Raw genomic sequence first — 72,089 nt, 5'->3', positions numbered from 1 at the left:
GTAACAAATTTTCTTCCTAAAAAGTACCGCTTGTTTTGGAATAAAATCTAACGCATTTTAATAATTGGTAGCCCAAAACGCCAATTTTGGTTATAAACTAGGAATATTCGATGACGTATTTAAGCTCCTTCACAACGAAAACACGAGTACTATAGTGAAAACTGCTGCTTTGCACGCATTAAGCGAAAGCGCCGAAGTCAGCGGTAATTACCCTTTTTAGTTTAAATAGAGCCCCGTTGCGGCTAACGTTAGAAGTTTATAAATTGCTGGTTTTTCGTCTACTTTTTGATTTATCGCCTGCTTAGCGTATGAAAATCCTGCAGTTTATTAACTTATCACGCTGGCATCTACTGAACAGGCTAATTAAAAGAGTAATTTTAAATATAGACGAATGTCGCTTGTACTTGACGAAATTGGAGTGGCTTAGTTCTCTTATCAGCAAATTAGTGGCGACCCTCGATGACCCGGACATACACTCTGCCAGCATGTACCTTCTTTGCTTGGCTACCAAAGGTATTTGCTTGAATGCTAAATCCCCACTGCAGAGAGAGGTCAGCGCACGGGCGTAACTCTGCCGTAGCCCGTTCGTCACAATTGTAGTAACTCCTAGTGGGAGGGGATAAAGTACGTAGAGAAGAAAATGCCACCGTCTCTTAGAGCCATCTAACGATCAATTGTTCTTTTAGCCCGAAAATTCTAGTAGACCAAATAAAGGCTGTACACTATGATGCGCCATCTAGTTAATCTTCACATTTTATGATATTATTATACTTCGGTTTAAAAATTAGGATATTATTATAAATAATTAAAGAAGACAAAATACTTATATTGGTATCATAAAATAATTTGTTTTATATAATTTCTTATATGTAGTTTGGGTACAAATATAGATGGCGCGAAACAGCACAGTAAGTTTTTTCCCTAAACGGACGAACGTGTTGCAAAACAAAAACCGAGCGCGCACTGACTACTCCGTAAAATCTTGGAGGAGGGAAGTATTCTGGAGTGGAAAAACCCATAGCGGTAATAAGAACGTCCTTTCCCGCCTATTGCTGTTAGAATTACCCAGACTACCCCGGTTAAACCGGTTTTTGGTCGGACGTCAGCTTTATCTACCATCATTCTGGCTTGATGACGTCCGACCAAAAAGAGCATGATGGGAATTTTACAAAGCCGCAGGTGGCGTCCGACTTTTCCACTCCAGAATACTTCTCTCCTCCAACGTAAAATTATCCTGTATGGGTTCTCCCTTTCAGATACAATTTCAGACGATGAAATTCTTAAAGCCCAAGCCAAAACCGTAACTGATGCGGAAATGTCTCCGGTAAGAAGGTTGACTTTTAAGGTTTGGATATACATTTCATTTATAACATTTTATTCACAAGAACATTACAAAGGAGTTTCGATCTGCAATTCTCAGTGACGAACCTCGATCTAACAGCAATAACGTTAAAATCAGAAGAAATTATAATGCGATTGTTAGGTCCAACACTAGTACCGTGTATGGGGAAGATGACCGGAAGTCGGCCGTATCCTCGGCTAGAAGTTGCACCACTACCGACGGACACACGGATTCAAACTCGCGGGATCAATTTAGCAAATCTCTCCGGTCAATTACAGACGCTTCCAAATTCACTCCCAATTTCCCATTTCGTTACTCGGCTAAAATTAATTTCGACAAGTTGAACGTAAATGAAACAAGATTTACCAACAGCAGCGACGAAAATGAAGACGCGTCTTTCGAGAATTTACCCTTGGTACCATTTCCGAGATTGTATTATCAAAGAACGGCGAGTACTTCTAGAAAAGAATTGGGAAAGGAGTTATCAACGATGCCGCGTACGCAACCAGATCCGCGCCGTTCTAAATGGACTGACCGTCTTCAAACTTCAGCCGAGGCATTAAGGTCTAAAAGTGAGCTACCTGACTGCTTACAAACGTTGATCCAAAGGAACGAGCGAGTGTTAGCGGTTGCTGGTAAAATTCTTCAAGACGCTAATCGCGGGAACTCTTTGGCCCCCAACTTATTTCAAACTGCGACTCCTAGTAGCGAGACAACTAGCCCACCTTGGTTTAAAGCTACAGAGGTAACTCGGTCGCCAAAATATTCCGAAGGGTTCGAGCCATCCTTGGTGGAATCTTCCAATGCAAATGATTACAAAAGCGGAACGCAAGAATGCGTAGAATGTGATCGGAATTACGACGTCGAAGAAGAGGTGCAAGAGCCAAATAGTATCGCAATGGAAGTGAATAAAAGACGTATAAAGGGTACAAATAAGTTTGAGGAAGAAGCTCTGACTGAAAGCCGCAAAGATTTTGAGGTGACTAAGAAGCGCAAAGTAGAAAAGGCTGTGGCTCAAAAGATCATTGAGGAGGAGATGACTAAGAAGCGCAAAGTGGCTGAGGCTCAAAGGCGAATAAATGAGGAGGTGAATACGAAGTGCAAGGAGAGAGAAGCTACGGCTCAAAGGCTCGTTCGGGAGGAGGTGCATAAGAAGGTTGCTGCTCAAAGGCTCTTTAAGAAGGAGGCTAAGGCTCATATTTTCATTGAGGAGAAGGCGGATAAGAAACGCAAAAAGGAGGCTAAGACTCATATTCTCATTGAGGGGGAGGCGAATAAGAAGGAAACTGGGGCTAAAAGTCACACTGAAGACTCAGAGAAGGAGTTGACGAACAAGTGGAAGTACAAAGAGAAGACTCAGGAAAGATTCGGCAAAATATCCAATCAGGATCATTTGGATAAATTATCATCGGAGAAAAGCGAATGCAACGTGAACCGACCCACGCAATTAAAAGTCGCCCCGCTAACGGAATACAACCTCGCTTTATTCAACAAGTCAATGAGCAGCGCTTTAATTGATAGCTCGTGGAATTCCAGGAGCGGAGTATTACAGAGCAAGTTAAATTTTTACAAAAAAAAACGCAAACTCGGAGTCAGATCACGAGACACTGACAGCCAAGACGATGATTATCGTCCCGATAAATTGTACGACCAGTCGTCCGGGTTAAGTTACATTCCGGATGCGACTAATTCGAAGGACATTCCAAACCCACAATCGCTTGAAAAGTCTACAAAAACTAAATCCGACAACTCCATGGCGTCTAAGTCAAGGGACCACGCTTTCACTTTCAAACGTCCCGCAAATTCGAAGTACAAGAAATTTAACCCAAATAGGCCGATAGCTTTGTGCCAGTCCTATCCCATGACGTCCACACCAAAACATGCCCGGGCCACTTCAGGAAGTCAGAAAACGAAAGACACGACAATCTTTGATCAGGAATGTCTCCAAAGAAAAAAGGAGTTACGGAAAAGAAATTCGCAACGTGGCTCCAAGAAGAAGGAAACGGACGATATCTTAGTCGACGTGATAGAACACTACGATGACAGTGGCAAAGAGCACCCCTATGGCCAAAAAGACCAAAAATTGGTTTATCAGGGTGCCAACCGCGCAAAAAGTATAAGTAAATCCCAGAAAAAGAAATCAAAATGTCGCTCGAAGACGAGTAAAATGAATGACATCTTCGTCGAGGTAGTGAAACTCACCGATGACAATTCTGAAAATCCAGACCACATTCCCATCATTTCGGATACCAACTTCACGCTGCCATCAGAAGGAGTAAGTCAATTTCGCCTCTTTATTTCGAGTAACGAACTAATAAATCCTGTACCTAAGGATCATGGCTTGATCTCGGAGGACTACGGATGCGCGTCAAATACTTCCCATGGCCCTATATTTGCTGAGCTGTTGGGTCCCAAAGTCACGGCAAGAGATTATTCCGGTGATGGAATCCAGATAAATCTATGTGCTGGTTAGTAAATGAACGCAAATTTAAAATTGGAAATAGTTACAATGTTAATTTTTTACAGCTTGCAACACTGCTGAAGAATTAGGTGTTCCAGTTATAACGAGCCGAAACCTGAAGAAACTTCTTCAAGTGCATTCGTGTAAATATCACCGACATCTTCTGGTACTGGAAGATAAGTTTTACGGATGGTACCATGAAACCCGCAAAGAATACGATGGTGGTGATGGTTAATCATTACCAACTTTTGATTTTTCGTCATGTTTGGTTCATTATATTTTAAGGAGTTGACTAATCTCCATATTTTAATGTTACACTTTTGTGACTAGTGTTGAGTTAACACTACTTTTTCACTAAAGATTAAAGTTAGGTTTTTTGTTCAAAATTTACAAGATACATTTTTGAAGCGCCAAACTGACATTGAATACTCGTTTACCAACAAGCATACTGGCAAACCTTTGATGACAGTAAAGGTGTGCAATTACCTTTTTTTGGAGACTGATACGAGCTGATATCAAATATTTGTTTTCTAGCCACGTGAAATATCAAATCTAGGAGTAGCAAAAACACTCCTAGATAAAATCGAATACTTAAATAGTCGAATAGTTTGGTCGATATTATTAGAATGAAACAAAAAACAGGACCATTTAACTGATGAAATACTAAATAGTATTTGGAATACCAAATAATTTGACGTATTTGGTCTTGTTTTGCTTTAGGTTTTACCTTGCTAGTGTATAAAATTCAAAACCAATCAAGGCTCAATAATCTAGCAGAACTAACAGCTGACGGAATAAACGTACAGACCTACATTGTTACGCCTTATATAAAGGAAATACAAAACGTGTTTCCAATCATGGCTAATGCCGAGCGACACCGAGCGTTCGAATACCGCCATCTCTGTAAGGCTATCAAGATAGATTTAAATGGAACTAGGCATCTCAAGACGTTTCCTCCTAGTAGACCCGTCCAAACATTTTACAGGGAATATAACCTCCAACGCCTTCTATAAGGTATACCCAACTATTTTAAGGGGTTTTAACGGTAATAGTTAGTGTAGGGAGCTGTTGGATCGAGTTGCATGAAGGGCTTTCCACCACCCTCCTACGCATTCTAACCCGGCCACCTGAATTAATGGCTTTAAAAGTCGCTTGATGACTTAGGCCTAAGGTGGTGCCTTGGGTATTAGCCTAGCTGATTATTATTATTGATTATTATTTCAGGAAGCCACTAAGCAGCGCCTAAAATGTCAAAAAACATGGGAGGGAGCGGACAATTTTGGAACCATTTAAGGGTGACAGAAATACTAGAGGTTATATTCCTTTTAAGATTGAGCCTTAATGGCATTTTTCTTGGGCTGCTCCGAAACTGCATGCTATCTAATCCCACTTGGATCAAGTAAATTTTATGCCTGATGTCATCGTTACGTTAGAACAAGCGAGAGCGATATCTCCAATGGATGAGAATCACAATGTTTTGTGAGCATTATTCTGGAGGGAGGGCAGTCTTAAGCTAATATATATTCAGTTTAACAGAGCCTATGAAGCTTCAAATATAGCCTCTCTTTTCATGATTCCCGGAAGATATTATCCGCCTACTCGGAAAGGCGGATGGGTGTCGTCTTTCTGGGAAAGGCTCATTTCCCCAACTTGCCATTACCCCAACCACAAATGCTCCATTTCCCCAACTGCTCATTTCTCCAACTGTTCATATCTCCTACTACTCATTTCGCCAACTAGTTTTACGGAGTTGTTGAAATGAACAGTTGGGGAAATGAATAGGTCATTTCCCCAACTGTTCATTTCACCAACCGTTCGTGAAAATATTTTTATCCCGTCCAAATACCTGTGAAAGCAGACGATATTTTGTTCGATGTTTCTTAATGATTTTTGACGTCGTACGTGTAGGCCACGTTACGCGTTCCCGTTCCCGTATACGTTAGGTCTTCTTAACGTCTCTATTGACATTAAACCTAATGACGTTCGAACGGAGAGAAAAATATTTTTACGCGTACGTTTCCAGTTTGCCGTTCAGTTACACATTGGATAGGTCTTCTTAACCTCTATATTAATTCAGTTTACGGACAACACAATCATTTTAATTTCCGGAAACATGGCTGGAAAAAATGTCAAAATATAAAATTACAACATTTATAGAAGAGCTCTATTTATATCAAAACAATGAGTGCGTGTGAGAAAAATGCTAGGGGTAGTCATTCGGAAATATTTTGTACACCTGATTACTGATTTTCGTAAAATAATCGGTGATTACCAGTATTTTTCGGTGATTATTAAAAGTGAATTCCCGTGATTACCTATGATTTGTACGCCTGATTACTTAAGTGACTACCCCCTTGAAAATATATGACTATCTCGTACCAGCCATGACTTTTAAAATAAAAAATAATAGGACACTGGTTCACATCAGACCATTATCAGACGCTCAATTATCTTTTCGCGATAAATATTGCGCGTGAAAATCCTTTATTTACATATTCGCCTTGCTTTAAAAGAAAAACGATGAAGTGTTAAAAACTTAAAAGTGTAAGAAAGTCACCCTGAGAAAGGAGGTACGTTTTCATTATCACATATACCAGTATTTCGCTTATGTCTTAATTTATAATTTCATCGTGTGTTAAAGTTATTCGTCGAGAGCACCTGCACAAAAACACGTGGCGATGTTTTGACGTTTGGCACTCACCTTCAGTAGCGGCGCTAAGGTATTTTCATAGGTGGGCTAGTTATTTTGTGGCCCTTAGCGGGAACCTTGGATTGACCATAAAGTGGTGAAATCGAAAATACCCGAAATTTTTCCAGGAAGCGAGAGGAGCAAGGTCGTTTTATTGTTCCGGCTCTCGTTGCGTTTACTGGACCCCCTACTGACATTGTATCTGACCTGGAGGGGACAAGTGCAAACTGTGCATGCCTGGGATATTTCCCTAAATTCCCATAAGCCCCTTTCTTTTCAACTTTCTCTCAATTTCCGCTACCTTCCTCCCGAATCTGTATGGTCTACTACCCTTTTCAGTAAACGAATTGATTTTGAAAGATTTTTTACCAGAAAAACGTTTCTTGGCAATAATACAAATTTCTAGAGATAAAGAAAATTCATAAATTAAAATATGTGGCCTCTTAATTATAAATATGTGGCCCTTTTAATATATATGTGGCCCCTCTCAGAAATGTAGGGGGGCTAAAGCCCACTTCAGCCCACCCTTAGCACCGCTACTGCTCACCTTCGCCTCACCTAAGCCCGGGCCCAACGAGTCTACCTTTTGTTTTGCAAGCTATGTCGTCTCTTCTCAACAATCGGGAAAAGGCAGTAGGCGAGCGGCCAGGAGATTAGAGTGATAGCAAGTGCGTCAAGTTGCCAAGATATTTAGAAAAAGATCTTTTTAAGGAAAATCTTACAACAAGACAAAATAAAGTCAAATTGGAAAGCGAGGGGGTAACAGCTAGCTTCGTGTAGTAGGTGTACACTTTGGTTTGCAGTTAGAAATGATATTCGTGTAATACGATGTAGTACTATATACTGTGTAGTATCGTTTAATAAGGTGTAGTTAGGGCTGTGCGAGTACTCGAACATCTTCGAGAACTCAGCATTTTTTTACTCGAACTTGACCTCGAATAAGTAATTGGAGAATACTCGTCGAGTAATTGTATTTTATACTCCTTTTAAATTTTATTTCCTAATTACTTTAATAAAACCAGCTCTTAATCAAGTACTCGATAATTATCGCAGAGGATGTCAGTCATGGTCAGTTTCTTAGGAATATTCGTAATCTTCTACCCGGCCACCATGAGGAGAGCTTGATATTGTGTGAGCCACTTTATTCAAGATATAGTCGTTTGGAACTTTGTTTACTTTTCGACATGGTTCTAGCGGGATTAACATCTTTTTATTGTACATCTTCTGTGAACTGTATTTTTTTTTATTATGTGTAACACTATGTAAATATTTAAAAAATTGAGTCTTTAATGAAAAGGTCTCATGGATAATAAAAACTTTTTTTTATTAAAAAAACGTTTTTATTATCCATGAGACCTTTTCATTTAAGACTCAATTTTTAAATATTTCTATACCATGGACTTATTAGGTTTTAAAATTAGTGGATATGTAAATATTTGGAATTCTCAGATAAAACTAAAAACGTTCTTGGTATATCTTCTAATCTTTTAATAGACCCATGTTGAAAGTTGGGGGGCCGAAAATTAACATTTTTACCTGGCAACTCAGCATTTGGACGGAACATCCGTTTCCTTACTTCCGCCTGTATATTCCAATGGCGGTCACGTGGTTCAAAACGTCACAAACAGGATGTTCCGTCCAAAGGTCTCACTTAAGCCTCGTCTGCGGCCCCTCTTTTGTTATGGGTCTATAAAGTGAATTTTTACCTCTCCGAGGAGACTTTGTACCCTAGGAGGGGTTATACAACCACCGTGTCTGTCTGTCAGGCCTACGAACGCGTTCGGGGCATTTTCGGGGCAATCACTGCGTACGCAGTTTCTTAGAATCAGGGAAAAGGTTTTTCCAAAAGCGCCCTCTTTTGGGCATTGGGTGTAGTATAATTTTTAAATCGGCCGGGATTCGAACCCGAGCTCTCTTGAACGACAGGTGAGCGTTCTACCGCAGAACCACGGATACAGTTACGCGTCACTGAAAATTAAAAACTCTTCCGAGGAGAGGTATATTTTGGCTTGCCAACTTGTCTTTATCTTGTAATACCTTGTACAGAGTGTAGTACCGTTTAATAGTATGTAATATTATGCGTGAAATTTCCTAGATGTATTTTTTAATAAAAAATTAAGTTTATCGTATTATGTGTGATACCATAAGTCTATAATATGACATTTCCTATATTTTACGCGCGAATGTTTTAATGAGAGCTATTCACAAGAGAAACGCTATAACGGGCTTCGTTACCGTTTTGCGGTTGAAGGGCCGGGCAACCCGGGCAACTGCCCGGGGCGCCGGTTTGAGAGGGGCGCCGAAATTGAGTTGCGCGCCTTTTTGGTTTACCAAGAATGGGATTTGTTTATAAAATTTTTAATGAAAGCATAACATGATTCGAAAAATCTTTAGCTAATTAGAAATGCAAATCGCTTTCCCAACGAAAATGTCCAACATCGTCGATGAACTTTTTTCTCTACTATTTACTTTACAATAGTAAATAATCCATAAAATTACAGTGGATAGTTCTTACGGATAAAGCATTTTCCTGTTATTTTCATTATAAACCAGGGCGATACTACAAGAGTAGAAGGAGGTCCAAAGGAATATAGTACTTCATGTACTTGCTCGCTATTTCGTTGTCGTTTATCCAGCTTTATGATAAATAAACTAGCAGGCCATCTTCAAGAATTCTATTTGTTTTTTAGGCTCTTATGAACCGGCATTCAATCATAAAATGCATTTAAACCGTTTTCGATGGCTAGTTCCAAAGCAGTCTATCGGTACGATTTCATCTGTCGTGTGTCCGTGGTTACAGTTAGTGTCTTATATTTTACGCGAACGCGCAGAAAGCCATTTATTAGTTTTAGTTTAATAGTTTTAGTTAGATAGATATAATTAGAGTCACGTTGAATTGAATTAAGATATCCGAGAAAAAGAAGCATTCTGGTGTAGGCCTTAAAAAAATCCCGCAAAATAGTGTTTTAATTAAGTTTTTAAAGCAATTAATGTAAGGAATTAAATAATTAAGTTTACTAAGAACAACCCGTGAGTTAAAAATAAAAATGTCCATTATTATTATCTTTAACTCACGGGTTCTTCGTAAACTTAATTCTTTTATTTCACATATATTGAAGTTCTAAAGTATTTTAATTCCGAAAAAAGACGATGCTCTTCACGTCAGAGTAAAAGAGAAGGTCAGCTTAGAGCTGACCTAGATATTTCACGCGTGAAGTTTACGCGGTTTGGCAGGGTCTTCAGGTGGTCCGGGAGAGAAATCCAGTCCTTGAGAGCTCGGTGGGCCCTAGAGACAGTCATAGAAACGTGGACATCCCATTAGAGCGTGGCAGTAATAGTAACACCGAGATACTTGAACTCTTGAACGTGATCGATGGCCGTGCCTTGAACTTGGTACCCGAAGGAGGTGGGTTTAAAGCCTGGGCGGGGAAGGCTTAGCACTTTGCATTTTTTGGAGTTTAGTTTCAGCTTCCAGTGGCAGCTCCAGAGCATGATTTGGTCGAGGTTCAGCTGCAGGGTGTCGTGATCGCCAGGGCAGCAAATTGCTCGAGACAGGGCGACGTCGTCGGCGTAAATGGACAAACGAGAGAATACACCAGAGCCTACGTCATTGACATAAATTGTGAAGAGAAGAGGGCCAAGTACTGAGCCCTGTGGTACGCCTGAAGTGACGGGATACCAATCTGACCTGACACCAGGAAGGACTACACGGAACTCACACCCCTCCAGGTAGAAGGCTAGCCACCGTAGAGTGGGGCCGCGTACGCCGAAGCTATATGTAGTTTCGAAAGAAGAAGCTGATGAGACACCGTGTCAAATGCCTTTCTGAAGTCTAGGAAGACCACATCCACTTGGGGGGAGGTCTCCAGACCGGTGGACCAATAGGAAAATTTCCATTTTGTATTGTCAAAAACATTTTCGGTTGCCATGGCAAAACAGTTGCCTATGGAGACATTTCCCTTTAGGGTGTTTCAAGTTACATGAAGGTCTACCAAACCCCCGAGTTTGAACAAAATCGGTGCGTTACACCTCGGGTCGTCTCCTTGTTAGTGGACGAGGGGGGACGATAGACGCAAGCGACCCTCAGACATTTGGAGCCCATAGTAAGTCGCACCACAACCGCCTCAAGGGTATCCTTGGAGCGCACTGGATAAGATTGTATGCTATTGGCAAAGTCCGAGCCAAATATTTCCGAGGAGTTTATCGAGGATTCCAGTTTTGTCTCAGTTAACGCGACAATAGCAGGGCGGAGAGTTGAGAGGTAACCTTGGAAGGCTGGGATCTTAATGCAGAGCGATTCCATCTTGGCGTAGTGGAGAGTCAGTGGAGACCGTCGGGAGGGTCAGGCCGACACGGTCGCTGAATTTGAAGTGTTTTTTGGCGCTGATACCAAGAATGTATATATTTCTACTCAGGGAGAATGAATATGTCGAGACTATCGACGGACACGTTGAGGCCCTAACCCCGTCACGCTAAGGGGGTGGGGGGGGGGGGGAGGAGGCGGTCTTATTTTTTGCGTCCTCGCAGCAGCGTTAATCGCGTCGAAAAACGTTATTTTTAAGAACCAATGAGATTGCAGTATCATTTGATTTTATTAAAGCGGAGGAGCATACCGGCGGCCCCAACGGGTGGAATTGGAGAAACGCTAAAAATAATCTCGATATATTCATTCTCCCTGAGTATAAATAAATACATTCTTGCTGATACTTTTCAGTATGGATATTATAATTAATCTACTTAAGGTATAATAGTCTTGCCACCTTACCTAGTGTTTGAAGCTCCATGTAAAATGACCACGTACCATAAAGAAGGTGTTAAATATGTTTACACAAAGTATTTAGAAAGTGATTAAAAGTATTATTTATTGTTATGAAAACCGTAAATTTATAACATGGACATGGTAATGTTTTTTTTTACGGGGGGGGGGGGGTAGTTTAATTTAGTTTCAAAATAACAGGGGCACCAAAACTCCCTCTTGCCCGGGTGAAAAAAATTACTTGAGCCGGCCCTGTTGCGACCACTTGCTCCCGCGTATTACGTAGCCTTTGAGAAAGCAATGAATGGTGGGATACGATAAATAAGCCATCTATAGATGAAGCCAACCTGCGTGATAATTTTAGAATGAAAAAGGCCACATTCTATCAAATTGTAGAAATGGTGACTCCATTTTTAATGCCGAATCCCAATTGCAGTGGGAGACCAATTCCTGTTGATAAACAAGTTTAGCGAAATGCGCCGAATATCGCGTAATTGCAAATCAGTTTGGGGTACATAAATGCTCCGTACATAAATTCTTGTATTGGTTTTGTAACGTTATAGTTGAAAGAATAATGAAGGAAAAAATTGTGTTCCCTCAAGAAATCTCGCGCGGTTTTGAAAGTAAATACCATATTCCCCAAATAATTTGCACCATCGATGGGAGTCATATCCCCAATTTACCACCAAGTGAGGGATATCGCGACCAACTTCCGAAATTACGTTAAAGGGGCTCCAAAGTTCGGTGGCAAAATGTGTGTAAAGTCAGTAAAGTGCGAAATTTACGGTTGACTCTGCCCGCCTCTGCCAAGGCCGAGTGAGGGGTTGGGGGGGGGATGAAAAGCATGCTCAATATTCTTTTTTTTGCCACCGAACTTTGGAGTCCCTTTAAATGAAAGCCTAGAAAATCACTTAGAAGCTCAGACGTTCAGTTCTATGCTAGGTTTGTTGAAACTCTAATACGCGTGTTAAATTAATTTATATAACAAATTATTAAGCTGGATCCAATGCACTTGGTCGCCCTTAACGGACTGGCCCAGTATGTTCAAGATTACTGGATCGGGACGGTTTCTGCTAACGTCCTTTCCGTGGGGGGCTGTTCGAAAAGAACGAATAACGATCACGAATCATTCAATGCGTCGCTAAAAAGGATTTCTACAAACAATAATACAATAAGCGAATGGCGATACATAGGTATAAAAATTACAATTTACTAATACTAATAAAAATTAACCAATAATGATATATATTTAGAAAATTTGATACTTATCGAAGATGCCCAGAGAAGGGACCACGCTTTATCTATCACGGGTCGAAATATACGATAAGGATATAACAGAAAATATCACCAAAATAACGCGTGAGTTTTTAACTTTAAATAATTGGCATTTGGCTACCTACGTAACCAGAAGTTTATAATAAATCCCCTTCAGGAGAGAGGGCATTGAGTTGGGAATATTAATCTAGAGGTTCAATCGAAACGTCGGATTTCAGTATTTCGCGAAACAAGTTTTTAAAAATAAGAATACTGTCGTCTGCTCCCATCGGCGTCCCAAATGACGAGAAAACGTTATCATTCTACCCGTGGCGCCGTCTATCTCTCAATGATTCGTTCAAATAAGACGCGTTTTCCAGCAAAAAGATTTTTTTCTTCAAAATAATGGATGGCGCCACGGGCCATATGATAACGTTTGCTCGTCATTTTAGAGCAGACGGCACATTCGTATTTTTCAAAAACTTGTTTCGCGGGGAGCAGATTTGATTGGATCTCTAGATTAATATTCCCAACTCAATGGAAGAGAGAGTATTTAACTTAACAATTTCCTTGAAACACCCTTTAAACGAGTTACGGATCGCGGGCGTGCACAAATTCAAGCGACCGAAAAATGTTTAAGCCTATAAGTTTTTCTCTAATAATTATAATTGCTATTTTATAGCCGCATCCAAAACGTTTCGGGTAAACTGGATAGACAGGAAATAAGTGGAATAATTTTTGGATGCGGCAAAGCACTGCGTTAATCCAGGAGGTGCAATCGGTAATTTAAATTTAGATTTTTAATCCTAAAATAAAACGCTTTAATTTGTAAATTAAATTAGAAGGTGCGGTCCATGTTGCGGCTCATGACGGAGACCCACCACCCGCCGACGGAAACGGTCAGAACATGGCACCACCGGCCGCTGAACACGGTAATATTAGCCTTAAATGGTTTCATCCGAAAAGAAAATGCTTATTATTTGCAATCGAATATTTTAAATTTTGTAATAGGTCAGAGACTGATAACCGAAACATTGATCCACCGGCCGCTGCACAGCCCCCTGCACAATTTCGCCTAGTGAGGGCGCCAAATGGGTTGAGATTAGAACTTTTAGGAGCTCCTCAACAGGTAATACATATCTAAATATTATATTATTTTTATTATTTTTAATTTTACTTACTAGTAATTTATAGCAACATAACAACGAACAAATGCTACACGCAGCAATTATTCGTGCACCAGCAGCTGTACGTGCGCCAATTCTACATGCACCAGCAGCTCTACTTGCTCAAGCCGCTCTACGTGCGCCTGCAGCTTTAGGGACAATATAAACTGTAGGTGCGCCAGCAGCTCTACGTGCGCCAATTCCACATGCGCCAGCAGCTCTACTTGCTCAAGCCGCTCTACGTGCGCCAGCAGCTTTAGGGACAATATAAACTGTAGGTGCGCCAGCAGCTCTACGTGCGCCAATTCTACATGCGCCAGCAGCTCTACTTGCTCAAGCCGCTCTACGTGCGCCAGCAGCTTTAGGGACAATATAAACTGTAGGTGCGCCAGCAGCTCTACGTGCGCCAATTCTACATGCGCCAGCAGCTCTACTTGCTCAAGCCGCTCTACGTGCGCCAGCAGCTTTAGGGACAATATAAACTGTAGGTGCGCCAGCAGCTCTACGTGCGCCAATTCTACATGCACCAGCAGCTCTACTTGCTCAAGCCACTCTACGTGCGCCAGCAGCTTTAGGGACAATATAAACTGTAGGTGCGCCAGCAGCTCTACGTGCGCCAATTCTACATGCGCCAGCAGCTCTACTTGCTCAAGCCGCTCTACGTGCGCCAGCAGATTTAGGGACAATATAAACTGTAGGTGCGCCAGCAGCTCTACGTGCGCCAATTCTACATGCGCCAGCAGCTCTACTTGCTCAAGCCGCTCTACGTGCGCCAGCAGCTTTAGGGACAATATAAACTGTAGGTGCGCCAGCAGCTCTACGTGCGCCAATTCTACATGCGCCAGCAGCTCTACTTGCTCAAGCCGCTCTACGTGCGCCAGCAGCTTTTGGGACAATATAAACTGTAGGTGCGCCAGCAGCTCTACGTGCGCCAATTCTACATGCGCCAGCAGCTCTACTTGCTCAAGCCGCTCTACGTGCGCCAGCAGCTTTAGGGACAATATAAACTGTAGGTGCGCCAGCAGCTCTACGTGTGCCAATCCTACGTACGCCAATCCTACGTGCGCCAATCCTACGTGCGCCAATTCTACATGGGCCAATTCTTGGATTAACTAAACACTCCAAGGCCAATTATTGCCGAACCCGTTATTCCCGAAAATGAAGAAATATAAATAAAATTATTTATTTTTTCTTAGGAAATAAAAATATATAAAAATATTATTTTTATAGGAACATATATGCCGCATATGTTATTCGAATGTTCCAATAACAATGGTGGTTCCGTGTGGGCATACGGCTTGCCCGCTTGCCGTACGTGTCTTGAAAGGGTTAAAGAATCTTAAGAATAAATGAAGAGAGACCCCGATGGCCATTCTGCAGATGCCTTATCCGATCAATAAGAGACACCTAAAAATTTAAGTGGCCCTTAACCTTTCAAATATGAATACATAATCTTACCCCCATCTATTTTGTACATAATGAATTATCCCCCTGAAAAAAATGCACATTGTTCATTGAATAATCAAATAATAAACACCTTATTAAACGATACTACACAGTATATCGTACTACTATGGCACGCCAAACAGGACAAAATTCGACTTTGCTCTCTCTCAGTCTCAGAATGCGAAAACATCGAAAAACACCCCTCACTCGGACATCGTTCACCGGGCCTCTCTCGGTCTTAGATTGCGATCACATCGTATTCCCTCTCTCCAGTACCGTAACTAGCCTTTTATGCGCCCGGTGCGAGCTTCTATAACTGCGCCCTTGAAAAATGCAGTGTCGCCAAAACTGCGTCCTAGTCTGGTCATTTCTGCGCCTGGGCACCGCTGGCACCGCCCTAGTTACGGCACTGCCTCTCTCTGACGTCGTTATACACCCTCGCACTGACGTCGTCCAGCGGTCTCTCTCTGACGTCGTTATACACCCTGGCACTGACGTCGTCCAGCGGTCTCTCTCTGACTTCGTGTTTCACCCTCGCTCTGACTTCGTTATACACCATCTCTCTGACTTCGTGTTTGACCCTCGCACTGACGTCGTCTAGCGGACTTCTTGTGTAATTTGTAGGAAGATATTTACTCCCCCCCTTGCTTTCAGCGAGACGAGGGTCTTAGTACTATAGTAGCCCCTATCACAGCTTTTGGTAGTATTATACGGTAGTGTAGTAAGTAGTCTTCAATGAAATTCCAAAGTCGTCTCTAAATTAGTTAAAACGTGCTAGCGTGCATGGCGCAATTTTGCTTCGTTTTTTCAACGACCACCCATTTTACGAATTTATCACTAGGTTCGTGATGAAAAATCACTATGTTTAATTAAACTCTTCGGCATTTTATAACCCTAACTAAAATTTTAGATCTCTTTTTTAATTAAACTGCTACACCTAAATATTGGTTTATTTTATTTAGGTATGTTGACGTAAAATATTTATAAGGTGGCTTGATTTATAGTGCATTTTGAGTAAGATTGTTTTAAAAACCAACAACATTTATTTATTCGAAGGGAAAAGTAGTGTAAATGTCAAAGATTTTTGTGAGGAAAACCGCGGAAAAATGGTCAACTCGTATTACAAACTGCATTTCGAGACGACTTTGGAATTTCATTGAAGACTACTACACTTCCGTAAAAAGCTGTGATAGGGGCTACCATAGTACTAAGACCCCTCATCTCACTGCAAGCAGGGGGGGGGGGGGAATAAATTTCTTCCTACAAATTACACAAGAAGTCCGCTAGACGACGTCAGTGCGAAGTTTAAACACGAAGTCAGAGAGAGGGTATACGATCTAAGACAGAGAGAGGGTGAACGATGTCCGAGTGAGGGTTGTTTTTCGATGTTTTCGCATTCTGAGACTGGGAGAGAGCAAAGTCGAATTTTGTCCTGTTTGGCGTGCCATATACACGCATATTATTTCGTGGTCACTTTCTCTTCTTAACCTCTCTAATGACATTAAAGGCTGGAATAGTTGTTAAAGCAAACGGACTTAGGCCTAAGATGGTGCCTTGGGTATTAGCCTAGCCTAGCTGATTATTATTAGGTTAAAGTGTTTAGTTAAAAAGTGTGAAAAGAAACAAGTTGGCCCAGGCCGTAATATTAGTTCCACATCAGTGTATTAGAGTGGACAAATATATACACCCTTAGTAGACACAGGTAGGCAAACTAATACAAAAGCTAATGAGGCTACGTGATTTATTATCTTTTTATAAATAAATTGCCACCCTAAGTTAAAGAGTGGATGCCGCCCACCATCAGCTGACCCGGGTGGGCAAACTAATAAAAAATCTGTTGGGCCCATGTGATTTCCTATTGTTTGAAATAAAATTCACCATCCTATGTTAAAGAGTGGCCACCGCCCACCCTCATGAAATCAACTTTTTTTCCCGGTAACTCTCCCTTTAAGGGGGTTGGTCGGAGGGGGCGGAAATTAACGGCACTGCGTGCGCGTTAAAGAGTTCTATCGAATGAGACCAACTGTTTTTTTTTCGGTCACTCTCCCTTTAATAAGAAAGTGCCACACTTATTTATTACTTCTGACCATACACGGTTTCGATAAGAAAGTGCCACACTTATTTATTACTTCTGACCATACACGGTTTCGATAAGAAAGTGCCACACTTATTTTTTACTTCTGACCATACACGGTTTCCATAAGAAAGTGCCACACTTATTTATTACTTCTGACCATACACGGTTTCGATAAGAAAGTGCCACACTTATTTATTTCTTCTGACCATACACGGTTTCGATAAGAAAGTGCCACATTTATTACTTCTGACCAAACACGGTTTCGATAAGAAAGTGCCACACTTATTATTATTATATAATATTATATGCTCTCTGCTGCAATGTCTAACGGATCTATCTCTCCTGCCTTTACGGGCACTACTAGTTAACAATCTACTTGTACCGCTATAGAAAGTGCCACACTTATTTATTACTTCTGACCATACACGGTTTCGATAAGAAAGTGCCACACTTCTTACTTTTGACCAAACACGGTTTCGATAAGAAAGTGCCACACTTATTATCCCCAGTCCGACCCGCAGACCGCACCGTCAGCGGGGCCTCGCGATTCAGGGGCGAGGGAGAAAATTGACGGGCGAAAAAGCCTATGTGATACGAAAAGAGAACGGAATATGGTTGTCCGCAAATCCCCAGTCCGACCCGCAAACCGCACCGTCAGCGGGGCCTCGCGATTCAGGGGCGAGGGAGAAAATTGACGGGCGAAAAAGCCTATGGGATTCGAAAAGAGAACGGAATATGGCTGTCCGCAAATCCTCAGTCCGATCCGCAGACTGCACTGTCAGCGCTCTCCTGCCTTTACGGGCACTACTAGTTCACAATCTACTTGCCCCGCTTTTGAGTAAACGTAAAATTTCGTCCCGCCCCCAATGGAAGAAAAAACTGTTCAAGGGTAAAATTTCAAGCGAATGTATATTGAAGACGGCGTGGCTAGGTTGGTAGGCCGTGGGGTTTATTAGAGATTACGCGGCAAGCGGCTGTCTGTGTTCGAGCCCTGGCCAGGCCAACAATATAAAATATATTAATTAATTATTTTTCGCAGCTCCATCTACGGTGTCGTCGCTTTTCCACAACAAACACACAAACACACACACAAACAACAACACTTAACGACAATCCGTCCATAGCAATAGTCCCACTTCGATATATATATCTCGATGTGGAACTAAAAATTGTAGCACTTTTACAATTTTTTTTCTGTTCACACTTTCCAATTAGTTGGCCCACGTTCATTGGCCAAACTAAATGGCCCAATAAAATTGTATATTCTGAACTCCCCTTTAGACATTCCCAGTGTATACATTTATAATTTCCGGGTTAAGTTTTTTTCAAATCTACCTCGAAAAGGTAATACTTTATATATTTCCTCTGCAGTCGTTTTACCTCTGTAATTTTCTACTAGAAGTAGGAATTGCCGAGCTACTTTTTGGGAGTTGGGGAAATGAGCTGCTCATTTCCCCAACTTTGCATTTCGCCAACCCTATTCTTGGTTTCTTTTTTTCTCTCCACTTTTGCCATGTATTATTGCCTTTTGGTACATTATGTTTGCAGCCCCATTTTTCTTGTATGCTCCCCCTTGAATTGACGTGATGGGTCATTGACCTTTCGTTAAGCTAATAAAGAACTAAAGAACCTCCCTGAATCAAAAGGGACCGAAAGGAGTGGGAAAAGTACTAAACTGAACTCAAGATCCAAGGTTCGTAAAAAAGGAGCTATAAGGTTGCCTCGTTCGCATGTTTTTTAATCAAAATATTACGGGTTTTGCGTTTCTATGTAAAATCGTGACGTCACCCAGATGAGATCGTATTGAAAATCAACGGAGGCTCATCTGGATGACGTCATCAACTGGTTAAGATATTTTTTCAAACATCTTCTTGATCGAGACCCCCTTGCTCAAGATCAAGATCTCGGAAGCGCCGGGAGTAGTGGCGTACTCATGTATTCCCAATCGTCTGGGAGGCAGAGTTTGTGGATGGCCGTTTGAGGACTACCACCGATCCCCCAACGGCCCCTGTAGCAAATTAGAGTCGGGCCGACGTCGGCCAAAGGTACTAAACATTAAGGTCGGCCGACCTTTGGATTGAGGGTCGAAATGTCCTAGGGGTAAAAGGGTCGGCCGACTACAAAACGTCGACTCTTTACCGCCTTTTAATAGACCTATGAACCGACTCTGAAACGACGTTATCCCGACTTAGCATGTACTGTATTATTACGTCGAAACGACTTACTTTTTGTCATTTTAAGTGACTGAAAATGACCACATAAAACCATAAATATAGCTATATACATGTATGTAGTTGGTCAAGTCCCATGAACGGGAGAGAAACAATGAGTTTATTTCCGTCAATCGGAAAGCACTTGAATCTAGAATACAGAGTTCTAGAGTTTCTTGGGGCTTAGTAAAAGTAACGAATAAATCTTCATTAATAATATCTTAGCCTAACATATTTAGCTATACGAATGTAACCTACTTGAGCTGAGAGATTTTTAATAAGGAAGCATTTTCAGATTGAATATATAATCTTTTTCGAAAATATATAATACAGAAAGGAAGTTATTTTAAAAATATTTAAATTTGTTTTATTAAATCGTCAAAGTTTCACAGTTTTGAGCGATTAATTGACGGATTTTGAAATGACGTTTTAGCGCGCGACACTACAGGTACATGTCTTGGGCACACAGCCTTTGCGTGCTTTTTTGACCATAACATGTAGAGGTATTTTCACGCGCAAAATGAATTTTAAAAGCCGTCAATTGGCAAAGCACGACCTTAAATCGACTCTTCGTGCCACAGGGGTAATAATTAAATGTAAGGTCTATTTTAAGTCGGATAATGGTCGGCATACCGACCATAAATAGTCCCAAAAAAGGATTTACGGTTTTAGTGTCGAAATCTTATAACATAGAATGATTCCGTATAAATACCAAATGGGCTAATTACATTTTCGGAGGTTTCGTCATTATCAGCCAATCACGATTCAAAGACTGAAAATAATAATTCGATTTTAGATTACGTCACCTTAAGAACCCGCATTTGATTGGCCCACGTCAATCGAGTCACGGCCGCCTGCACGTGCTCACGTGAGCGCGTGCAGGGGGCCGTGATCGAGTTTAATGTAGTTTTTAAACATGGTAGACTGTTTCTTTACTCGTAAAGATTTTTCTCTTAGGCCTATATGCAAACGTTTTGGATAACTATTGCGTAGTTTATTGTTATGGCTCCTCGATGTTTCATTTCCACATGTAGAAAACGATTTGCGGTGGACGGTAATGTGTCGTTGTACAGGTAAAGGTTTGGGTTTCCTTAAGCTTCGGGGCAATTTGAAATTTTAACAAACGGCGGGCTTTCAAATTGATTTGCTAAAAAATACTTCAGGAAGTTCAGTGAGCCTAGTGGAACAACAACTCAGCCCTATAACTACTGCAGTATCCGTTTTTTTAAAAACACTTTATTTAACATAGTACTCAACGAAGACCGATATTTACCATCTCTTATGTTGTTTAACAGTGGAATGTTGAATTTAAGCAGAGTGCGAGACATTTATCTTGGCTAAGCTTCTCAGAGAAAAAGCATATTATTAAATAGAAGGTAAAGTTTTGAAAAATAAGACAGTTATCAGTATGATTGTTGCTGTTTAATTCAATGACTGTCGTCAATTCGTCATAAGTGTCATTCTTTAATGTAAAGTATTTTTACTGGGATATAATAAGGTTTTTGTTTATCTAAGCTTCTACAAACATAATAATAAATATAATATTAATTATTTTACTTACTTTAAATGTGAAATAACCTTTAAATACAAAGGTTAATACTAAGGACCTTCAGTCACTGCTTCTCCCAAAACTGCCATTGACATTCCTTGCTATTTTAAAAGTTGGGCCTATGTCAGGCCTAGGCTTAAATATTTTCAAAGCGAACCTAAACGAAATCTTATTTATCTTCCTCACAATGGCATTTAAATATTCATTATAATAAGTAAATATGAAAACAACACTAAAAGTTCAAAAAATCTTAACACTATATTATTAAATAAAAATCCAAAAACGTTGAAGTGGTTCTTGTGAAAAACTGAAAAACTCCAGCAAAAACCTATGGGAATTCTGCGAGCTTGGATCGGATGGATCCTGTAAAAATCGTCTGAGCTTCTACTATTTTTAACCGCCATGTTATGGCGCTAGCGGCTTGCCGTAGTCAATGAATGGCCACTGATTGGCTGAAACTTAAGCAAAGACTATATAATCATTAGTCGTTGCTACAAAATGTCTTGGCATCAGGTTCTCCCGTAGCACGGCCAGCACGGCCAACTTCGATCACGCGTACCGCGCTTTAGCTGCCCCGTAAATCGCCTCGCATCTTATGTTAATTTGCGTGTATGAATAATCCCGATAGGGGCGCTACATACGACCAAAAACCTACTATCACCAAAGGCGGGGAATACAATCGAAATCGCGGAAAAATGTTTTTTCTTCGGTTTTCCACTTTCCTATTTAGAAATAACAAGGTATAGTAAGTTAAACTATCTTTTCGCAATATATTTATGTATAATTCATAATTTAAAAAAAATATTACCTTATAAATATTAAATGAAGAAAAAGAGACGCGTTTTTTACGCGAAGGCGTCATATTAGAATACATAGTTTTGAAGGCTGTAGAGGTGTTTAGAGCGTTTTGACGTGTAAATAATGTCTCTCTTAAAGGGAATATAACCTCTGGTATTTTTGTCGCCCTCCAACGGTTTCGCCGTTGGTCGCTCCCTCCTATGGCTTTAGAGGTTTCGGCGCTACTTAGTAGTTGACTGGCGATGTAATCCCAATAATTGTGGGGGTCTTCCATACAGATCGCGCTGGAGGTTGTATTCCCTTTAAAATTTATAAATCTTTATTAATATAATATATATATAGCAAATTCACGAGTTTATAACCTTTCTTAGGTAGTATTTTCTGTAAATCTAATTTGTTTTAAGAGTAAGAATCTTAAAACTAATATAATTGAAGATAAAAGATGCTTAAGTAAATCTTTGGAACTAAATATTTAAAAGATAGATGGTCTTCAGCCAGCATTTCAACTTTTCAAGGAGGATGATTTCTGTTCAGGTTAGTACCTTTATTATGGAAAAAAATTTCAGTTAGATAAAATTACAAACCGGCCCTTACTAAATATACAGTATTATTCTAGGTTTAAAAAGACGAAAGCTTAAAACTTGTTGAAACCGAAAATTATAATTCATTGCGCTTATAATATATTTTAACTTAATATTATTTAATAAAAAATGTTAAAATAATATATTTACCCTGAAGTTACAGCAGAAATACATGAACCGAAATTATCAGCGACTGCTTTTTTATTCTGAGGCGTTTTCCCACAGCGCTAGGGGAGGGTGACAAGGAAGCATTCAAATATTTCAACCCACCCGCGGCCAAGGTATATTTTTGAGTGCATGCCGGGTAGAGTATTATGCCATCTAGTGAGTGAAAAATGAAATAGTTCCAGTTGAACGAAGGTCAAATTATCGAACGTATTATAGTCTGCGAACCTAGGCTTACTAGTTGATAGATTGTGAAGTTGTAGTATCATTTAGTATGCAGTCGGAAAGTAGTTTAACTTTTTAAATAATGGAAGAAAACTTAAGAATACGTGATAAATTGATAGGATATTTAAAAAACCTTAACCGCCCGTTTGTTGCGTCAAGAAAGCAGGTTTTTTTTAACTAAATTGATATCTGATATAATGGTAGCTGTAATTCTTTACACTGACTGAAAAAGGTACTTTTTAAGTATTTTTTTAGTCCGTGTTTTTTTAAAGTTTCTCACGGCGGCCACCAGGGTGAGTATTCAAATCTGTACCACGGACCCGTAGAGGATTGCATTCCGCGGAGGGGGGACTACAACCGAGTAAAGAGAGGGGAAGACGGGGAAAACGCCTTTAGTATAAGCGGGATAGGTCGCTGATAATTTCGGTTCATGTATTTCTGGTTACAGTGAATCTTCTTTTCTCTTTTTGGTTAATTTATTTATTTACATGTGTTTCAAGTATTAAACAATAATACTATGTTGCTGGCAGCATCTAGAGGATGTTCTTGGTTTCTGTTTAACTCTTTTATAATTTATAAACACCGTTAAAAAATTAGAATCATTAAAAAAACATTGAACTATTAGTTAAATATTAACCTACATTCGGTTTAATTCAATGTTTTTTTAAATTTATTTAAAAATAATGGTTTTTTGTGGATTTTTCCTATCTGACTAACGTTAAATTTTGGTCGTAGCGAAACCCTGGTGGGAAAATATATACACGGTAAATTCAGGCGATTTACGGGGCCGCTAAAGCGCGGTACGCGTGATCGAAGTTGGCCGTGCCCGTAGACGCGAGCATTCTAGGTAGGTGTATAACATTTCTATGCCCACACGTTACAATCACGTAAAAAAAAAAGATCTCGGAAGCTAACTGTCGTCTGCTGTATCTGATGTTAAATCTCCACCTTTTCTGACGTGTACTTCGTAAACCTCGGTTAAAATTCCCTAACGCCGGTTTTGCATTATTCCACTACATTGAAAGATGGAATCTTTGTATAATTTGCCATTTTTAGTTCTAGAAATTCCCAACTTAAAACTTAAGAGACCCTCATGGCTACATCAACCTTCCGCAATGGTCATGTTTGCATTAGTTTTAGGATCATACTTCTTAGTATGCGGAGGTAAGATTTTGGTTCAGTAGTGTTCACTAACTATTGCAAATCATTCAAATGAATTGATCGATGCCTCTCTTGTAGGAATAATATACGATGTTATCGTTGAGCCCCCAAGTATTGGCTCTACAGTTGATGAACATGGCCATTCGAAGCCTGTATGCTATACTTAAGTCATCTCTCTCTAGTCAATAATACTATACCAATATACACATTACAGGTTGCATTTATGCCATTTCGAGTAAATGGCCAGTACATTATGGAGGGATTGGCATCAAGTTTTTTATTTACAATGGGTGGACTAGGTTTCGTTATTCTTGATCAAACTCACAACCCAAATACACCGAGGTTAAACAGGATTTTGTTAATTTGCGTTGGATTTTTGTGTATTCTCATTTCATTTTTCACCTGCTGGGTGTTTATGAGGATGAAATTGCCGTAAGCAAACTTTATTAGTTAAATTCAAAAGCACAATTTTAATAATATTCTTGATTTTTGCAGCGGCTACTTACAGTGAAAAAATTCAGATCACAACTTGTATTGATGAAAATAAAAACCTTTATACATTGAATGTAGTTACAAATTTAAGTAGCTGGCATATAATTAGGATCCAAGTAGTTGTAATCCCCACCCATAAAATGAACATAATCACGATCTAAGAAGGGCTTTGCACTTTCGGCTTGTTTTATTTGTTTAATACTGTGGTTTTCTTTGTGTATATCCGTTTCATGAGGGCTGCAAAATATTTAAGTCCTCTTTCAGTTAGTTACAATATAATGCCTTCCTGAGGCCCTAATTTTAACTATCATGGGATTATGAAAACATGGTAATGAAAGCACTGGTGGCTTTATTTCTTTGTGATCGAATGCCACATGCGAGTTACTATAAGGAATTTGCACAGCTAAAACTACTTTGCTTTTAAAGCTAGTAAACCATCTAACTTACCAGTCAATGCAATCATTGCAGAAATCAGTTGAATGATTAGGGGGACAATCAACACAGTGCCACCTTGTTCCAATGATGGGGCTACAATTACATCTCACACAGTGAAATCCCACATGTTGCGCTAATCCCTGAGTTTCCATTTTGGACTCCCTCAATTTCTTTAAATATAATAATTCCTGCATTTCTGGATCATCTGTTGTAGCTTCTAAAATTTCATCTTGGTCATCATCCTAGAGATATTAAGTTATTAATTTGGTGACTATCTCTAAGTGGTATCACATAGAACAAACTATATTTTACTGTGCTTTTAATTAAAAATACACATCATTAGTTTTGGCATAGTGTAGAATAATTTAAAGTCTGTTTCTTTAAATCTGAAAATATTGTTTGATAGTCAATTTTATGAAATGTCATGTCTATTGTTCTGACATTAATGTTAAATGACTTTTTTTGGGTTGAAAATGGAAAGCAGAAACTTCCCCATCTGTATATCTAAGACATTGTAAAACATGTCTGCCCCTCATATGGATATCAGTTTGTAGAGCCATTTGAAGTGTAATTGTTGGCTGATTTCAAGATTTTAGCTAAAAAATATAGAAAGACCAAGTGTGTTGGTCTGTGGCGAAAATTTTATTATCGCTAAGAACATTTTAAATACAGACTAAATTGATTGTAAGACATTGATTTCCATTCGTGGTGATTCATCTGCTCAAAGCTACACCACTTCTCCCATAAACTATTAGGAAAATGTGCCACTGAACTCGTACTGGATCAAGAGTACCAAAACTTACTTCAGAGTCATTACTTTCATCAAGAAAGTCTGGTCTGTCTTTTTCGGTGAGGAAACTGGTAGTATTAGCTTCCACAGCTGAACTGAAAGATGGTCCCTCAACATTTTCAACACCAAATGTTGGAATTGACTGCCCTTCGAAATTACTTTCTCTCGTTCCCCCAAGATTAAAGAATGTTGGAAATTTATGGCGAAAAAATGTTGATGTTTGCAGTTGAGCCAAATTCCGGCTCCTTCCGACACACAATTTACCCAGACCTTTCTTCATATTTATCTAAGGAGTAAAGCATAAGAATCAAGTTTAGTATTCACAGAAGTAGGCTACATAACATAATTGAGACAAGTATCTCTATACTATATAATACCGTACTGCTGATATTTTTTTGAAACAATGTACTTTGACATTGCTCATTTTGCAAAATATGTTTCAAAATAAGAATAAAGCTGGGTAAATAGAATATTGCATTGGTGGGTGGCGTAACACTGTGGTTTTTTTTCAGCCATGAGTGTGCTTCAATGGTTTGGCAGGAAATACTGACCCATTTCATACTAATATTCTAGATAGTTACTGCCAGAAATACATGTATTTCTGGTACTGCCCACTGAGTGAATATTAATACACTTCTGGTATTGTATGGTGTAGTTAATTTAATGAATAATTGGCGTCCTTTTATGGCCCAGTGGGAGGTAAAATTTTTTTTCAAGAAAAATTCTAAGAAACATTTCACCAAGTGACTTTAGTGAGAGCGCATGGTGATAAATTGTTCGAAATTGGCATACAGCTCTGAAAATTAATATACACGTGCCCTGAACTATACTCTCGACTACCTAAATTTTATTTTTCAAAAAAACCAACTGGAAAAACTTTTATAAGCAAAAAAACGCCCTTGTTGCCGAGGACGCGCGCATCTTAGTTTAAGCGTATTTTTAAAATGTGTTTTTTGTTCTACAAGTCTGTAAAAATCCCTGAAGAAGGAGGAACAGTTCCTCCGAAACGTTGGATTTTTTAAATAAATAAATTGTGAATTTTAAAACCGTTTTAAGTCTCTTTTCATTTAGTTTTTCACAATGTGCTTCTCTTCACTTCTTTTAAGATTATATTCAGATTGATTATTTAATGCTTAAGTTTGTTTCAGACTGAGAAAAAAATTGAAATACCATGCCTCTTCCCCACTGCCAAAAACGTACATCTGGTGCCACAATGAAAAGAAGTATATAATTTCAAAAAAAATATTAAGAAATAAATTATAATATAATAATTATAAATTATATCATTGCGAGCCTTTCTAACAGAAATTTTCAAGGGGGGTGCTGGTGAAGGGCAAGCTGATGGGCCACTAAAAGGATGCTTCCATGTCCTTTTCTCACCCCTGGGATTCCCCCCCTCCCCCTCTGCACGACCCTGTAGGTATGGCATTTATAATTCAAAATCCAACATGAATATCATGATAGGCAAGGATGAAGACCATTGTAATATCTTACATAATTTTGAGATGACTTGAATTTCCCACTGACTGGTCTTCCTGGAATTGGTATTCCAGCTTTAGATAGCTTGATGAAATACTTCTGCACTCTACTGGCCACCTGAAGTTGTACGCGAAAAGGATAAAATATCTATCAGATAAATTGTTAACATTTTTTAACTTCTAAGAGTTTTTTATAATAGGAAAAACCACTCTCATGTAGAGTTACTTTAATTAATTTTTGAGAGTACTTCCACCCATGGACTAATTAAATAGTACTTCGTGGCGAGACGTTCGCCATTTCATTAACAACTTTACATTAAGGAAAAGACAAGGATGCACTAAATCAGGCTGCACTGCAGAAATTTACCTGGGTTGGTGTTCGGTTTCCAAGTTCAGCTGCAATTTTAGCCCACCTTCTAGATTCTGTTTCTTCTGGTGGATATATGACTAAAAGTTCTTCAAGTCGTTTTTGTTCCTCTGTAGTCCAAAGTTGATTAAAAGTTGCTGGTTTATTTTTATCAAACACTCTTCCTCTAACTAATGTTTTTTCCTGATCAACTTCGTTATCTGGAAGGATGGAATTAATATAAGATTCAATTATCATTCTTTTTAAGTATGAGAGGTCATCCTTTTATACTTCATATAGGCCAAATAAGATTTTCAACAAATATCTACCTTGATTTTCAGCTGAAGGTCCAAAACCATCCGTAAAAAGGGATTTAGTTTGAGTCAATCTTGGTTGAAACCCAAAGCTTTCGCTTGAGCCATTTGTAATATACTTGGTCCAATCGACATTGGGGAGATTTTGTACGCACATGGGTTTTGGAAAATTTAAATTTGCTTTTCTTTGAACTTTTTGTACAAATGCAACAGGATATGTCAATGCCTCAGTTTTGAGGGCTCGCAACTGGTCAAGATCTTTGATAACCTGTATACGCTGAGCCTCCAATACTGCCATCGCCTAAGATATTTTTTTAATTATATCATTCATAAAGCAACTATATTCTGAAAGCTATATATGAAAGCCAAGAAAAAATGCTTTATGGCATTTACCTGTAACATATTTTGATAATCTGCATTAACTTTTAGTGCTAAATGATCAGACTCAAAGAAAAATTCTCCAATATCATCATATTCATTTTCATATTGATTAAAACTCTCATCTACAGTTTCTTCATCTGTTTTTGAAGGAGTGGCTGGCTCGTTTTTAATATTTTCATTCATATCAATGTAAGGCTGTACTAATGATTCTTCCATTATTTGTGAGACTTTTTTTCTGTCTTATGTTTTTCCCCTTTTCAATTTTAATGCATCTTGGAGGTTGGACTTTCAATGATCTTGGAGCATGTTTGCTTGGAGGATGACAATTCAAAAACTGCGCATAGCGTCTGCTTTTGAGCAGGGGGGGCTACAAAGCAAGGTTAGTAAATTTTAGGCTGGCTACAAAGTACAAACCACAAACCCATTGAGTTGGGAGTAATTAGAGGTACAATTGAAATCTGGTAGTCGCGGGACAAAAATTTTGCTTCAAATCTGAAACGTTATCACTCGACGATGCTGCCATCTATCTCTAGCGGTGGGAATCATTAAAGTCTGAAAGCAAAATCCACGTATATCATTCTTGTTACGTGGATTTTACTTTCAGGCGACGTTAGGTGGTTTTTTTCGCCTGTTCTCGGTTTTTTGAGCAGGTTAAAAAGTGTAGCCCTATGACGTCATTTTACTCAAATTCTATCTTGACGAAAAAAACGAGTTGGAGTAAGAAGGGACTCAGGGAGTAGTTAGAGGTTAAAGGTTATTTATTTGTTTTGTTTTTAAGATGGCTACCGGTGGCGAAGTCATCAAGCCACTTTCAAAGTCATTAAATACCATTAACAATTGGATTTTTGTTATTAAAAGCTTGCCATATGTGAAGATGTTCAAAGCCCGTCATGTTTTCGTGAAACAAAATTTAAGCAGACGAATTTTCTATATAATAGCGTTTTCCATTGGGAACCTCCGAGTGTGATCCGGATTTGTTGAATGACGTCACTGCTCTCTGTAGGAGGCGCTCGGAAGATTCGCCCTGGTAGCTCCCAACGAAATACGAAACGTTTTCGGAGCACTCTTTTGTTTCCCTCCGACTCTTGAGTTGGGGCAGCTGGGAGCACTCCGGGAGGCAGTACCTTGGTCAATGGAAGACGATCCTCCCTCTCGGAGTTGCCCCTTTTTTCCCAATGGAATACAATTTTGATTTTGGAGCACTCCGGGAGTGCTCGGTGGTTCCCAATGGAAAACGCTATAAGTTAGATTACTCCCTCTACACCTCCTTTCGAAGAGGAGTAAAAAGTGTAATACTTGAGCTCTGGAACAAGCGAACAAAATTCGGGACAGTGTAAATCTTACCCCGAGAGCAGGCGAATAAAACGTTTAAGCATATGTAAAATAATTACTCATAAGTATGCCACTAGCTCTATTTCTTCATTAACGGTTTGTTTCACAGATATTGCGTCATCCGTACTCTACGTAATATTTGACGTAATATTTGATGTCATATTTGACGTCATCGAATTTCAAATGCCGATAATGCCGTCGCCCAATTAGCTCTACGTCTGATAAACCGACGGCCATTATTTTAGTAAAAAACTTGTTTGAACAACCAAGGCTTAGGAGCTAAAATGAACTACAATATAGTGTCAAGTTCTGTTAATGTAATTAATTTGCAAATTAATGAAGTTCTTGGAGACTCACGTTCTAAAATAAATTTGCATTGTCAAATAAAAGAAGCAGGTTTCTTGGAAAAAATAGTTGAAATTCAGGTTGAGCTTTTCCGGGGCATCTCCAAGGTTGGAGTCTTTGCAGATACTTCTCTTATAGGCTTGATATGGGTATTAATAACGCTGGTGGAATATTCCACTTCGACGACTTTTTCCATTTTCGGAAAGCGATAACTTATTGATCATTTTCCCCAACCTAAATTACTCATTATTTAACTTCATCCGCACACACCGAGCGAGTTTATAAATTTCAATAAAGCTACATTGGGCTGACTAAAATTCCGACGCAAAAAAATCCTTCTCAATTTAGAGGTTTTCCATTGGCTTAAATAAATATGTTAGTAGCCAATAGTGTGACTCCCAAAATTACTAGAATGAATAAAAAGGTTAAAATCTAACGTAGTCCACCATTTTACTGGTTCGTGGTGAAACAAACCGTTAGTGAAGATTTTTTAATGTAATAAAGGTACAGTGGCATACTTATGAGTAATTATGTTACCAGGAATTAATACCTCGAACTTGGAATGGTTATCCGGCCGTATTCCCTATGGTAAGATCTCGGGGACCGTTTTCAGTGACGTGTATGGGAGAAAAAAAATCGCCCCCAAGGTATGAATTCCTGATGTTACATATGACAAAGAATATTCTTTGGACAGGTAGAAGGGGTCGAATTTGGTGGCTCTTCAATGGACTCAACCGAGGGGTTGGACATTCCCAAAAAAAGCGTACGGGATTTCGAAATCTCTGTGATTTCGCGATTTCGTCAGATTTCACGATTTTGTCAAAGATTTCACGATTTCGTCGGAGATTTCGCTATTTCGTCAGGGATTTCGTGATTTCGTCGGAGATTTCTTGAGAAGTGTCCGGGATTTCGTGATTTCGTCGGAGATTTTGAAATTTGGTCTGAGACTTTGCGATTTCGTCATGGATTTCACGGTTTCGTCGGAGATTTCGCTATTTCGTCAGGGATTTCGCGATTTGGTCGGAGATTTAACGGTTTCGTCGGAGATTTCGCTATTTCGTCAGGGATTTCGTGATTTCGTCGTAGATTTTTTGAGAAGTGTACGGGATTTCGAGATTTCGTCGGAGATTTTGAAGTTTGGTCAGAGATTTTGCGATTTCGTCGGAGATTTCTTGAGAAGTGTACGGGATTTCGTGATTTCGTCGGAGATTTTGCGATTTCGTCGGAGATTTCGCGATTTCGTCGGAGATTTCACGGTTTCGTCGGAGATTTCGCTATTTCGTCGGAGATTTCACGGTTTCGTCGGAGATTTCGCTATTTCGTCAGGGATTTCGCGATTTCGTCGGAGATTTCACGGTTTCGTCAGAGATTTTGAAATTTGGTCAGAGATTTCGCGATTTTGGGATTTCATAAGATTTTGCGATTTAGTCAGAGATTTTGAAATTTGGTCAGAGATTTTGCAATTTCGTCAGGGATTTCGCGATTTCATCAGATATCATGATTTCGTCGGAAATTTCACGGTTTCGTCGGAGATTTCGCTATTTCGTCAGGGATTTCGCGATTTCGTCGGAGATTTCACGGTTTCGTCGGAGATTTCGCTATTTCGTCAGGGATTTCACGATTTCGTCGTAGATTTTTTGAGAAGTGTACGGGATTTCGCGATTTCGTCGGAGATTTCTTGAGAAGTGTCCGGGATTTCGTGATTTCGTCGGAGATTTTGAAATTTGGTCAGAGATTTTGAAATTTGGTCTGAGACTTTGCGATTTCGTCATGGATTTCACGGTTTCGTCGGAGATTTCGCTATTTCGTCAGGGATTTCGCGATTTGGTCGGAGATTTCACGGTTTCGTCGGAGATTTCGCTATTTCGTCAGATTTCGCGATTTTGTTAAAGATTTCGGGATTTCATAATATTTTGCGATTTCATCAGAGATTTTGAAATTTGGTCGGAGATTTCGCGATTTCATCAGGGATTTCGCGATTTCGTCGGAGATTTCACGGTTTCGTCGGAGATTTCGGTATTTCGTCAGGGATTTCGTGATTTCGTCGTAGATTTTTTGAGAAGTTTACGGGATTTCGCGATTTCGTCGGAGATTTCATAAGATTTTGCGATTTCGTCAGAGATTTTGAAATTTGGTCAGAGATTTTGCGATTTCGTCATAGATTTCGCGATTTCGTCGGAGATTTCTTGAGAAGTGTACGGGATTTCACGATTTCATCGGAGATTTCACGATTTCGTCGTAGATTTTTTGAGAAGGGTACGGGATTTCGCGATTTCGTCGGAGATTTCTTGAGATGTGTACGGGATTTTGTACAAATGTCCGACCCCTCGGACTCAACACATGTGGAAATTAAAACTCGAGAAGGTCAAGTGAAAGGGCTCAAAAATTTAGGTCGCCCCCAAATGTAGAAATAAAAAAACGTTTGGTTAAGGAGTACAAAATAAGTCTGTTTAAATGTAGTCGTAGGTTTAAATGTTAGTTAGCTTTTCAATCGGCTAATTAAAGGACAAATTCAAAGTTAGCTCTTACAAAAGTTATTGCGAAGGATCGTCAGAAGGAAATAAAAATACGCAGTTTTCTGAAGACAGTTTTGTTATGGTACCGTACTTTTATTACGTACAAATCAAAAAGACCCCGGGCGAAGCCGGGTATTAAAGCTAGTATATAAATAAAAATAAATACGTAGCCGAGTATTAAGGCAACTTAATGCGGTTTAGCTTTTCTATATTTAAACAACAGTAGCAATATTTCGCGGTAGCAAAATGTTGACACATCTGTTTAACTTAAGCCTAATTAAATTCAAGACTATTACCATCGTTTCGACGTGATAAATAATGATATTACTATTTAAATGGAAATTAAACTATGTATTCATCCGCGATTTCCCGCCAAAAATGAGTTTGTGGTCAAGGGACCACTTGCACTAACGATAGGTAAAAGGGGCCATTTCTTCTATTTACTTCTGGTGGAAGGTAATAATCGGTTTTAACTTAAAATTGTAGGCTATTCGAAAACAAAAACAATACGGTTGCATTTCATTATTGTTATTTATTTCTATTTACATCCACGAAAAGAATGGTTTATTTAATAATTGAATAAATCTAAATTTTAAATTAAAAAAATTACAATGATTTTACTAAAAATCCAAAATAGTTTGAAATAAAATATTTTTTTCAAAATTTAAAAATTTTGCAAATTTTGATTTATTTTTAACAATTTTGGTCAAGTTTGACCAATTAGAAAAAAATAAATCAATTTCTTCGAAAAACAAATTTTTTCTATATATATTAATCCAATTTTACAGAACTAATAAATTTCAATTAATTCTTTTCAATTTTAATCAAATCTTCTGCTTTTGATCAAATTGGTAAAAATTTATTCAATGTTATCAATTTTGAAAAACTATATTTTATTTCAAACTATTTTGAGATTTTTTATGAAATTTGGTCCATATTGATCTATTAATTCGAATTTTTTTTAAATAAACCAATTTATCTATATATTATTCCGATATTTCACAAATAATCTATTTCAATCAATTGTTATAAACTATAATCGTTTTTGATAAAATTTTGTTGAATGATCTAAAACACAAGCTTAAAGATCCTCGAAAACTATTAACAAAACGCGTTAAAACTCCTGATCCGACAACAATATAAATTGAAATTCTAATTTTTCATACATTAACAGGATGTAAAATGTGTATAATGGCATTTATATTATGAATAATAAACTAATAAAAGTTACCCTCTTTATATGAAAACAATTTAATTTACAGGTACCCCAGAGGTCTATAATTCCTATAAAATCCTATATTTCAAAACCCCAGGGGGAGAAAAGGAAAGGGTTCTACCAGAAGCCAAAATACAGCTTAACCAAATCATATACTGGAAAGAATTAATGGGAATATAAGCAGATCTGTTGTTAAGACACGTAGATTATTCGATGACAGTGAAACCAAAATTAATAGTTTATTTGTAAAAGGAGTAGTGGATATATAAATATTCTATAGTTTATTATTAAAGACACACTATCAAGGTACTTGGCCCCGAAACCAGCTTTTTTTAAAAGAAAATATTTTTACAAAAAGCTAGTTCCAGGGAGTAAATATTTTACAACTGTAGAGTGGCGCCACCGCAGAAAAATCCAATTCCCCACTCCCCCCCCCCCCTCCAGAGTTATTCCCAAATACTACGAACTGACCAGGGGTCGGTTTGTAGTAAGAACGCCATCCCCACTCCGCTAATCCTCATCCCCTGTCACAATAAGGAATTACCTTAGAAGAACTCGAATTTTTTTGGAGGACTCTAGCTGTTTCATTTACGCAAAGAATATAAAGCCCTTTATATTCTTTGATTTACGTATCTCCAGACAAAAACAATTGCAAACATTCGATATTATAATAATTCCAGGGCCCCCACTCAAATTTTCAATATTTTTATAGAAAAAAAAGGATTATATTTCTAAAAATAAAGGACTTTATAGGACTACAGATGCTATTTCATTTACTAAGTTTATGCATTTAAAAACCAAATCTATATTTAGAGAAATAAATCTTTGATTTTCACTTAAAAAAGAAAAACTATTTAACCATTTTACGAGGGCAGCTCACTCCAATGATTATTAGGACACCCTCGTATGATTAAATCACGATTATATTAGATTAAAATTAAATCTGTAGCTGAGGCTGTACAAAAATTAATGATTAAATCATAATTTAAAATTTAATAATGATGATTAGGATACCCTGTAACAAAGTGATCCGCCCCTCGCCATATTGTCACCAAAATAAACTAGTAGCTAAGAATGTTAACAATAAAAAAAGTATACACTAGAATGATTTGGTATAGGAATTTATCCTATAGCTAAATCTAGCAATTTAACTGAGTGGCGAGATTTGAAATGGGCAAAATATCAAAATTTTGGGACTTTTGAGGGATTTTGCTAAAAATATAGGATGTTATAGGACATTTTTGAAAATATAGGATTTTATAGGAATTATAGGACCTCTGGGGTCCCGGTAAATTAAATTAGTTTTAATAAATCCATTGAAAATGAAAAGGAGCACTTTCTAAAATGAATATACAGGGTGTTTTGTTGCTCGAAAAGTGATTTCTACCCAAATTGCATCTAAATCAAAAAATATTTTCACGTTTTTTGAAAATTTAAATTTTAACCGATAGGTGCTATAAGAAAATTGTAAAGAGAAAATTGTAGAGCGTCACCGAAAACGTACAAATAGCGTTGGCGTGAAAAAATAGACGTCTTTTTCACTGACAAAATACGACTTGAAAAAGTGACAAGTTGGGCAAGCTAAAATAACGTTTTTTGAATTCCATTGGGAGAGTAGTGTAACTTTATGAAAGTCAGAAATTTGTTAATCTGGTGTTTAATGCAATTTGGCTGGCAGTAAAACTCGCATTTGGGAAATTGTTTATAGGCATAAGTACCATTCTTACAGAGCAACGCTTCACCACGGTTTACGAGATGGAGACGCCCAACAACGGCCGGATTTTTGCAACTGGCTGCTAAATTCCGTGCACGACGTCCCATAATTCCTCCGCAACATGCTATTCTCGGATGGATCCTCGTTTGCAAGAGACGGCCCTTACAATCACCAAAATAATCATGTTTGGGAAGATACAAATCCACACTGGGGATATGAACACCGTCACCAACTTCAATTTGGGCGCTTGAATGATTGGATTGGTCTTGTTGGAAACCGGTTAATTGGTCCAGTATTCTTACCGCAAAATATAAATGGCCAGAGTTATTTAGATTTCTTGAGAAATGAGTTAGAACAACAACTTGACGAACTGTTGTTGGCGCAACGAGCAAGACTGTGGTTTCAGCATGACGGTGCCCATCTTCATTACCACAGAGCCGTGAGAGATTACCTAAACAACGAATTCCCACAACGATGGATCTCTTTCTTTGGGGCTTCGTCAAGAGCCACACTAGAGCTTAAAACCTAGTTTAGCTAGGTTTGCATGCCAGTTTTGACCACCGACGATAATTCTTGGTTCACACGTGCGAAATCGCTTCACCCCGATTTGCTTATAGCCAAGGCTTAACGCCATTTTAAATTATGGCCAGAATTTTGAAAATACTAAAATTTTTCCCAAAACAAATAGTTAATCATGTTTACTATACATACAGTAATATTATTGGACATTATTTAGAATTTTATTTCCTTTATTTTTGAAAATACGAGTAATTTTACTTCCCCACCTTGTCGTTTTGAAAGCGATTCTACTCGATCTGACTTGGACGAGTTGCTTCGTGAACCAACACCAAGCAATTTCTCAGGCTGGTTTTGAAAACTAGTTATCTAAAACCAAGGACAGTAGATACAGGGACGAGAAAGCAGGGGAAAAATATTCGATTTTAAACGTCTTCATATTCACGGGGAGTTAGATGTAAACAAACCGCGGCCATTGTTAAGACGTGGTTCACCATGGACAGTATTATTGTGGTTAGTTTTTACCATTTTGATGTTAAATTAAAAATAAAACTACGAGCGTAAATAATAAAATGCCCATTTGTTTTGAACACTTAAGCCTCGTTAAGAACCGCTAAAATTAGGTGACCGCCATTTTTTTTGTTTACAACTAACTCTCCTTGCGTTTAGGTCGTTTTAGGTGATATATTCCAACAGAGGCCGCCAATACACTTTATCGTCCCTGTATCTACTGTCCTTGTCTAAAACGAAGCGATTTTGGGGGTAAGTGTGAACCTGGCTAAGGACAAGGTGTACGCCACTCCGGTTGAGACCCTTGAAGAGCTGCGTCAACGAATTGTAAGCGCTTGCCGGGAAGTAACCCCGGAAATTATTCAAGCCGCCTTCGACAATATGACTGTTCGCGCCAGAGCCTGCATCGCAGCCGAAGGTAGTATTTTTGAAACGTACTTATAAATTTTGTTTTTAAGTAGATAAATAAAATGTCTCTTTGTTTTTTAAAAAAAAATCGCATTTTTCATCCTACGAAAGTAAATCGTGTAATACCTTCTTCACCATTGTCTCCTCGATTTTTCAGCGGTGTTTATTGCATTAAACACCAGATTAACCAATTTCTGACTTTCATAAAGTTACACTACTCTCCCAATGGAATTCAAAAAAAGTTATTTTAGCTTGTCTTATTTTTTTCATTGAAAAATACGTCTTTTTTTCGCGTCAACGCTATTTCTACGTTTTCGGTGACGCTCTACAATTTTCTCATTGACAATTTTCTTATAGCACCTAGCGGTTAAACTTTAAATTTTCAAAAAACGTGAAAATATTTTTCGATTTAGATGCAATTTTGGAAGATAGTAACCCCCGGCACGTTTAATGTACAGTCTGTCTGAAAAGTTTGTTCGTCCTATAATTTTAAAATTTAAATGGGGATAATTTATTTTATAAAAATGCTAGTAACAAAGTTCTTAGCTTGCTGAAAAGAACAGAAAAAGCCCTACAATACACATATTTTGACATAAGGAAACGTATAGGTTTTGAACTATTTTCGTCTAAACTTTCCAAAATGAGAAATAGTAACTTTTTTTGCCGCTCAGAAATTTGATGTTTAATTGTGATTTTCATATTCATCTGGGTCGATTTAAATAGGAAAAGTGTTTGAATTTTTAAATTTCGACCAATAGTTCGCGAGCTACGGCCTTTTAAATATTAGGAGAGAATACGCATTTAACTAATTGGCGCAGTACGCAAAACTAACATATCGAGAAGTCGATGAATAAAATTGCGACGCCGAAACAACCTTCCGTAACGTATAAAAATAAACGTCATAAATTTAGATAACTATAAATATTCAAAGTCATAAACGTAAACAAATAATAACACACAACGCGATTGATATTTATCGATACACGCGCTGTTTCTTCCCCCAACAACTACGAATATTAAATTTGTGAATAATGAACAGTTAAGGCGGGCTTATAAAGGAGCGATAAAATGCCAATAAGCTTGCGCGTGAAGCCGAAAGCTGATAAACGCCATCGGAAAAAGTTTCCGGAATCGGCCTCTGCTCAGAAGACTCCTGCTGAGCCCGTTGCTCAACTTGACGTGATCCCGTGGTTTGTGGCTCCTCTCGGATTCCAGACAAATTGTGAAGAAAATGTAACCGACGATTTTTATTTCGTCATAGAATGGCTTGCCATATTATTGGTTGTTAATAACGATAACGTGACTTAAAGCTAGAGCTGAAACCCCAGAAAAACGAGCGAGAATATCAAACGGAATTTGATACCGCCAGAAATACATGAACCGAAATTATCAGCGTCCTATTCCTCTAACACGGAAGGCAAGTTCCCCGTTTTCCCCCACCTTAGTGGCCGGATGTCATCTTCCCCTCCTCGAAAAGAGAACCTCCCCACCTCCGCGGCGAAGGTTTGAATACGCTACCTGGCGACGGGCGAGCGAAACTTTCTCGAAAAACAAATAAATGAAATATGCTGCTGGGGAAAAATGACAAGTGCATCATGTGTCAGTGGAAGAAAGGCTGTCACTATTAGAAGAAACGTCCAAGGAAAGAATAGCTCAAACAAATATCATCGTAATCAGTTAATTGTTATTAATTAATGAAGCCCAGTTAACGACTAATAAAAACTAGTGTAACTTGACTACGTTAAAAATTATAAACAATAAATATTTGTATTATTTTGTTACAATAATTGTACTTGTTTTATTTGAAAAATAAATCTGAATAGAAACATAAAGGTAGCCTTACTCGTAAACGAAATCATCATTTCTATTGTTTGTTTCTACTAGTTCTTTTCTTGTGGTTTATTTCAGTTTCTTCTTCTTCCGTAGCCTTTTGTTTCTTTGGTCTTCCCATATTCTTTGCTACTGCAGGTCTAAATATTTTTATCTGGGTTTCATATATCTTAAGTAGCTCCATTAAGTAATTTATATATTTTCCGATTCTAATAAAACTAAGTATTTCTCTGTTCTTTCATACATAAATGGTCCTTTAAGATTAGTTGAAAAGGTTTTTAATTCATCTACTTTTTCCATATTGAACAGCTGCTGCAGCTACCGCCTTCCACTGACCTCTCAAAAACAAAACAAGGCTAAGCCTAGGTTTACAGACCACGTTTCTCACGATCTTCTTCGATGAAATAATTTATCTTAGCCTCACTAGATGGCGGTCTAGTTACCCGTGGTGCATTCGAAATTTTCCCTGTAGTCGCGGGAGGCGGAAAATTAAAAAGGCCTCGCTTGTTAACCCTCCCCTTTCGAACGGGGAAATTGCCGTCCGACAAAAATAAGCTCGCTGATAATTTCGGTTCATGTATTTCTGATACCGCCAAAGTCGGAATTCGGCGTAAGCTGTCTGCTACAGCAAGTAGGCAATCGGCTCTCGCCTCTTTGTAAACGCATGCGCGAGAGCCGACGCTGATGAATATTTTCAGTTTCGTGTAAAAGCTTCGGGATTTCTCTCGCTTTGAAACCCGCCTAAAGCGTTCCATTTCCTTTCACGGATATTAGAAAACTCAAATATGATAACACAATGCACGGCAAGAAACAGATAAGTTTAAACATGGCTTTTTTTAATCCGTAACCATAAAATCCACACTGTTTAACTATTTTGCCCAGTTTGAATGCCAAAAGGTTTGACGGCGAAAACACCAGGACGTTATTGGCGAGGTTCCCTGTGGTTACGTAAATGATCCATTTCCTCTACTCGTCTTATAACCGTTTTATTCTCAAAGTTTTGCTTGACATTATAAAGATATAATTATGTAAATACAAAGAACGAATGAGTTGGCGGATGTTAGCAAATAGTGTGATACCTAGCTTGGTTTTTGGTCGTATTCTACATTAAAACCAATATTGTGGTCATTTTCTTTTCGCGCGCTGTTTAAAACTGGAATGGTCCAAAATAAAACAGAAGCGGGGTAAAACCGGAAGCGATGCATGATACTGCAAATTTTTTAAACAACTACCACAGCGTTTGATTTCATTCTAGAGAAATTTTAAAGAGTAAATTTCCGTAGTTCCTCGAAATGCATAACATTCACGCAACGTTTTCTGGTTTAACAAAATACGTGACGTTGTGTAGCTACTCGGAGTCCGTCCGAATTAAATAAGCCTGATATAAATTAATTCGTTTGCGTCTATCGGCTTCACGCGCAAGATTATTTGCATTTTCTCGCTCCTTTATAAGCCCGCCTTAACTGTTCATTATTCACTCCTTTAATATTCGTAGTTGTTGGGGGAAGAAACAGCGCGTGTATCGATACATATCAATCGCCTTGTGTGTTATTATTTGTTTACGTTTATGACTTTTAACATTTATAGTTATCTAAATTTATGACGTTTATTTTTATACGTTACGGAAGGTTGTTTCGACGTCGCACTTTTATTCATCAACTTCTTGATGTTAGTTTTGCGTACTGCGCCAATTAGTTAAATGCGTATTCTCTCCTAATATTTAAAAGGCCGTAGCTCGCGAACTATTGGTCGAAATTTAAAAATTCAAACACTTTTCTTATTTAAATCGACCCAGAGGAATATGAAAATCACAATTAAACATCAAATTTCTAACCGACAAAAAAAGTTACTATTCCTCATTTTGGAAAGTTTAGACGAAATAGGTCCTTATGTCAAAATATGTGTATTGTAGGGCTTTTTCTGTTCTTTTCACAACCAATTCGCCACCTGCACCTGGGGGCTTATTCTATCTTTTTCGTAAAATCGAGACTCGTAAAATATAACGAGTTTCTTTTAACGAGCGCTTAACGAATTTTCGTTAAAAACGTATTCTATCTCGAGTTTCGTTAAGCTCTCGTTAAATTTTTCTCGTTATTTCCGAATTCGTTTTGGTAACGAGTGATGACGTAGTTCCGATTGATAAGCCAATGAAATATGGTGTTACAAAGGTGCCTTTTTTCACATTATTTAAAATTTATCAAATTTATCATTTGTTTCATAACCCATTCTTTTTAAGTTCTCCTGCCAATAATATGAACCTGATAGCAACCCACAGCGTAAAAGCGTAATGCAATCAATATCTAGTTAGGTAATAATAATATATTAATAAATTCTTTAAAATATTAAACATGTTTTCGTATACTTTGCTATCAACTGGAACAGCAGTACTCAGAGAGCCAGAAAGGCGATTTTCCAAAGTTTGACAAAGTTCTAAAACCAAAATTCTTGGAAGTCTGAACAGCTTTTTGAGCGTATATTAACTTAAGTCCCATCAGGAATTCATACATCGAACTTGGAATGGTTATCTCGCCCGATTTCCGTCTCTATCTAGGGGACCTTTTTTTTTCATCATTTTGACGTCAGAGCATACGTGTTTTCTCATACGATTTTCAATGGTATTAAATCAAGGATTCTTTATAAAGAATCCTTGATTAAATCCTAGTTTCAAATAATTTCATCCCCCTGTGTCGAAAAAGGGTTCAAACATCTTTTTGCTTTTCCCTTCGCTATCGCTCTATTGATAGCGACGGTCACCTCGTCATTCGGACTTCGCGGTTCTCAAGGGCATTGTCACTGCTGACAATTTGACAGCGCTAACAATGCCGGACTTAATCCTTCCACATGGAGAGGTCGGGAGAGCGAGCTGACCCGTCGCTATCAATGGTGGGGTTTCAAACCCTAAATTTCGAAATGGGGAGTCGAACAACAAAAAACTACAGTTGTAAAAACGGGAGGTTGCGCGGGGTAAAAACTCCTAAAGAGGGGAGACGCGTGCGAGGGGGCGATTTTTTTTTCTCATACACGTCACTGAAAACGGTCCCCGAGATCTTACCATAGGGGATACGGCCGGATAACCATTCCAAGTTCGTGGTATGAATTCCTGGTCCCATGCATTGTTATTTTCATTTTCAAATAATTGCCTTAAAAACTCCATCCTAAAGACACCACGTACCGCCATTATAATCTATATTTTCACACAAAAATGATGTAAAATTAAAAAAAACCTAGTGAACTTCAACCTTTAAAAAACCACCAAATACTTTCGTCCAATGGGAGCACAGTCGTAACTGTTTACGAGCCAAAATAGCTCTCGTTATCTTTAACGAATAAGCCTAACGGATTTTCGTTACCGTTAAGAGATAGAATTGCTAAAAATCAGATTTCGATAAACTTAACGATTTTCGTAAAATTTAACGAGTAACGAGCCATTTTTAACGATAACGAGAGAGATAGAATAAGGCCCCTGGCCGTGCTATGTAGATAGCGTGCTAGTTAGCACTCTTTCCAAAAGTATTAAGTTCATCCCTTTATAAAATTATAGCATTGTAATACGTGTACGTAACTAATGTTAGATTACACGGTATATAATTTCAGTGGAAAACAAGGAAAGTCTTAGGACTTGGCAGCATGACATCACGCCGTACGTTTGGCCATGGCCGCCATGCTTTTTTTGCCAGTTGGAAAAAGCATGGGTGACGTATTATCTACGTCATGCTGCCAAGTCCCTATATTGCAATTTTTTCATTGGTGATTTCTAATTGATCTCTTTCATTAGTCCATCGATTATACGCTTCTAGCCCCAAAATAACTCTATATTCCTTCCACTGCATTTCGAAGAAGGGTTCTGAAATAAATAGGAGGCAGAGATCCAGTTCGAATGAAAAGGTTTTGCAGTTGCAGGGGCGTAGGAACGTTCTAGAAGTTGGAGTGGGCAAAGAGAAACCAAAATGGGTCTGGAGAATGGTTTTGAATTTTTAATGGAGTGTAGCTTCTCCAAATGCACGTGTACGTTTTACTACTATGTAAATTGGCGGGAAAAGACTGAAATTTAAACACAGTTGAGGTTCTACAATCTTAAAATGCTTTTAAAATGAGAATTTGAGCCTTTTGAAGATTTCAACTGACCAACAAGTTGGAGGGGGCAATAACATTAGTTGCCCCTCCCAGCAAAATTCTAGGGAGGGGCATTGCCCCCCTTGCCCCCCTGGTTCCTACGCCCCTGTGCAGTTGGCATTATTCAGTGTAAAGGAATGCACGACCCTAACGTAGGAAAGTTTCCTTTCCGCACGTGCTGCTTTGGAATTCATGGAAAAACTAATATTTCTAGATTGAGTGCGAAAAAACATAATTTATATTTTCGCGGTTACTTTTAAGTTCTAACATTACGTAGTACTACGTTTACATGCCGGCGGATAGAACGATCTTAAGTAGAACGTTCTTCGCAAGAACGATCTAGCAGCATGCAAACAGGTTGGAACGATAGTTGGATCGTGATTGGCAAAAACAATAAAACGAGGTAGTCCAGCGCACTTAGAACGATCTAAGAAATATATATTTCCTCCGGTTTTCTATGATAAAATTAAAATGTGTAACAAAATAAATATAAATTATATTCTAAGCTCTATTCCACAACTAAACATTGACTAAATACTTAATTCAAATTATATTGGAATTTAGCTGGTAACTTACACCTTAGATTACTTTTAATTTATCTGTGTGACAATAAACAAGAATATTGTCTTGATTATTAAGCGGGGCTTGTTGCGCATAGCCGCATACCAGCCCAGTAAGTGACATAAATAATAACTCTCGAATTTAAAGTACCGAACAGTAATTTTTTGATTAATCATGTCTACTTCGAATATTAAACAATACTGCCCATAAATTGAAAGGCCATGATATTTATACAGAAAATCGGAATATAAAAAATCAAGTTTAGATAACAATCATCTTACTCTGCGATTAAAAAACACATGACAAATAATAAATACGTGTAGTTGCGAACATCCCGGTGTCCCTTAAATCTCATTTTAACTATTCAGAGGACTTATCATTATTCCATTGGTAGTAAGCATAATTTATTGATGGGTCGCCGCAGCACACGATCAGTTGTTTTGACGGTGACCACTTTTACACAACCGTCTGCGCCAGGATGTATCTCCTGTATTCTGCCCAGCTTCCAATAGTACCCCAGTAGCACAATTTAGTCGGGCCGATGGACGTATAAAATCAGTCGGCCGACTAGGTCGGGTCGTAGTCGGCCGTCTCGTAGTTGGCCATAGTCGGGCCGTAGCTGATCGTCTTGGTCGGGTCATAGTCGGCCCTCAGCTGGTTAACAGGTTGAAATGTCACAGCCTGTTTTATGGTCGGTAGAGAGTCGCTGTATTGCTATGACCCCTACCAAAATATCAGTCGGCCCTACCAATTTTCGACCCAGAAACCAAGACTGTGTAATAGTCGGCCCTACCTGTAGTGAGTCACTTTGCCTAGCAAAATATTAAGACTATATCAGTCGGGCCTACCAATTTTTGGTCACTTTCCTGACCAATAAATCACTGCATAAAAGTCGGCCCTACCTATTTTTAATAACGTTATAGACCAAACATCAAGACTATGTCAGTCGGCCCTACTTAATATAAGTAAATTTGCCGACCAAACATCAAGCTTATCAGTCGGCCCGACCAATATTATGCTGTTTTGCCGACCAAAAATTAAGGCTGTATAGTCATAGGATCTACCAATATATCAATTAACAGTACTAATTTCACATGGATATAATTAAATGACAAAGATACATTCTTAAATGTTTAAGAGATTTTAATTAAAACATATTTAAATACTTTGGCTAACAAACTTTCGTTACTCTCGGAAAAAAAATTAGTTGAACAATTTGATATATTTATAGGTCAACTTTTAGACACTGTTAATAACTTATTTAAAATGATTGATACTTCATGACAAATTTTAATTTAATAATGTAATATTTTATTTTCAATAGGAGAATTTTCAAACCAAAGTTCGTTTTCAAGTCATAGTTAAGCATTTACCCAACTAAGCCTTGAAAAGGGACTTTGGTTCGAAAGCTCGCCTATTGAAATTAAAATGTTATATTAATATAAGTTTTTAGTCATGAAATATCTTGTCTTTTTAATTATACGTGACTTATTTTTTTTAAATTCATGATTATCAATACAAAATAAGTTTTTAAACACTATCTTCCTGGTCATTTTTGTCAGTGTCTTTTGACTCCATTGCTTTTAAGCTTATCCTTAGGCATCCCCCGTTTCTATCCTTCGCGTGTTTGAACCATAATTTTATTGAAGATTCTACATCTATATCTTTTCCCAGTTTCAAATTGGTTGACCGTTTTACTGCTTCTAGAAAAGAGATAAATCATAAGGTTAAATTGTTAAACATTTATTATTATTTACACTATACCAATGATGAAATTTTTTATTAGCATGTTTACAAAAGCTTCTTTTTAATTTGCTCCGATCCAGTTACAATTTAGAGCAACTTCATTTGTCATTACGTTTCGCATAATGCTTCTTGTGGAGTCAGATATCTTTTTTGCACCCCAAGTTGAAATTTTGTCTACCTAATTAGTAATATATTTTTTTAAATAACAACCAAGTATTACATAGAACAGTTTCAACACCAATAACTGAGATAATGGAAATAAATTTTTTTTGGGAATGGATAAAAACCAAATATTTAAATGGAAATGGACATTTTGGCTTTATTAACAGGGTTCAAACAACAGGCTCCAAGGCCCATAATTTGGACAATGTATGTATCAATTATCTTTCACCATAGAATGGGAAATTATACCTCCCTCAATTGACCAAGTAAAATACCTTAGCTGTTAATCTATCAATTTGTGGTTCCTGATACCCCGTAATTTGGGCACTTACTGCCTCACGTACCTTTTGAGATTGAAATTTAAACTGTGCGAATTTAGAAATCCCAGCTAAGCTAAGCTAAACTTAAGTACTAGAATATTATTAATTTGAAAACCTGAACTAGATACTCGAATGCTGAATTTTTTATACTTATAACGACTAAAACAAAACAAAAGACTTTCACGTGCTCCCTATAAACTTTAGCCATTAAGCATGCATTCAAACTTACCGATTTTCTTCTTATGTCACTATCACACCAGAGTTCATTAAATTCTCTTACGTCCTTGACTTTGTTGATGGGAAATTCTGGCAAGCCAGTATAATCTATATCCATTGGTTTTCCACTACCACTGCCAGCTAAACTATTGACCACTTCAGTAAGAACTTTTATGTTTGTAGTTATGTCGCACAACATTGAGATAACAGATGTTTTTTTAAACTCTTATCTGAAATATCCGAAAGCAAAATAGCATTGTATTTGATTCACGTTATATATTTAAAAACAAATGTAATTATTCCTGATTTACCATTTATAATGCTGGGGATTGTAGAAGTTGTTGCACGTTGAGACTTTGCACTTTCTAAAAACATAAGGCAATTTCTCTATTTCCATAATGAATAATAATGTAGACCAAGGCCTACCTCTAAATCTACGAAAGTTGGGATTTAGAATTATAAATAAGCTTTAAACCCGTAAATGTTATGTAAAATACCGAATATTATTTAAAAACTATATGTAAATACTTTTATGGCCGGAAAAAGAAGAAAGGTCGCTTGGAAATTGACTCGGATGGAACCACGGATTTAACTACCGCTTTAACAAAGGGCACAAATGAGCGGGAAAACACACGCGTGCGGAAAAATTATTATAAAAATACACAGACTCTCTGGGTACGTTCAGTAACGCGAATCTGGGAAAAATCGGTTTTTACTTGATGTTTGCTTGATGACCACTCATCGTCATAATGACGTAGAAAGTTACTGAACGGTGTTATTTTAGTCAGCGCTGTTTTTAAAGATGGCGGCTATAAATGTTAACACAGACGCGTTTGACGTCAAGTCATCAAAAAAACCTTCTCACCGAGATGGTTTTTTTGATGAGCATCGGATGCCTATCATGACGTCAAATCGGAAACGTGACAAAATGTTGGCATCGATTACTCAGCGATGTTTTTGATGAGCGTTACTGAACGAACCCTCTAACCGTCTAAAGCCTGGTTTTCACTTGGCGGAAAATCACCGGCAGAAAGGTTGAAGTCGGCGGTACAGTTTTTGGCGTTTCGCGCGCTCCCAGCGTCAAAGCGTTTTCACTTGGCGATATCTTTCAGCAGAACTTTGAAGGTTTTTTTTGGCGGTTTTTTTGGTTTGAGAGATTGAACGTGATTCTAGCAAAGGCCTAAAATAAGCGATGGATGATTTATCGGATCATAGTAACGAATCATTGATTGAAGCGCATATAAGCTTTTTAAATTTAATGTTATTCTACATGAAATATCGAGTTCAAAGAAGTATGACCTATGAAAGATCCGTTTGGGTTAAAGAGATTTATAAGAAAAGGAGACAACAAGGTTATCAAGAAAACTTAGTGAAAGAAATGAGGTTTAATGACCAAGAGAACCATTTTCGGTATGTTTAATAATTTTGGAGGGAGAGGATAAATGAATGAATAAATATATATAGATATTTAATTTTTATTAGTTTTTTCCGAATGTCAGCTGATCAATTTGATAAGTTGCTAAAAATGGTCGGGCCAATAATAACGAAAAAGGACACCCGATTCCGAGCAGCTATTCCTCCACAAGAAAGACTGGCGTTAACATTGCGGTAATGAAAATTTTATCTAGCGAAGCTTCTTATTCTCTAAATAGCCAATTTTTAATAAAATTTAGATATCTTGCGAGTGGAGATATGCAAACGAGTATTTCTTTTGGTTTTCGGATAGCAACACCCACAGTCAGCAATATCATCCGTGAAACTTGCGCTGCAATATGGAAAATATTACAGCCAAATTATATTCAAATGCCAAAATACGTTCCTGAGTGGTTAAAGATAGCTGATGGATTTGAAAAAAGGTGGAATATGCCACATTGCTTAGGAGCTCTCGATGGCAAACATGTCGTCATTGAATGCCCGCCGAAATCAGGCTCTAAATACTTTAATTACAAGGGGACGTATAGCATTGTTTTATTGGCATTATGTGATTCGCAGTACCGATTTATTATGGTTGACATTGGAGCCTTCGGTAGTCAAAGTGATGGGGGCATATTTTCCGCTTCATTGTTTGGTCACAAATTGAAAAATGGTACTTTGCTTCTGCCAGAAAACCATTTACTACCCAATTCTGATATTTCATTTCCCCATTATTTTGTTGGCGATGAGGCGTTTCCCCTTATGAAGAACTTAATGAAACCTTTTCCTGGTCAATGTTTATCTTTGGAAAAAAAAATTTACAATTATCGTTTAAGTCGAGCAAGGAGGGTGATAGAAAATTGTTTTGGGATTGCAGCCGCAAGATGGCGTATCTTTCGTACAAATATAAAAGGGAAACCCGAAAACATTGATAACATTATAAAGGCTGTCGTATGCCTTCATAACTTTATGATGACAGAGGAACTTTCCAAAATACCCCAAGAAAGACAATATGGCAGCCCTGGATTTTCAGATGCAGTAGACAAAGATGGCAATACGATTGAAGGTCGATGGAGAACATTCGAATTGGAGAATGTAATTGAAGATTTAGCTCCTGCACGATGCTCTAATAGGCATAGTATTAAAGCTGGAAATTTTAGAAATACTCTTTCAAATTATTTGTGTAATGAAGGGCAAGTGCCTTGGCAAGAGGAATATGTCAACAGAGCCTAATTTAATTGGTTTTAAATAATTCATTGGTAACACATTGATCAAATCTTTCGTTTTTAAACAATTTATTAAAATATGTGTAATACTTTTCAAAAACATTTTAATTCCATTTGTTATATATTCTTTAAAAACATTTTAATTCCATTTGTTATATATTCTTTAAAAACATTTTAATTCCGTTTGTTATATATTCTTTAAAAACATTTTAATTCCATTTGTTATATATTCTTTAAAAACATTTTAATTCCATTTGTTATATATTCTTTAAAAACATTTTAATTCCATTTGTTATATATTCTTTAAAAACATTTTAATTCCATGTGTAATATATTTTTTAAAAACATTTTAATTCCATGTGTAATATATTTTTTAAAAATATTTTAATTTAATTTATAATAAGTTTTTAAAAATTATTCTTCTGTCTCTTCAAATCCATACATCATATTTTCCACTTTGTGTCTAAATTCCCTTTGATGTTTTGGTTTTAATTTTTTGAATCTACTCATTAAAGAAGAAAAATAATAGAATTCTTCGCCCTTTTCCTTTTGATTCACCACCAAATTTGTTAAACAAAGTTTTGTTTCGTCTATCATCGTTTTCATGGATTGGTCCATGTCATCTAGTTTTCTTTTCTTCGAAGCAACTGGCTTTTTCGATAATTCACCCTTGGGATATTCAGCTGATTGACCATTAGATTTGAAGGTTGAACTTGATGGTTTTATTTGGGTGCAATCATCATCTTCATCATCAATATCCCTAATATTTCAATTAGTTAATATATTTGGTTGAAATATTTTTTCTAAATATTACTCATACCAAATAGTATTTTCTATAATGCCTTCAAAAATTTCTTTTGCTGTTGGTTCCGTATCTTCATCTTTATTTCCATCACCATTTTCAACTATTTCAATTTCATCGTTATTTTGGTTTACAACAGTCATTTGTGACTCATCCATATTTGTGGAACTACTGGAATTGTTATTTAAAATTAAAATACGAAACAATCTACAGTAATGTAATTAGGAGATATGTAATTTTCTGTAACATTCTCAAAGATAAATACAATTTTAATTAAATTAATTTGATTATCATATTTATTATAATTATTATTATTAAACAATTTGATCAAATATTTTACATTCTTATTTATGTACTAAATTTCTGACCATCAATATAAAATTACTTGTGAATTTGCAATCAGGTATATTTAAATTGTATCTCTTACTTACATAACTGCTAAATTAACTTAAATCTAAACAAATATTATAAATGATACTATGGATGTTAGATTTGAAAGTGTATCAGTCACGAAAAGAAATTTAGATTACTTTCGTCTTAACTATTTTTTGCTTGATGAAAACTTACTCTCTATTTGATACATGCGAATCTAGAAAGCCTTCTAATATTGAATACAAAATCCATTTTGGTTTCTGCGATTCTTCACCATAATCTTCAACTCCGGCACCACTTCTTTTGCTACACAAATATGTGGTCCGTTCCTTCCGATAGCGGTCTCCGATGCCTTTCCATTTGTTGTAAGCTTTGTTCACTAATATAAAAAAAAATTATAAAACCTAAATTTTAGCTATCAAAATCTGAAATATTACTTGAAATTCCAAATAGAGCCCCTATGGCTTTCCATCTATTTTCTTTCTTGACCTTATCTCTATAGTCATTTAAACTTGTGTCGTACAGGAATTTATGCTTTCTGACTTCTTCTATGAATGTTTCCGTATTAATTTTGGGGTTCACGAGTTTCGAGCCACGGACATTTTTATTATTTACTGAATTCGACATAATGAATTTATAAAAATGAAAACAAATCTTGCTAAGCCTATTTTTATACAACGCGGCGAGGGCTGCGGCAGCCTGGAGGAGAACGATCACACGAACGCAAAACGAGGGGGAGGAGGAATTAACGACGTCACTCGTCGCTTTGTGATTGGCTAAACACAAGTAGAATCGCCCGACTGGGCGAAAAAAAATAGAAACGAAAATCGCCACACAAAACCGAAAATCAACCGAATTTCCGTCGACGCTGGACGGAAAATATCGCTCATTTTCCGTCGACGCCGAGCTTTTTCGCCCAAAAATCGCCAAGTGAAAACCAGGCTTAACGATCTACAACCAGTTTGGGGCACGGCCAACTTCGATCAATTCGTACACTCGCCTAGTATACGAGAAGATATAAGTTGGTGGTCTTAAGACGTAAATAATCAAAATAATGATTTAGTAAAAATTATATAAATATAATTTATGCACACATTTACGTATTAATTATCGGATATCTAACTTTAAACTGAAAATAGTGAGAACTAGATCAATCAAAAAATATATAGCGAAAACTTCCATCCCACTGACCTACTGTATCACAGCCGATGGAGATAGCCAACCACGTGCTCTCTTAAAATTCACGAATTATTTGGCGTTAGAATATCTTCATTTAGTTTAGGAAGCCCAACGACCATCGCAGTCGGCACAACTAATATGACTATTATGTAAGTTTTTAAAAGGTGTTTAATTCTTAATTATAAACTTAATTTTTCAAGTTTTATCGATCTTTTACGAAAGCAAAACCCATTTCCGACCACAAATCGGACTTTTTGAGCTTGTGGAGGAACATCGGGCCGACCAACCTTTGACAATTTTTACACAATAAAACGCATATTTTACAGCTGCTCAAATTATAGTCGGCCCGACTGCGAGGAATATGTATTAAGTCGGCGTAAAACTCACAATCGGTTTCTATATTTTCGAAAGCAAGACCCATATCCGACCAGAAATCGGACTTTTTGAGCTTTAGGAGGAACATCGGGCCGACCAACCTTTGACTATTTGTATACAATAAAACGCATATTTTACAGCTGCTCAATTTAAAGTCAGCCCGACCGCGAGGGATATGCATTAAGTCACCGTAAAACTCACAATCGGTTTCTATATTTTCGAAAGCAAGACCCATATCCGACCAGAAATCGGACTTTTTGAGCTTGTGGAGGAACATCGGGCCGACCAACCTTTGACAATTTTTACACAATAAAACGCATATTTTACAGCTGCTCAAATTATAGTCGGCCCGACCGCGAGGAATATGTATTAAGTCGGCGTAAAACTCACAATCGGTTTCTATATTTTCGAAAGCAAGACCCATATCCGACCAGAAATCGGACTTTTTGAGCTTCAGGAGGAACATCGGGCCGACCAACCTTTGACAATTTGTATACAATAAAACGTATGTTTTACAGCTGCTCAAATGATAGTCGGCCCAACCGCGAAGGATATTTAAATCAACCATATCAGTCGGCATTGAGTCGGCAAGACGCACACTAGCCGACTCCGACTACTACCCGACAGCGCGACCCCTACCCGACCATAAAACGCACTACGTGTGCTACTGGGGTAAGTTTCGATTAACTGAAAGCCATTTAGGGCGTTGTTGTAATCGGGTGAGGTATTCATTGTTCTATCTATGCCAAAATTACTGAAGGATTTGTTGTCCCAACTGCCATCGTGTGAGACGGTTTGTTTTGTTAGTCGTTATTTCAGGTTCTGGGATTGCAGTCAAGGCGTCATCAATCAGGAAATGTCCGGGTGTTAAAGCCACAAGGCTGTCGGGATCAGTTGATAATGGTGACAAGGGTCTAGAATTCAGGCACGCTTCGACTTCGCATAGTAAGGTATTCATCTCTTCGAACGTCGCACGATTCGCCTTAGAAAGAACTTCATTGATCGTACTCCAGCCTCTAAGAGACCTCCAAAGGTTGGCGCGCTGGGTGGATTAAAGTGCCAGCGAATACCTTCATTCGATGTTCACCGTGAAATTACACTGCAACTATACTGTGTTTTGCTTGAGCTTTAGAAATTCCTTAAGTTCTCGATTTGGACGGTGGAAGTTGCACCTCTTTCCTCTTAGAGCTGTGAATCATCTCAACGCAGCTAGGAAGGCATCTGCAGTCATGTCGCGGACAATTTCAAGGTGAATCGCTCGGGTTACAAAACAAACAAAGAAAGCTACATACGCCTTGAAAGTCCTCTGTCCACAAATTTTCATGACCTTGAGGAAAATGGTCCGGCGTAGTTCACACCGCTTCGTAAGAAAGCTCTCGCTGGGTTGACGCGTGCTGCTGGTACATCTGCCATTTGTTGCTGGAGGGTGGTCGCTTTCTGTCGGACACATGGCACGCAACGTCGAATATGAAATCTAACCGCATCTCGAATGCCGAATACCCAGAAGCGTCTCTTAATGACTGATATAAGCAGCTGCGATCCGGCATGTAAGTGCCTTAAATGTTCATGAACAAGTATCAGATCTGTTAATTGGTTTCGTGGTAAGATCATCGGATGGAGTCGATTGGTATTCATTTTTGCTCTTCGAATGCGACCTCCAACTCGAAGTAATTAATCTGGATCAAGATATGCATTTAATTACAGTAATTTACTTTTTGACGGAATTGGTGAAGATGTCTAAAGACATCTTATTTCTTTACTGAAGTCGATTTTGTGACAGATAACGGACCAGTTGTCCTGTTAGTTTTGGACGTTCGAGTGTTTTTCAGCAATCGATGGATGTACGCCATAACTCGGAGAAACACGGATAATGATGGGTAATTATCAAGTAAGGACGTATCTACCTTACCCAGCGTAGAAAGTGCAGGGATAGGTCGAGCTTCGAGTAGGCACTCTTCAGTTTTGTCTGGAATGACTTAATGGTGGGATTCCGTAGCCTGATTGAGCCAAGACGGCCCATTCCTCCATAATGAATAATTGTGGAGTTCAACGGCGGACATACCCCTAGAGGCGCAGTTAGCTGGGATGTGTTCACCTTTGACATGATGCCATTGTACTCCAGTGACCGAACCTTGGATCTCTGATACTCGGTAAGCGATAAACGTCTTCCAACGTTGTGGTTGTGAAGCAAGCCATCCCAAGACCGTCATCAAGTCTGTCCAACAGTGAGTTTCTAAGGTGGTTTTCTTAAGTGCGTCATGGATTGTCTTGACTAGACGAATGAGAAGCACGGCGCAACTAAGTTTGAGCTTCGGTAATGACACTTGTATCAGGGGTCCTACCTTGGTTTTTGCTGCGATCAAATGCGTATGTATTTTACCATCCTGATTTCTGCTCCGTAAGTACTAAGGCGTCACAAAACCCCAACGGGTATTTTTGACAAAAACCTGAGCGGAACGAGCTAGCGACAATATAAATAATTCAAATATTGAACACACATTTAAAGAAATTAAGGTATTCACTTTTATTTTTATGACATTCATATCATAGTAGTATCAGCCTCTCCAGTTCTTTTTTTGAAAGCTAGCCCGGTCTTACTATTGACTTTCAAAAGTCGTTCTACGTTAAATCTGGGATCGAAAATTACGCCGTCCAATGTTTTTACGCGCGAAACGACAACGTATGCCATGCCGAGAGCGAATTCGTTGGGTCCGAGATTCCCCTCATCAATTACTGTTTTCGAGATATTGCGAAATTTCTGCAAATTATCAGAGCCCCCACCCCCCTCCACTTCTCTACAAAACGTTCCCGTACAACTCGCTCCTATCCCCGCTGAGCGCCCCCCCTCTACCCTCTCGCTCTCTCTCTCTCTCTCTCTCTCTCTCTCTCTCTCTCTCTCTCGCAACCCGTGGCTCATACAATTCCTCTTTCTCTTCCGCCCCCCTCCTTTGAACCTTACTAATGGACGACCGTTCCTATCCCCGTCTAGCACCCCCCTACCCTCTCGCTTTCTCTCTCTCTCGCAACCCGTGGCTCATACCATGCCTCTTTATCTTGCGCCCCCCCCTCCTTTGAAACTTACTAACGGACGGACGGACGAACGGACAAAACTTTCCCATTGAACTCGCTGCTAAGAGAGCTACTCTCGCTTCGCTCGCTCCGCTCAATAATGAAACAGCGTAGGCCTTCTTGGACGCATCGCAGAAACCTTTGAGACTAAATTATTGAGCTCGCTGTTGCGAGATGTTACGCTGAATGTTTAATCGTTTTATATTCTTCAGGTCTATCTGAAACGCCTTCCAATTTTGGTTAACACCATCACGAAGATGATCGTCCCAATCCAACTTGAGTTTCCATAAATTTTAATGTAAGAGTTTCGTTTTGATGATTATCGGGGCTAAGAGTCCCATCGGATCAAAGATCTTAGCTTCTTCAGAAAGAATGACTCGTTTAGTTATAATTGGTTTGTCTGCATTTACCGTGACTGAGAACGAAAATGTATCTGTTGCCGGTGTCCATAGAAGACCTAGTGTTTTGAAGCATTCGGTGTTATCAAGCGTTAGTGGACCATGGATTTCGCACATCTGTGAAGGTAGTGCTGAAAGAAGTTCAGGGTCGTTAGAAGCCCATTTTCGAAGCTGAAATCCGGCTTCAGTTGAGGCATGCACGGGCTCGTTGTTCTACAAACATGGTTCGCTCTTTGAATGTCGGTCTATTGGTACTGGTGAGTGATAGTTCCCATTGCTTCCTCGATTCGGAATCCCATTTTTCCTTAACTATATGGAGAAGAGGTGCGTCCCCGGAATCTACTGGTTCGTTCAGGGCTCGTAAGGATCTTACACATTCAGTAGTGGTGTCAATCAGTAAACGAATGGCTGTTGCTGATTTTGTCCTTGATGTCTTTTAATGTGCGCATCAATTATTTCTCTGGGCTTTGTGAAGCCCAGAATTGTCGGCTTATAGTTAACCCATGTACGAGAGACCAATATAAAATGTAAACACTCTTTATTTATTTACAAGATATATATTTACCAGTTAGGCATGTTGAAAAAGGAAAAACTAAAAGTAAAATGAACTAAAGCCCCTTTAAGAGAGAGAGAAAATAGCGTGATCTTTCATTGTTGGCTCCAGAAAAACGATGACCTTTTGTGCCGCGGCACCCCTATTTATAGGGGTCCCCTCGGATGTCACCACCGTCCTCTAAACCGATTGACTATAGGAAAAAGCCCACCAAGAAATCTTGACGGACCTTCTGAGGTGCAAAAAAGCGTCACCGGCGACTTCACCTCCCTCTTAACCTTTTGGGTCAGAGGTCGCCCCCTTTCGGAGAATTCCAAGAGAGCGAGGGTGAGTCGTCTTGGCCCTCCCTAGCAGCGTTCGCCCAAAACAACGAGAGGGACAAAGCCTACATTTGCGATTGCAAATGCGGGCACAGCTTGTTGTAGCGGTTTAAAAGAATAGTCCAGGCTTCGTTGTAATTGACATCGGTGATTAGAAGGGCTATTTCTCCACGAAATGACGGTATTGCAGTTTTTGCGCTCCGGACAATGGTGATTTGTGCACTGTAGCGGTAAATAAGTCTTGAAATGTAAACCAATCGGTATATTTACCACTAATTCATTTTTGGAAGTCTGATGTCTGCTGCTGTCGGTGTCGTTATTGCTGGCTTTGTTTGTTTTGCTGTTGCGGCTGTTCGCTGAGCCAAAAATCTTTAAAGAATATGATAAGTGTCTGTGCCCTTCCGATCAGTTCGTTGAACTCGGTTTCATTTGTGTCGAAATCTATTGCAGTACTGGCTAATTTAATAGACGTTTGAAGTATTTCCAAGTCATGTACAGTACCTTGGTATAGTTTTACTGCGGTTTCCGTGAGTGGTTGAGTTGCGTGACCGGTGACGATTCCTTCAAGTCTTGTTAACTATCCCTTGATGCCACGTCGTTTGTTGATCAGATTATCCATACTTCGTTGAGTTAGATGACTATCAGGAACCGAACTGTTCCACACGCCAGGATTAGAAGACCAGATCCCTCAGTTTGAGTTGTAGCAGCTCACTGATGTAACGAAGACAGTGACAGAAATAATAACTCACGAATTAAAAGTACCGAACAGTAATTTATTGATTGTTCATGTCTACTTCAAAGATTAAATAATACTGCCCATAAATTGAAAGGCCATGATATTTATACAGAAAATCGGAATATAAAAAATTAAGTTTAGATAACAATCATCTTACTCTGCGATTAAAAAACACATTACAAATAATAAAAAGTGTAGTTGCGAACAGGACTTACTGATGATTATTTATTCTAATATTTTAATGTTAAAAATATTTTCTTAATTAGTCGCATTTCGAAAAATCACAAATATAAATCTTAATTTATGAACACTTCAATTGTATATAAAAATAAAACTTAATATTAATTATGTAGGGAGCTGTTGGCTCGCATGGCTTGCAGGGCTTACCACCACCCTCCTACGCATTGTAACCCGGCCACCTGAATTAAAGGCTTTTAAGGTCGCTCGATGACTTAGGCCTAAGGTGGTGCCTTGGGTATTATCCTAGCTGATTATTATTTTATTATTCTGTAAATATCACTTTTTATCCGTTCTTTCATCGGAAAGTTTAAATAAAACTAAGTTATATGATATAAAACATGTATTTTCCGATCATATTCAATAAAATCGATTTAATAATTTTAATTTATTCTAATAATCATCATAAATAGAAATAGCTAAATAATTTCAATTTAGGTAAAAGTTTTATAGCTGTGGTTTAATCACTGCAATAATGATTTTAAAAAAATGCATCGCTTAATTTTCCTATCATGATTTAATATTTAAATCACAACTTAACTTCTCACGGAATAGAAGAAACGGGCAAAATTTATCAGCACCTCCAGTAAATAGTATAAATCGATTCTTGGAACGATCTAAGGCAACATGATAACACCTGGTACCTCTGAATCCCGGCTTTCGCCCCCTGCAAAGAAGCTAAGTCGTTTCAAGAAAGAACGTTCCAATCAGCACATATAAACATATCTATTCAAGTATCTTAATACACTCTACTTTAATTAAAACATAATCATCCTTTCTAAAATAGTGTCTTAAAGAATCGCGCCCATTTTCAATACACCGATATTTGACCGTGAGGGAATCGAAACAAGTAGTCGCATTTTAAATGCACTTTTGCTCTCTCTTAACCGCGACGATGCTGCCGGCAGGTTTTTTGTACAGGTTTTACGGGTCGCCTCATATCCTCTTACACATATAGAATCCTTGGTTGGATCTTGGAGGAGGGAAGTATTCTGGAGTGGAAAATCCCAAAGCGGTATTAAGAACGTCCTTTCCCGCCTATTGCTGTTAGAATTACCCCGACTACCCCGGTTAAACCGGTTTTTGGTCGGACGTCAGCTTTATCTGCCATCATTCTGGCTTGATGACTTCCGACCAAAAAGAGCATGATGGGAATTTTACAAAGCCGTAGGTGGCGCCCGACTTTTCCACTCCAGAATCCTTCTCTCCTCCCAGGTTGGATTTTCTTCATTCTCTTTTTCCCAGCCGCTCGAGGAGGGGAAGCAGTTATACAAAAAAGGGGGGGGGGTGGGTAATGATAAATCGAAAATAACTAGCCTAGAGACAATAGTAAAGGACAAGAGCAATGATCAAAAACAAGTGACAAAAAAAGGTGCAAAAGATATATATATATATATATACAAGTTACAGGAACAATGGTAAAATGATCAGGCGCGGCGGGCAGAAAATACCGCCTTCATGAAGTTTTGGTAAATATCAAGGATGATTTGGACGGCTAAAAGTTTAAAGGGCTTACCGAGGCCAACGGCCCGGCAAAAGTCATCGTTTTGAGGACAGTAAAGGCCGCTCGGGGACATCACAAACGCAAAAAAACTAACGTCCAGGCCCGGATACATTTCACGGATGCGCGAGGTGAACCGATCAGTTTGATATTGCCGGCTTTTTTGTCGTACGTGACGGACAACGCTTGCGGGCCTTCCCACGAGACGATGACGTCGCAGACGAGAACGGCAGAGTCCGTAACGCAGAGCAAATCAGGTTTAAACAACTGATAGGCACCGCCGGCGTCAGAGTACTCGATGCGAGGTTCTTTAAAAACTCTGGTCGTAGCACGGCGGATGTTGTTGTAGAGCACCTGAAGTAGCTTGTCATGGCGGTAGACGTAGTGGGTCTTAGAGAGCGGACAGGATTGAAGGATATGGGATAGTGACTCAGTCTTAGACGGGCAGTGGCGGCAAGTGCGATCGCCGCGATTAGCAGGAGACCCACGGCAAGGTAAAATGTTCAGCCGGAGTTTAACTTTCTTAATAAAAGAGCGGTAATCGGTAGACTGGTAGTAGTCACCAAGCCAAAAGTTCGAGATCGTAGGATCGCCCTGGTGGAGACCGTTACCATAAACAGTATTATAAAATTCAGAGCTGATTAATGACTTTTAAGCCGATTTATCTGTTGGGATACCGTCAAGGAGGCGAGTGGGACGGGCACGAAGAGAGGTAACGATCGAAGAAGCGACAACAGCGCGAACCACAGGCGATTTTCCGCGAGGCGGGACAACCGGTTTAAAAAGTTCCGGGGCATCGAGTGTTCAAAACTCAGGAGTCCAAGGCCGCCTTTAGAGCTGGGCGAGAAGAAAAACGCATCCGGTGTATAATGTGGAAAGCCTAGCTGGCGTTTGGCAAACGACTTAGTCAGAGCATCAAAGCGACGAAGTAGTTGGCGAGACATGAGCGAGGGAGTCAAGGCATGGGTGAAGCGAGGCAGCAAGAACATCCGAAGCATGACCAATTTTTGGTTAGGTTTGAGAGGAGCCTTCCCAAAGAAGGTCAGAAGAGCGCCGTAGCGGAGCAAAGTGGTCGCAGACTTGCCATTGGGATTATACGAAACCCCCAATGGAAGCGATATACGGGTCAAACTTCTTTTATTTTATCCCCCTTTTCGCCAAGACACAGCCAACTTCCCGGCTTTGTTGCAAGCGGGCACCAAGCACGTGGAAGGGACCAAATTTGTTTTAGTGGTCTATGAATGAATGATTCCAACAGTCGTGCCTAAAGCTAAGTCAAAATCAAAATCGAAATTTAGCAACGGTTGGTTTAAAGATTCAGAAATCAAAGATTGGATTCAAAAGTTTCCACTGGAACCAGAGAGAGCCCGATGCAAATATTGCGCCACAACGATAAGGCAAACGCTCTCATTCTATTCAATGGACGAAGTGAAACATCATTTAATGCATATTGACTCCTGCAATTATGGTTATGAATTTCAAGAATAAGCAAGGAATTAAACGTCGCCATAGTATCAAATTTGAAAGAAAAATTTAGGGCATTTTTTGAAACTGCCTATAAGGAGGTCCTAGAAATTTTGTCATGGGTGGTCCACTATCCCCATTCAGTGGTGTAGTCCTAAAATAAAAAGAACCAGGGCGCTACCTGGGTAAGCCAACTTCGATTGCGCGCGAAATCAAAGTTGGCTGTACCGGCCGCTATAAATGTACGTCCAACTTTGATTTTTAGCGTGATCGAAGCTGGCTGTACCTAGGTAACGATTTGAAATTGTTATGGTATTTTTCTGCAGGCAAAATTTATCATAAATTCACACCCTTTATTCCAGAAAAATGATTTACGAAATAGAAGCAAGGCGCAACCTGGCAAAATGGAAAAACCAAGGTGGGGCGGGGCCCTGCCTTTGAAAAAAGCACCGGGGCGACGCCCTGCCCCGCCCTGCCCCGACTACACCACTGTCCCCATTATTAGCGAATATGTACATGCTACATTTTGGAACTATTATGCTTAATGAACTCTAATAAACTTTGATGTTGGTATAGTTTTGTCGATGATGTCCTCTCCTTATTGGATAACCCCTTTTAAACATGTTAAATATTCTATATTCTTACGACCCCGATATTCAATTCACTTTTGAAGAAGAACGTGAAAATTCAATTAATTTTTTAGACATAAAAATTCTTAATTTAAATAATTTATTAAAAACTCGCTTATTTCAGAAATCTACCCAGGCTGGCAAATTTCTTCATTTTCGTTCGTTCCAACCCTAAAAAATTAAACAGAATTTAGCTATAACATGCAAAAACGTTTAAACAGGTATAATTCTAATAACAATGAGGACAAGGACATCATTGATAAACAACTGAAAGACAGTGGTTATCCTAATAATATAATTAAACAATTCAGATAAAATTCAAATCTTCATACATGCAATTCTCTAAACAAAAATGTTCACCCTGTATACTTAAAACTTCCTTATCTTGGTGACTCAAATTTGGCACTTAAACGTAAACTTATTAGCGTAAAACCGTCTATAAAAAAGGAAAAATGTTAAAAAAACTTATTGAAAAACCCTACAAAATATTTAATAATTAAATAATCGAAATAATAAATTAAATCCTGACGGTGTAACATACCAAATTCCTTGTGGAATATGCCCTGATTCTTACGTCGGAGAAACGATACGACCTGTAGAAACACGTATCACTGAACATAAACGCGCAATTAAAAATAGAGATCAAAATTATAGTCTATCAATACATTCTTTACAAACCGGCCATATTATTAATTTCAACAACAAAAACAATTTATATAAAGAAAAGCACACATACTAACGTAAAATAGCAGAAAAAATTTCATAAATAAATTTGGTAAGCTTAACGTCGATAAAGAAGGTGAACTTTCACCTATCTGGAATATTGAAAATCTTCCAGACCCCATCGTTTCTCCGACTTAATCTTGACTTTCTCCTCCCCTTTCATTTTTTGGGTAACGCGTTTTTTTTTAATCATACCCCCTTTTTATATTTACCCTACCAGTTCATCGTGAAAACGTGACGCGATTATCTCTTAAATTTGTTTATAAATAAGCAATATGTTGTGTTAAACCTTACACTTGACAAAGAATCTTATGAGATTCGAAACGTTGTGTCGGTGCCGTCTAGATGTGCGTTTGTAACATCACGGCTACATTACATTTTAATTAAAAATATTTTAAATCGTCATGAGTTTTCCGTAATTTTAAATATTTCTATACTCTATCAAACCACATCGTTCAAAAAAGCAAATTAATTTTTTATTTATATATTCAGGGTATTATAATTGGGAAGTATATTGTGGAAAGGCAATGTACGAAAACACAGAATTATTGCAACGCGAACAGGAAATTAGCGTACGATGTAGTTATTGATAAATTTTTTCATATCAATTAGAAAATTACGAAATATGTCGCCATATTTTATTGCACATATTTCTTGATTACCACTATTCCCATTAACGCTATTACACCGCAGAACCAAATTCACAACCAAAACACACCAAACTTTGAAGTAGTAAGTCATTTCCAGTTTCCATTAATTTGATAGCTTTGATTTAAATGTTATTTTGTTGCAGGAAACTGAAACGCCCAAAGTACCTAAAAGAGTTTGCCCACGAGAACTATCCTATTTGGCTTTACCATCTAAAGTGGACTTTAACAATCTGCATATACCAAAAGGATGGGCTTTAGAACTAGATAAGGAATTTTTTACTTTCATTAAGCTTCAAAAAATTATTAAGTCATTGAAGGAACACTATCAAGCAAGGCTACTTCTGCATCAGTGAAAGTTTTGGATAAAAAAATTGATCCGGAAAGAATTTGTCCAAATCTCATACTAAAACCAGGCAATGACATTAACATTTTCTTGATTAAATTGGATGAATTTTCGGTATGCCCGGGCAATGATGGCAGTGCACAAGCAATCCCGAAAAGCACCTACAGGAAAAGGTTATTTGTGCCCGAACCTAGATTCGGTATATAGCAGAAGTTGTTCGGGATTGTTCACGAAATCATCCAACACTCCCCGTTGTTGGAAGTGTTCGCAATACCGTTGTACCTTAAGAGCTATGAAAGCCCGAAGCTTGAAGCGTTTAAAAAAACCAAAGCCTAGTACCACAAAATCAGATAAAGCCAAACGAGTGGTTTCCAATTTCAAAGATATGTTGTCAAGACTTAAGAAATCCAGGAATATCACTGAGAAAATGATACAGATATGTAAAGGACGACTAAATAAAGAAAAGCCAGGTTCATTTTTATCAGTTTACTTGGAACAACAAATAAAAGCCATGACCACTTCAAAATATGGCATGAAATGGGACCCCCTATTTCTTAAATGGTGCTGCTACCTGAAAAATAAATCCAAGTCGACTTACGAAGCTTTTAGAAAATCAAGAACCATACATCTTCCTACTACTAGAACATTATATAACCACATGCACACTACTACGAACTCATCTGGATTTCACTATGAAGTTGTCAAACAAATGTGTGATGATATAGGAGTTGCAAATCTCCCGGAACATCAAAAGTATTTCATGATTATGCTCGATGAAATGAAAGTGAAGGAAAACTTAGTTTGTCACAAAGACACTGGACTTTTAACTGGTTTTACAAATTTAATAAAAGAGCATAATGATATTGAGCGAGAAATTACAGGAAAAAATACTCCAACATTGGCCACTCAAGTCCTGCAGCTTATGCTACGAGGTATTACATCTGATATTCGCATTGCATTTGCCCATTTTCCAAGCAAAACAGCAACTGGTGCAGTCCTTTATAATATAATATGGGAAGCCATAAGGCGATGTGAAAATGCTGGATTTAGGATTCTAGGAGTCGTAGCAGATGGAGCAACAAGCAACAGAAAGTTTTCCGCATGTGCTTTCCTTTGGATACTGATGACAGTAGAATTCCGTACTACACAGATAACCTTGATGCGACTGATGAAGAGCGACCAATATACTTTATATCAGATGCCCCTCATTTAATAAAAACTTGTCGAAACTGCTTTAGTCACAACTGTCATAATTCCAAATGTAGAAAATTATGGAAAAATGGTGAAGAAATATTATGGAATGTGATCATGAGGTTATATCACCAGAAAGTCAGAGTCAAGGGAAAATTCACACACGTTCCCAAGTTAACGTACTCTCACGTTTTCCTTCAATCTTACTCAAGAATGCGTGCCTCCCTTGCAGTGCAAATTTTAAGCGAAACAGTTGCATCAACAAGTTCTTTGATCTTTCAATGTTAAAAGTTCCAGTGAAGCTAATCGAACCCTCAACCAAGATAAAAAACTATACACTTCAATTGACGATGAGCGATTAACGGTTAGTTTTTTAAAGGCAACTTAGTTTTCATTTAATCCTTAATGAAATAAAAATTTAATTACAGTGGCTAGAAGGTGATTGTATTGCATATTGGGATGAATGGGAGAGAGATGTCCGAGCAAGACCAGGTGACTTTTCAAAGTTCGAGCGAGATAATATGATGCTGAGCCGAGAAATTATCGAAGGGCTGAAAATAACTAGGAAATAATAATGCATGCGTATTTGAACTATTATTAACATTTTCTGAAATTTTAATTTTAATTTCAGCCCATTCAACTGTAAAAATTGTACGTTTCCTTCTAAATAAAGGTGAGCCTTACGTTCTTACACATCATTTGAACCAAGATCCGTTGGAGCAAAGTTTTGGGCGTCGTCGATCTCCATGTGGAAGGAACACCAATCCGTCAGTTTGGTTTTCTTAAGATAATTCTCTTTCTCTAGACAACTAGGTTTCTTAGGTTTACTCTTCTTATCACAGGAACTTTGGTTGTAAAATTGTAAATAGAGATCTTTGTCTGGATCGTTGTCAAGGAATGAAAAATCTTCAGACTTTTCTTTCTCTAGATGACTAGGTTTACTCGCCTTATCACAGGAACTTTGGTTGTAAAATTTTAAATACAGATCTTTGTCTGGATCGTTATCCAGGAAAGAAAAATCTTCTTTATCAGGGGAACAGTTGCAGCACGAGTCAGATAATGTAGCTTTTGCAGCTGCCTTCGAGTTTTTTTGGCTACGTTCTTTTCTTGTAAATTCTTCCTGAGTGCTTTGTTGACTTTTAAAGCTTCTTTGGTATCTAACTGATATTGTTCTTGAATATCATTTACAAGACACTTTCCTCTTGTGTTGAAGAAAACATCCAACATTTTCTAAAATACTTTTTCATTGATATCATTTGGATATATTTCAGACCATTTCTCCATGATTTCTTTCTTATCCAAAACTGCATTCTTTGCTATATCTTTTAGTTTTAGACCCCTGGTTTCTTGGGCAGATTCCACATAAAACATGTCTGATATTTCTTTAACCTTCTTCATTATCTCAAAAAAATCATCCGAGACATTAGTTAATCTTCCCCGTGTAAGCTTTTATATCCACAGTTCCGATGGGTCTAGGGATAGTGATTCCGGAATTATCTTGTCTGTTAGAATGGCCTTTTTGATGCTGGCCAGATCTTGTTTGGTCTTTTTCGATGCTTTAAAAGTAGCGAAACCACTCACAAACCTCAAAACATTTTCATTTGATTATTTTTTTTTGCTCTTGAAACAACTCTGGCTTAGCTTCCATTTTATTCTTCTTTTTTTCATATTGTAAAAGAACTTTCTCGGTACGAATTTTTAAAACAACCATGAAGAACGTAAAGAACCTCTCATAAATAGTACTCAATACAGATCTTTGATGCTGAACGTCCATTTCTTTAAAACTATTAAGTTGTTTTTAAAGAAGAATTGTTACTGCATCATTTTTCCTCTCCTTGCGACAAATGAAATTAACTACAGTTAAGTAACTTTCTCTTGTACTTTGGGAATTCAAGTTGTGAAACAAAATTTGTTCGAACTCATTGATAATTGTTGAATTGCTATGGAATTCTTCGAGAAACTGTTGTTTTATTTCTCATCACCTCATCAACGTATTCACAAGGAAGATAATTTTTTAACTCGTTTAAAGTTTTATTTAAAACAGTTTTTGTCTCTTCATAATTATCTGAAATGAAATACCATGGCATGGTTAAACTTTTTGTATTTATTATGTATGGTTCTCTATTATTTCCCTTACTGGCAAGGCTTAAAGGAAAAGTGTTTATTTTTTAAATTTCAGCAGCCCATAAGACAAATTGTCTGTTAAATTAAATAATAACAATCACAATAGTTAATATTTGCCATTGAATAAAGAATACGGTGGTTTTATAACTTACCTTTATTAAAATTAATATTCGAAACGTTAACTCTTTCCATTTCTGGATGCTTTCGTGAAGTTGATGCGACTGCTTAGCTCTGATTGGACCCAAGACTTGACGTCATAACCGGAAATAATAGGAGAACTTTTCGCCCGTGGCCATTTTCAACAGCTCCTTCTATTCCTCTTGTAGTTTCTATGATGGAAGCGATAAACGGGTTAAACTTATTTTATTTTATTCGCCTTTTCGCCAAATCGCAGCCCCCCTTCCTGCACTCGTTGCAAGCGGGCACGGAGCACGTGGAAGGGACCAAATTGGTTTTAGTGGTTTACCGCAGCGGTGTTGGGGGGCAAGAGAGAGAAATATTGAACAACTAGCTGAGAAGCCCGCCTTACAGGCGGGCCCTCAGCTAGTGGTGTATTTTGAGGCACTCTTTACCCCATAGTCAAACCCCCCCCCAGTAAGGCCTCCTCCCCCTTTTTCCCAGGGGATAATTTCCATAGTACTCTTTTCCCCATAGTAGAACCCCCCCAGTAAGGCCTCCTCCCCCTTTTTCCCAGGGGATAATTTCCAGACTTGGAAATAGTGATATTTTTAACAGGGGTCCTACGGGCTCGCGACCCCCCATAACTTTCTTTTTATTGAGGGCCACTGGCCCAAGGGGGGTTCAGAAGCACCGTAAAAAAATAATTTCCAGAAATGTCTATGATATTTGTAATATATATTTTTTATTTAATTTGGGAGCCCCGGTGGCTCACAACCCCTTTCGAATGATTTATTTTAAGGGCCACCTGATTTTTTTTAAGAGCCATTGGCCCGAAGACTCCCGCTATTTCCAAGTCTGATAATTTCCATGGGACCCTTTCCCCATAGTAGAACCCCCCCCCCCAGTAAGGCCTCCTCCCCCTTTTCCCATGTGATAATTACCGTAGTAACCCCTCCCCCGTTTACCATATGATGACTACCGTGGGACCCAATGTGATAATTACCTTGATAATAACTGTGGTACCACCTCCCCCCTTTCCCATGTGATAAAAACCGTGGTATCCCCTACACCCTTTTCCCATGCGATAATTTCCGTGGTACCGTTTTCCCCGCTAAAATACCATTTCCCACGCGAGAATTTCCGGGGTACCGTTTTCCCCGCTAAAATAACTCAAAAACTCGCAGGCGTCCCAAACGACTCTGTACTCCTTCAAGCCCCCTGTACCGAATGGCTGATTTACTCTCATGACGAACAAATAAAAATACGGTCGTCCTTGAGTCTCGATTTACAGTGCGAAATTTGAGCCAGTGCGAAATCCGATCCGAAAATTTAAAAACAAACTTAATGACCAAAATATACTTGACCTAGTAGCTCGGACATTTTTATGGCTTTTACGGGCTTTCCAACAATTTGCTCTGATTAATCGTTTTGCGAGAAAGAATTAAATTTACCAAATCCATTGGTTATGGCATAAGTTATAAAGATTATAGGGCAACTAAGAAATTTATATATATTAGATATATACAAACAAATTGCGGCAAGCTGTTCAGCTAAGGTGGCGCCAATTATTTTAAAACAGTCAGGAAATTCAGCAGATGCTTACACAAAAACCATAAACCAATTAAAGTTAAAAGTAAATAGGGAGTTGAATATACGTTGACCAATCAGTTAGACGAATACTGATGCTCGTTTCATAACCGAGATCAGCTATCATGTAGGCACATATTTTTTGCTAGGAAACATTTAGGAATGACAGAGTTTACCGAAAACCTCATTGGTTAGAGATGGCAAAATAATAACCGTAGTTTCCCCATCTATTCAGCTCAAAGGAAAACTGCTAGAATTAAAAAGAAAAGTGTACTTCGACAAAATGAAAATTTCATTTAATATTAATGAAATACATAATTTAGCTTCTCGATGTGGTATGAAACAATACTCTAAAACGGTTGATCTACTTTTAAAACTTAAACCAGTTTAAAACTAATTTAACTAAATAAGGATATACCATCCCTATCTTTAGATAATGGTGGGAGTGATTGTGATGAGGAAGGGAACTGTGAGAAGGGAAGGGAAGATGAAAATTATTTACTGGAGGAATGGAGTTTAACAAGACAAGCAATAGATAGTACATTGGAAAACCAGCATTAACCATACATATTAAACTTATTATTTACCATGGTGAATATTAGTAGAAATTATGTTTAATTCAGAGAATACCATGCCGTTTTCTCTGAATTAAACATAATTTCTATTAACCATACACTTCATAACCAGCTAGAACCCAAATCTACAGTTGATAACCTTTTAAAACCCTATCTACAGTTGATAGTCTTTAAGGAACCGTCAACATGATCAAAGAATTTAGACCCCAGGAATGGAAACTGCAGCTCCATCTAGTATAATTTGCTTGTCTCTAGCCTCCAAAGGCAAACCTAGGTTGACGGGCTTATTTCCGGTTCTATTGATTCGCCTAGCCGGAAGCTCTCCCGTCAACTCGAAGCCGAGACATTAACGGTTTTTCTTTTGATTCCTGGGGTCTATATTCTTTGACATGATAGATAACCTTTTTGAACCCCAATCTACAGTTGATAACTTTTTAGAACCCCAATCTACAGATGATAACTGTTTAGAAACCCACAATATGAGATAACCTTTTAGAAACCCAACAACCAATTGGTAGCATAGTAGTAAAAAGTCAGATAGATAATAGGAATGCAGTTTCACAATCAGACACAGGAGTTACCATTCCATGATTTTGGCCAATGCCGCACACTTATCCACGAGGGATAAATTAAAAATACCTATAGTTCAAAACTCCAGGGGGAGACCAGAAAAGGGTTCGACCAGAAGCAAAAATACAGCTAAACCAAATCCTATTCCGGAAAGAATAAACGGGAATATAAGCAGATCTGTTGTTAAAACACCTAGATTATTCGATGACAGTGAAACTAAAATAAATAGTTTATTTGTAAAAGGAGTAGAGGATATAGAAATATTCTATAGTAAAACTCAGTGGTATACAAATAGAATAATTTATGCATTTAGTTTATTATTAAGCGAAGCTTACCCAGACAGAAAAGGTTTTCAGGATACTATGAATGGTTTTGGTTTCAGCTTCGAACCTGTTCCAAAGGATATGATCCAAGTTTTACACAGTGGCTTAAAACAGCACTATAGGGAATGATATTGGGGAAATAAAATTTACAATTCATTTCCTAGTATATTTTCAATCGAGGTTGATGAACAAATATGTAACATTTTAAAATGCTAGGTGTGCTACAGCCTACTCATAATTTTCTAGGGGGGCCCCAAATCCTTTCCCTCTTTTGTACGGTTTAGAGAACATTTTGTGAAATAATAAGAAATTAAATTTTAAGCTTATTAAAAATAAACATCAATAGACCTTTTTGGAAATTACATTCAGGGAAGTAAGCTAAAGCGGCAGCTGCTATAAGAACAGAGGTTTTAATGAACCCGATTCGTAATAGATGGCGCCTACGTCAATTTTCTTTTCGCGCGGAAATGTTTTAGTTTTCGCAAATTCTTCTAGCTTTAAAGCCAAAAGTGGATCGTCAAACGAATGTTCTAATTTTTATTGTCTTAATCAAATATTTACCTGGTATAAATCGTGTTTTATGAATCCCAGCAGTTTTTAAAGTAAATTTCTACATAATATATGGTAAGTCTTATATATAAATTACATGACTGGTAAAATATTCCATCTTTTGTGATTTATAGGTAAGCCACGGTATCACTTAACATGGGAGTAACGTACTGTTCAGTCCTGAATTGTAAACAAAAGGGTCCTCAAGATAAATATGGAAATAAAGTAAGTTCCAGCTCAACTTTACTTATTTATGAAATCTAATTTCAAATGTATATTGTTTAGGTGTCATACCACAAAGTCCCAGCGGCTAATCCAATGCGTAGAGATTGGTTTAAATTGATTCGTCGTCGAGACTATTTGTATAAGCCAGTAGCAAATGTTTACGTCTGTTCATTACATTTCAACGATAAGGATTATATAAAAAAGTCAGCAAATAATTACCGGAGACTACATGATAACTCAATGCCATCAAAATTTGAATGTGAGTTTAAAACAACATCGACTATTAATCAAAAGCCTGATACAAGTTTTCAAAGTAATATTGCATGTGCAGACGCTGGGAATAACGAAAATCAACCCGATAAGAATGACCCTAAAACATTAAGTCCAACAGTCATTGCTGTTGAAAGCTCAAATGTTACTACCACTGAAGATATTCAGCGAGCCGAACCAACAGTGATGATTGTTACACACGATAATAATGGAAGACAGAACAAGAAAAGTTACTCTGAAGTGACAAGTGAACCAGTCATCACTGTAAGAAGCTCTATTGTAGATCCTCTGGCAAGAAAAGCAGAAGCCACAGAAATAATTGCAGAAAAACATAATGGCATGTGTTGCCAACAACTAAAAGTAGAATTGGAAACTTTAAAGAAACTGGTTGTCGAGTTAAAAGTTAAACTCAAAGTGAAAGATGTTGAAGTAACTATGGCCAATTATAAACTAAAGGAAATCAAGTCTACGTTAGAAGATGAGATATCTACAAACAGATGCTTACGAAGGAAAATATCAGAAACCCTCGTTACCGTTGATTCCATTAAAGACAATGATCAAGAAGTCTACTTTTATACTGGAATTCCGAGTTATAAGAGGCTAATGGCTATATACAAATTTCTAAACCCAGGCGTAAATGGGGAAAATATAATTTGGTGGAATTCCAAAACAGCTGACCACCAAACTCCTCCTTCACCAGCTGGACGTCCGAGAAAAATTCCAACTCAAGATCAGTTCCTGATGGTTTTAATGAGGCTCCGATTAGGCCTGTTTGTGAAAGACCTAGCTCGCCGTTTTGGTGTTTCATCAAGCGTAGTTAGTGTAACTACAATTTCATGGCTGAATTTCATGTACCTTCGGTTGGGTCAAATTAACATTTGGCCAACAAGGGAACAAGTAGATGCCACAATGCCCGAAGACTTTAAAAGGGAATACCCAACTATGGGCGTTTTTTTGGATGCCTCTGAGATTAGGTGCCAAGTGCCGCATTCTCTTACATTACAATCTGGAACATATTCCACGTACAAATCGTGTAATATCTATAAGGGACTGATTGGCATTAGTCCATTCGGAAACATCACTTCTGTGTCAGCTCTCTTTACAGGAAATATCTCCGATAAAGAGCTTACCAGGAGGAGTGGCTTCTTAAACCTTGATTTTGCACCCAATGATTCTGTAATGGTTGACAAAGGGTTTTTGATTGTCGATTTGTTACAAGAAATTGATGTACCAGTTTCAATTAACATTCCGCCTTTCCTACATGACAAAGGCCAATTCACAAAAGAGGAAATTGCCCTAACTCAGAGTATCGCTGTTTTAAGAATTCACGTTGAAAGATGAATTGCTAGAATAAAACAGTATCACATATTAGACCGAACGATACCTATCACACTCTCCCCCGTTATTAATCAGCTTTGGACAGTTGTGGGATTGTTGACCAACTTTCAAAATCCCATTATTAAGCCGAAGCCTGTTGGGACTCTCGGTAGCTTGAATGAAACTCTTGAAATTAATGACATGGAAATTGATTCGGATCTGGAAATTCTAGAAAATTACTTTGAGGAGCAGGCTCCGGAGTTTCATAAATCTTTTGATGAGGAATTTTTAGAAGAGCGGCCATTTGATCCTGATGAAATAATTGCAATTTCTTACTGAACACCATGGGGGGTGCGTAATGGTTTACGGATGGTGCAAAATGGTGTATAATGGGTGCCTTTCAATCAACTTGTTAATTTTTGAACACAGCGTTTGTGGGGGGGGGGGGGGGCAAGTTAACTGGGCCCTTTCGAGTTCTTATCTGTAGTTTACGTCACTGGGAATTTACCAGGTTACCGCCCCTTTTCCGCGGCTTATTTTAAATAAAAATTAAAAATGTAAACATTGAAATGTTCGCGTACGATTACAAAAACCTATTCGCAAAAATTACTAATTTAATCACGTCAACAATTAAATGTATTGTTTATATCTTTATATTTCTGCTTACATTTATTTTTTAATTTAAAAAGTGTCGTTAAAACCTAGGTTAAAACATGTGAAACCACAACCTTTTAGTAGTGCTCGGAATTATTTATTCATTATCATAAATTGCGATATTTTTCCTCATCGTATTGAAGAAATAAACTTGTTATGTAACCAACGATTTCGTTAATCTACTACTCATTCTACCTATTCAAACAAATAATTGTTTTTATTAAGTTTTAGGTGTATCCACTTTCTTTTATTCAGCTATTTCATCTTGAAATATTACTATTTAAATTAAGGCTAAAATTACTTATTCGTGAATAAAAAAAGTCCGAGCACTACTTATTAGTAACTACATTTCCAACTAAATAAACCCCCAGTGTATCAAACACGTGTTCGTGCGTTTTCATTCGAAGAAAATCCAGATTTACCAAGGAAATACAGGTGCGTTTCCCGTATTTCAGAAAATACGTGTTTTCTCAAATACGAGCGTTTTCATTCAGCGTAGCACGGATTTAGAAATACGGATTTAGGAAATCCGTATTTCTAAATCATTTCTAAAAACATTATAAACAAGACGTACGACGGTCAGAATACACACAATCCTTCTAATGTGTTAAGTTTGTTTGAGCTATTCACAGCAACCTGCAACGCCGGTATCACAACCAAAATATATCCACGGTCACACATATATACATATTTACACTTATTTGTTACTTCTAGTCATACTTTGAAAGCATCGAAGAGTCAGCCGTTGAGTGTCACACTTATTTCTTCTGGTTAATAATAATAATAATAATAATGATAATCAGCTAGGCTAATACCCAAGGCACCACCTTAGGCAAAGACTAGTTCGATCAGTTTCATACTTATTTGTTACTTCTGATCACACTTATTACTTCTGGTCATACGCCGAAGACTAGGTCGATCAGTGTCATACTTAATTGTTACTTCTGGTCATACGTTGAAAGCGCGGCGCACT

The 72,089-nt window shown here is 38.1% G+C and overlaps 4 protein-coding genes across 4 annotated transcripts; 2 read left to right on the top strand and 2 right to left on the bottom strand.

Moving 5' to 3' along the window:
- Positions 1-485: 485 nt before the first annotated feature.
- On the top strand, positions 486-4,045 carry LOC149945366 (uncharacterized). Its single transcript, XM_090176541.1, has 5 exons — positions 486-513; positions 1,257-1,324; positions 1,386-3,617; positions 3,675-3,810; positions 3,869-4,045. The coding sequence occupies exons 1-5, from the start codon at positions 486-488 to the stop codon at positions 4,036-4,038; spliced, it is 2,634 nt and encodes an 877-aa protein (XP_090032667.1). The 3' UTR covers positions 4,039-4,045.
- A 19,607-nt stretch (positions 4,046-23,652) lies between these two features.
- Positions 23,653-24,445, top strand: LOC149945365 (oligosaccharyltransferase complex subunit ostc-A). The gene is made up of 4 exons (XM_090175510.1): positions 23,653-23,883; positions 23,959-24,032; positions 24,095-24,312; positions 24,376-24,445. The coding sequence occupies exons 1-4, from the start codon at positions 23,745-23,747 to the stop codon at positions 24,389-24,391; spliced, it is 447 nt and encodes a 148-aa protein (XP_090031636.1). The 5' UTR covers positions 23,653-23,744; the 3' UTR covers positions 24,392-24,445.
- On the bottom strand, positions 24,386-28,579 carry Atac1 (Ada2a-containing complex component 1). Its single transcript, XM_090175509.1, has 7 exons — positions 28,129-28,579; positions 27,751-28,036; positions 27,443-27,642; positions 27,092-27,193; positions 25,611-25,883; positions 24,820-25,049; positions 24,386-24,609 (listed from the first exon to the last, which is right to left on the bottom strand). Exons 1-7 carry the CDS (start codon positions 28,330-28,332, stop codon positions 24,459-24,461), a joined length of 1,446 nt encoding a protein of 481 aa, XP_090031635.1. The 5' UTR covers positions 28,333-28,579; the 3' UTR covers positions 24,386-24,458.
- Positions 28,580-44,592: 16,013 nt separating this feature from the next.
- On the bottom strand, positions 44,593-46,255 carry LOC149945363 (uncharacterized). Its single transcript, XM_090175740.1, has 4 exons — positions 46,150-46,255; positions 45,933-46,055; positions 45,635-45,851; positions 44,593-44,880 (listed from the first exon to the last, which is right to left on the bottom strand). The coding sequence occupies exons 3-4, from the start codon at positions 45,818-45,820 to the stop codon at positions 44,872-44,874; spliced, it is 195 nt and encodes a 64-aa protein (XP_090031866.1). The 5' UTR covers positions 45,821-45,851; positions 45,933-46,055; positions 46,150-46,255; the 3' UTR covers positions 44,593-44,871.
- Positions 46,256-72,089: the final 25,834 nt, after the last annotated feature.

The sequence above is a fragment of the Leiobunum rupestre genome, chromosome 5 (assembly GCF_980474605.1).
Source record: "Leiobunum rupestre chromosome 5, qqLeiRupe1.1.hap1, whole genome shotgun sequence".
NCBI classification, from domain to species: domain Eukaryota; kingdom Metazoa; phylum Arthropoda; class Arachnida; order Opiliones; family Sclerosomatidae; genus Leiobunum; species Leiobunum rupestre.
The sequence above is the reverse complement of the archived record's forward strand: the minus strand, read 5'-3'. Positions and strand labels throughout refer to the sequence as shown.

Excerpts from the sequence above, each read along its gene's own strand:
- LOC149945365 (XM_090175510.1), top strand. The coding sequence starts at position 23,745 with ATGGAATCTTTGTATAATTTGCCATTTTTAGTTCTAGAAATTCCCAAC. Across the intron at positions 23,884-23,958 it reads ATACTTCTTAGTATGCGGAG|GAATAATATACGATGTTATC; the intron begins GTAAGATTTTGG and ends CCTCTCTTGTAG. Across the intron at positions 24,033-24,094 it reads AACATGGCCATTCGAAGCCT|GTTGCATTTATGCCATTTCG; the intron begins GTATGCTATACT and ends TACACATTACAG.
- LOC149945366 (XM_090176541.1), top strand. The coding sequence starts at position 486 with ATGTACCTTCTTTGCTTGGCTACCAAAG. Across the intron at positions 514-1,256 it reads TCTTTGCTTGGCTACCAAAG|ATACAATTTCAGACGATGAA; the intron begins GTATTTGCTTGA and ends TCTCCCTTTCAG. Across the intron at positions 3,811-3,868 it reads CCAGATAAATCTATGTGCTG|CTTGCAACACTGCTGAAGAA; the intron begins GTTAGTAAATGA and ends AATTTTTTACAG.
- Atac1 (XM_090175509.1), bottom strand. The coding sequence starts at position 28,332 with ATGGAAGAATCATTAGTACAGCCTTACATTGATATGAATGAAAATATT. Across the intron at positions 28,037-28,128 it reads ATTATCAAAATATGTTACAG|GCGATGGCAGTATTGGAGGC; the intron begins GTAAATGCCATA and ends AAAATATCTTAG. Across the intron at positions 27,194-27,442 it reads GAAACCGAACACCAACCCAG|GTGGCCAGTAGAGTGCAGAA; the intron begins GTAAATTTCTGC and ends GTACAACTTCAG.
- LOC149945363 (XM_090175740.1), bottom strand. The coding sequence starts at position 45,820 with ATGTTGTGCGACATAACTACAAACATAAAAGTTCTTACTGAAGTGGTC.